Source organism: Micropterus dolomieu, linkage group LG08, assembly GCF_021292245.1.
Source record: "Micropterus dolomieu isolate WLL.071019.BEF.003 ecotype Adirondacks linkage group LG08, ASM2129224v1, whole genome shotgun sequence".
Lineage (NCBI taxonomy): Eukaryota > Metazoa > Chordata > Actinopteri > Centrarchiformes > Centrarchidae > Micropterus > Micropterus dolomieu.
Genome location: NC_060157.1, coordinates 12150783 through 12216325, shown reverse-complemented (window position 1 = coordinate 12216325; position 65543 = coordinate 12150783). Strand labels below are relative to the sequence as shown.

Genomic DNA, 65543 nt, shown 5'->3' with positions numbered 1-65543 from the left:
GTTACTTCTGAATTAAAGTTTAAAGTTTATTTATTTTCAGTTAAAGTGATTAAAGTTTGGATCACGGTGAAATGTTTACACATTGCTCACATTAAAGTTAAATTATCCATTTTTGAAAGAAACAAAGAAAGTCTTTGAAGGTAAAAACAGTCATTAGGTGAGAATGAGCACAGACAGTTCCACTGCATAACAATGGAGGTCCCCTCTTGGATAGGTAGCTATCGTTTAAGGATCTAAGTCCCCTCTTGGCAATTTCTTTAAAAAGCAAAAAAAAGCAAATTTGCAGTAATATTATGTTAAAAGACAGTAAAAGTAAATTTTGTATTATATTTATTTTACTTCAAAAGGACTGGAAACACAGGTCCACACTTGGCAGTTTACTCCGACGGTGCACTGTTGGATAGGTACGCGTGTATGTGTGTGTGTGTGTTTATTTGGTGGTAAGACTTGGTTTTACACTCAAGGTTGATTAGGTTAAAGCTGGGTAGACCACATTGGAGAAACTAGCAAGAGACTGCTAGATTTGAAAGTATCCAACTGAAAAAATCCCACCCCCTCCCTTTAAAGCCACTACCCCAAAATACATTTTCCTATGCAGTGAGTGCACAGGCAGAGTGCATGCAGGTAGGTAGGTAGGCCAGCCAACTATTTCATTCAGATGGAATAAATGACTATACACAGTCCTGTGACAGCAACAGATACAAGATTTCTTTTCAGCTTTGTGTCAGAGCATTTGATTTATTGATTGCTGTTGGGATGTAAAGAGAATTTCAAATTTAACAAACAATAAATGACCTACCCCAGTAAGGGGCTAGAAAATGAAATGTTGTAAATGTAAAATTAATGTAGTCTGTGGAAAGTCCTCACAAGTATAGCGCAACAAGTTTTTATGTGTGTGAAAGAGAGAGAGAGAAAGGGGGAGGGGGGGCAGAACATCAGACAGACAGAACAAAGGTTTGTTGTTTGTTCCTTCGGACCCTTTAGCTATTTTATTCATCTAGAAATCCAGCTGACTGAATGAGAGAGTTGAAGGACAGACCATGCAAGGCACTGGCCTAACTATCGGGAGAAATTTTACAGTGTCTTGCTCAATGTGGACAGCTCTACCTGCTGACCCACAGCCATGCTAACTCTTTAGAAGAGCTACACTTTTATCGCATTGATTGCATATATCCTATAACAAAGTAGAAAAAAAAAAATTCTGCTTTGCAAATGTTTTACCCTAGTGTTTACCCTATATTCGTCAATTATGCAGATGAAATGCTGCAAGCAATGTGAACCCACTGCAAGCTTATATATAGGGACCTTGTGAGGACTGAAGCATAAATGCAGAATCCATTCACATTACACACTGAAGCCCAGCTGCTGCGCTGGCCTGCACTCCCAGTATTTGATACATGAGTGGAAAGTGTCCTATTCGCCACAGAATAATTCAAAGACCATGAAGCTGTGAATTTGGAACTAATCTGTTTTGAATATGACTGGGGTGTGTGTGTGTGTGTGTGTGTGTGTGTGTGTGTGCGTGTGTGTGTGCGTGCGCGTGTGTGTGTGTGCGCGTGTGTGTGTGTGTGCGTGTGTGTGTGTGTGTTCACGTGTGTGTGTGTGCGCGTGTGTGTGCGTGTGTGTGTGTGTGTGGAAACAATAGTAAGAAAATGGAAAAGACACAAGATGACTTTCCCATCCTACAGAACTGAGCTACAGAATGAGAGGTTTGAAATGGATTTGTCAGGCATACGTCTCATCTTTCAGTCTATTTCTCATCATCCTCACCTGAAATCACACAGCGCTCACCTTGAAGACTCATTTCTCCTGCTGTAACTCAACAGCAGTCTGACATTATGACTGTTGATGACTGAAATAGAAGTGCAATTACAGCTCTGTGGGTTAAATGTTTTAATATGTTCATGTATGTTTTTTTCTCTAGTGAGATCCCACAGATATTCTGGATAAAACTATTCATTTTAACCCCCTACAGTTTGTTTAACAGCTGAGGACACTTCACTGCCTCTTCACTCTGTTATATCAAGTAAAATTAAATGAAATTAATCCATCCTTCAAGGTCTTTAAACAAGGGCCTAAACTAACAATAATTTAAATGATTGATTCATTTATCAATATTTTTCTTAAGTTTTTGTTTAGTCTGTAAAAACAATGAAAAATACTAAATAAATCACAAATTGTCTTAAAATAGTCCAACCCCTCCCCAAAAAAATATTTACATTAAAAATTATATAAAACAGAGGAAAGTAGCAAATCCTCAGGATCAGTCGTTGTCAAAGTCATTGGGCATTCATTTTCTGATGATCGATTAATTGAGTTTTCATCATTAGCGTCACACAGCAGCCTTCTTACAGGTAGATGCATGTAAAGAGTGGCTTAATTTTGCTCCATTATGGGGAAAAACATAACAAACTTATTTTCTCTTTCATTGTGATAGTTATAGTACATTAAACGTCTGGTCTTTGAGCATATCCTCATTCGCACTAGTATCTAGGATGTCACTGATATGCTGCATGTGTGCTATAAATAACTACAAATCAGTATCAATCAAATCCTACATTACCAAAATTACATTGAAAGCAAAGCATCTGTGAATGTAAACCAAGGAGTCTTTAGTGTGAAACATAAATGATAGTTAGAAGCTGACCTAATCGATTTTGTCATATTAATAATGGATCAAATTAGAGAATTATCACCTGACTCTGCATTTCCCCACAGCTCTGTGAAGCATCTTTCAGCCCATGTTTAGTGGCCCACATTTTTACCATCTTGGTTCCAACAGAAACAGGCAGCTGTTTTCAACAAAGCTTTAAAAACCCACTGTACATTATACCTGTCTAGGAACAACAAACAAACACCAGACTAGACACGAGAAAAGAACTTGTGATCACAGCAGAGTTAGCAGAGACTAGAAACAGAGCTAGAAGAAAAGTGAATGTTCATTCATCAGGTACACATAAACATGACTTCAGTGCTCTGTATCTGTTGGATGTGTAATTAGGACACTGTTTGCTAACATATCACCTATGTAAAGTGATAATATGTCAGTGTTGTGTTTACAGCTTGTTCTGCTGCCCCCAAGTGGCCAAAACAATCCATCATTATTGCTTCAGGAATGTTAGTGTGATTATTCCTTTAGGCAGTGAAACCAGAGGAAACAAAGTGAGACACATGGTGGAAAATCTATTCAAATGTATTCTGGCAACAAGATGATTATAAGTTTATACTGTATGTCTTCACTCTAATAGGCCACAGTTGTCCTGAACTGTGAGAACCCACAGCCCCCAAACAGTCTGTGGTAAAGAAATGTAATTCTACACCTTAAACTAGCAAAGCCACACTGTGGTTCCCCTGACAAATTTCTGAAAATTTGGAAACATTCTTGAATTACATTAACACTAAGCTCTGTGCCGCCACTCCATCTGTAACTTTTAAGTTATCCTAACAAGATTATCTGACTGATGTGGTATCCACATATATTTTGTCACTTCTGGGAAAACTGTTTCACAAATGTCAACATTTCAGAAAATTGAGTTTAAAAGCCAGATTTTCTTGCTTGAGTTCATCAAGGTTTAGCGACTCCTCATCCTATTCTTCTTCCTTTCATCATCTTCTTAGGATTTGTCCTCTGACCCACAGTTCCAGTATTTGTGAGTAGGCAGGTGAATGCTTCTATGACATATTTCAGGTACCTGTCACAGTGTCCAAGTGCCAGTTAAGACTGAAACATGTGGAAGTTTATTGTACACGGTACAAGGTTGATTTATTTGTCAAAATGCAACAGATTATAGAGTGAAATTGAGTTTGTAAATTCTGTAAGTTTGTAAATTGTGCAAATTGAGTTTGGGCATCACGCTTGGTTAATTAGGCCATCCCATGTCTCTCGCATATACATGACTTACTATACAGAATTATGGCTACAATCAATGAAAAACACACATTCATGAGGTCATTCTTGTCAGTCATATCAAGAAGATTTTTTTTTTTGTATAAAAAGTGACATCTATCTGTGGAGACTTGTGTTGTAAAGTAGATCATGGTGAATTGTAGGATACCAGGAACACTGGTCCAAAGCGCTGTTAGGACACAACTTCACACATCGTAGACTAATGGAGACTGGAAATCATTCATTCCAATGGGAGGTGAATGACGAACAGAGTAACGTACTAGTGCACACTTGTAGCCATTGAATCTGCTGGCTCTGCATTGGAACAAATCTTTCACTACAACTGGCAGTAGAAAGTTTTGGGGGCTTTATTTATATAAAAGATAACAAATGTAACTTTTTTTCACAACAGAAAGTTTAATTATGGTTTATCCTGCTGATGTAATTCAATTTTATTTATATAGCCTCAAATCACAACAACAGTTATCTCACAGCGCTTTTCATAAAAGAGCAGGTCTAGACCGTACTCTATGATGTTATTTACAGAAGCCCAACAATTCCCACCAAGAGCAAGCACTAAGCGACAGAGGCAAGGAAAAACTTCCTTTTAAGAGGCAGAAACCTCGAGCAGAACCATGGCTCAGGGTGGGCGGCCATCTGCCTCGACCGGTTGGGGGTGAAGGGGACAGAGAGAGAGAGAGAGAGGGAGGGGGAGAGAGAGAGAGAGAGAGAGAGAGAGAGAGAGAGAGAGGGCAGGAGAGGAACAGAGAGAAAGAGAGGGAGGCAGCCTACACAATATACACACAGAGGTACAGACAGTAAAGGTGATGTTGCTATAGACTAAATGACTAAATGAAAAATGGTATAGATATGTATAGTAGTGTTAATGATAACAATCGCAATGTTAATGATTATAATAACAATAATAACAATAGGACTAGTAACAATAGTCATTGCAACAGAGGGTGTCGAGCAGGAACATTCTGGGAGCGCAGTGCTCTGGTGGGGTAGTAAGGTACTATGAGCTCTTTAAGATAAGATGGTGCCTGACCATTAAGAGCTTTGTAGGTAAGAAGAATGATTTTAAATTCTATTCTGGATTTTACTGGAAGCCAATGCAGAGAAGCTAAAACAGGAGAAATGTGATCTCTTTTCCTGGTTCCTGTCAGAACACGTGCTGGGGCGGCTGTGGCTCAGGAGATAGAGGGGGTTGGCTGTTAATCGGAAGGTCGGCCTGGCTCCCCCTGGTTGCATGTCGAAGTGTCCTTGGGCAAGATACTGAACCGATTTGCCCCTGCCGGCTATTCCGCCAGTGTATGAATGAGTGTGAATGTTAGTTTCCGTTTGAGCACTTAGGCTCAGTGTGTGACTGGTGAATGCAGATGTAGTGTAAAAGCGCTTTGAGTGGTCGAAAAGACTAGAAAGGCGCAATACAAGTACAGAGCATTTACATTTGCAGCATTCTGGATCAGCTGAAGAGTCTTAATGGACTTTTTCGAGCAGCCTGATAATAAGGAATTGCAGTAATCCAACCTAGAAGTAACAAATGCATGCTTTTTTGCATCATTTTTAGACAGGAGGTGTTAAAAAAGGCGGTCCTTGAAATTTGCTTAATGTGAGACTTAAACGACATGTCCTGAACAAAGATAACTCCAAGATTCCTCACAGTGGTGCTGGAGGCCAGGGCGATGCCATCAAGGGAAACTATATCTTTAGATAATGCGTCACGGAGTTGCTTAGGCCCCAGAGCAATAACTTCAGTTTTATCTGAGTTTTAACATTAGAAAATTATAGGTCATCCAGGTTTTAACATCCTGAAGGCACATTTGAAGTTTTGCTAACTGATGAGTTTCATCTGGCTTGATCGATAGATATAACTGAGTATCATCTGCATAACAATGAAAGTTTATGGAATATTTCCTGATAATATTGCCTAAAGAAAGCATATATAAAGTGAAGGGGATTGGTCCGAGGACAGATCCTTGAGGAACTCCATGACATTGGCATGCATGGAGGACTCATCGTTAACATGTACAAACTGAAATCGATCTGATAAATAGGACTTAAACCAGCTTAGAGCGGTTCCTTTAATGCCAATGAAATGTTCCAGTCTCTGCAATAGGATCTCATGGTCAATGGTATCAAATGCAGCACTAAGATCTAATAAAACCAGTACAGAGACAAGTCCTTTGTCTGATGCAATAAGGAGGTTGTTAGTAATTTTCACCAGTGCTGTCTCTGTGCTATGATGAGCTCTAAATCCTGACTGAAAATCCTCAAATAAACTATTGCTCTGTAGAAAGTCACACAGCTGTTTGCTTTCTCAAGGATTTTAGAGAGAAATGGAAGGTAAGATATAGGTCTATAGTTGGCTAAAACATCCGGATCAAGTTTGGGCTTTTTCAGAAGAGGTTTAATTACAGCTACTTTAAAGTACTGTGGTATGTAGCCTGTTGATAGAGATAGATTGATCATATCTAGTATAGAAGTGCTGACTAAGGGTAAAACTTCTTTAAGCAACCTAGTCGGGATGGGGTCTAAGAGGCAGGTTGATGGTTTAGATGAAGAAATTATTGAAGTTAGTTGGTAAAGATTGAGGGAATAATAGGGAATTAATGATGATTTATATTGTAAGACGCCTTTTCTTTTAACTCCTTTACTCCAAAATCATTATCAGGAGGCTTTGCTGCTCATGATCACATACTGTAGATACATTCACATTTGTCATTGTTTGACCATTTCTCTAATCATGTGAGCAAAGCTACGCAAACCAAGCTTCACATTTAGTTCACAATAGCTGTTTAGGGCTTTCCTCCATGTTGTTTTCCAATCCAGTCAAGCAAAGAGCAGGGATTGTGTCATCAAAAATGGTCTGAAAAAGTAGTACCGACCAATGTTGTACTTCTTCTCTTTTTAATTTTTCATCTTGTATTTTCTCAGTTGTTCATTTTTCTCTTCTTATTCATCATCTCCTTGGTCTTGTAGTAATGCTAAGAAATTCAATACTATCAGGTTCTGGTTGATCTTAAATTAGTGTGTGTGTGTGTGTGTGTGTGTGTGTGTGTGTGTGTGTGTTCTTCTGAAAAAAACACTGCTGCTGACAGACCATCATTTAGCAATTAAGAGCCCTGTGTAGTGGAGAGATGTCGGCTTATTTAGTTTTTCAGGTCATTAGGAATAAACCTAACACAGATAATTAGCGGGAATTTAGATGGTTTGTTTGCTGCAGTGTAGCTTTGCAGCACTTTTCTTGCTCTGAGGTCATGCAGACATTTCTTGGCCTTGATGCTAGCACATGAAGCCACACACAGACACATACACACACAGAGAAACACACTTTTATCGCTCTCTCAGAAACGTGGAAATAGAAACATTCAGAGAGTGTGTAATATTGGGCTGTTAGGGACAAAGAGCATGTGTGATGGGAATTATCTGCTTCCTCTCGTTTCTGAAGTAATCCCTTTTTTCGCCCACTGAGGTATTTTGCACACATGGGTCCCTGCTGTCCTGCAGAGAGGATGTCGTCACGGCGTAATGCTGAGGATCTGGTTTCAAAATATCTCCCGGGCTATCGAGCCGTTACCATGCCAACGTGCTCTCAACATAACATGAAACCAAGGAGCTTTTTCTCATTAGACACGGTCGAGAACAGAGAAAGGACTAAAGAAGTGGCCTTTAAGCCACAGCCATAAACAAGACAAGAAAGGTTCATCAGTAATATGTTAACTGTCAGTGAATGTGATGTTACAGCAAAATAAACACGTGTGTAATTCAGATCATGTTGTTCCAATACTCTCAACAAATTCTTAAAGGGAAACATCTTGTCTATCTTTCTTTTTATTTCTGTTTAAGTTTGGTGTGTTTACAATTTATCATTAAAAAGTCCCAATTGTGTTGATGTATTTTTAAGGTCAAATTAGCATTTTGAACATTATTACAAGAAACAAAACCAATATCCTACTTTTTGTCAAAAAAAAAAAAAGATCCTTTAGTAAACGTAGCAGTACCACAATGTAAAAATACTCCATTACAAGTAAAATTCTGATCAAAATTGTCAACAGTAAAAGTGTTGTGTAAAAGTGTTGTTTCTGCAGAACAGTGTCCTTTTGGACTGATATTTTATCAGGTATTACAATACTAGATTGGTTCTCAACCTTGGGGTCTGGCCTCCTCCAAAGGGTCACAAGATAAAAACAGAAATAAACAAAAAACACTCATGGGAGCACACAAAACATATATTAAAATGATTAGATCACAAGGGAGCAAACACCTGACTACCCTGTGTCCCCAGCCTGGACCTGGGGATCAGGGGATGAGTCAATAACAACTGGAGCCTAGGGATGGAGAGAGAACGTCAACAGTGCAACAAACATACTTGTGACCAGTGTGAGGAGGCCAAAGCTGGATAAACATGGTAATCTTTTTTCTAGTTCTCATGAGTAACCTGGCAGCAGTATTTTGTACAAGCTGGAGGTGTTCGATTGATTTCTGGGGCAGGCCACTAAATAACGACTTACAGTAGTCCAGTTGGCTGGAAACAAAGGAGGAATAAGGGTTTTTGACTTTAAAATGAAAGAAAAAATCAAATCCTAGAAATTCTCCTGAGCTGACAGATGGCTTTCTTTTATGAAATATTGGATGATTTTACCTCTTTGGCCCTCAAAAACAGTTATTTAAATTAAACCGTCTGATGTCATTACGTTTTGGAGGAACTGCTAACAACTTATCTGAAATGTGACCTCAAAGATGGTCACAGGCCAAAAAGATTAGGAACCACTGATTTTAATATTTAACAATGTGTTTTATTTTACAATCTTACATGTTATCTTAATCTGTAAAGTCATTAGTAAATATAGCTGTCAGATAAATGTAGTGGTCCCTATAGATAAACTGGTATAAAATGGAAATACAAGTTCTTCAAAAGTACAGTTTTCAAGTAAAATACACATAGTTACTTTCCATCATTGCGAATCCATGCATCGTGTGTTTTTTTTAAACACTTTGGGCTGATGCTCTCTCTCCTGCAAGTATTGGACAAACAGCAGCATGCAGAGGCCAACTTCAACATCAGTCAAAATGAAGGCAGAATTTCCACAATGTGTCGTCAGCACAGCACAGAGAACCTCACAGTGCGCCAAGCTGGTTTTGAAGTCATAAAATATTTAGGTCTTGCTATAACAAAACAATACATTTAGCAAGAAGAGACATCCAAAGTTAGTGCAGGCGACTGAGTCAACATCTGCACTGCATTACAGTGCTGGCTCGGTCCAGGCTGACAGTAGTGATTAATAGTAAATGATACTTGATTTGGGGACTTTGCTGTAGCTGAAGGATCAGTTAATCAACACCCAGAACAAATCTCTCACTCTCTGTCTTTCTATCTCCCTCCACAGTCTCTCGTTCCCAGGTGTCCTCACAGAGCCAGGAAGTGCTGATGGAGAACGTGACCCGGATGTCGGAGCGCTCTCGGCTGCTCCAGCAGACCCTGGGCGAGGTGTCTACTCAGGTTGACCTGCTGGAGAACATTTGGAAACTGGAGAACCTCTTCCAGAACCACAGCAACTGGCTGCAGAGGCTGGAGATCCTCATCAAGGTACGACACAAGACTAAAAGAGAGGAAACAGGAGCTTCTACGGACTGAGACGTGGGAACTGACTTATGGGACATAAATAGTTTGATGATGAGGTTTTCAGTGACATTAAAGGTTCAACATTTTTCAAGTCTGTCTGAAAACAGTGTGCCTGTATGAACATTGAAACAGGTTTAGCTGTAATCATTCTTCTTGTTCACAGTGGTCACGTTCATTTTAAAGTTTAAGTTATCTACCTGGAATGTAAATTTGTACATATTTGAGCAGGATTGCCAGATGCAGCTGCATTACAGCAGGGGAGGAATGTAACTAAGTACATTTACTCAAGCACACTCAAGTAAATTGTACCTTTTACTCCACTTCATTTGCCTGACAGCTTTAGCTACTAGTTACTTTTCCGATAACATTTTCCATACCCTTTCTGTCCAGTAAAAAACTTTTTTCTTTCTAATGAATTGATCTTTTAGATAAACTGAAGGATTAAATGTTCCTTTATGGGATGAGAAAATCCTCCTACATCTTAAGCTAAATGAACTTTTTTTTTACTTGGACTAGACAGAAAATGCATTGCCACAAAGATAAAAACGGCTGTGTCTGAGCTCATCAAAAGTTAAGTTCTCACAGGATAAACTATTATATATAATAGTAAAACACTGACAACGAACAATTTCTGCAGAATTAGTACTTTTACTTTTGATACTTGCAGTCAATAATGCTGATAATACTTACATAATTCTATTTAAGTAAGTTAATGAATGAAGGGTTTTACTTATTGTAGAGTATTTTCATAGTGTCATAGTAATTTTACTTAAGTAAAGGATATGAATACTTCTTCAACCACTGTATTACAGTCTGACAAAAGTTGAGCCAGATGCACTGTTGATCTGTTGTATCACTATAGTAGCCTTATTTAATATTTACTCAACAATCAATGCAGTTTAACTGTGATCTTTTGAAGTTATTGTCACATGTGAGAGTAATGATGAAATACTTCCCCAACAGGGCCTGGAGGTGGAGCTGAGAACCATCCAGGCTCAATCACTTCAGTCAGAGGGCTACCTGGTGCAGCTGGATGACAGGTTGTCCTCTCTGAGCAGCTCTGCTGGCAGGAACCTGACGGGCTTAATTGCAGAGGTGTCCCGAACCTCAACCTGGCTCCGCAACCAGGACATCCTTGTCAGGTACACATATATATGACAGTGAAGAGAAGATCCTCATTTCCAAAGCGTGAAAGTGTAATTGCAGTGAAACAGTGAAGCTTTGAAATCAAATATAAAGTTCTGTTCTCTTTCAGGGAAACTTCAGGACAGATGAGCAGGCTGACTGAAAAACTGGACGAGGTTAATTGGACTGTGGGAGCTGTCAATCACACCTTCAGCAATGACATCAGTATTCACCACTTGAAGATACAAGACTTGCAGGTTGCCTGTACATTGAATCTAAAATGTGTTTAAGACACAAAGTTAACACTTACAGTAGAGCACATACACAATACATTTTATAAGCTTACTTTTCCTACACAGTGAGGAAATCTTACTGTTACCGTTGTACTGCACCATACTGATGAACTGCTGCACTTTACACTCCCTCCGCCTTTACTCCTGCTGCTCAGATCCAGATCAGCAACATAACAGAGGACACCAGCAGTTTATGGGTGACCCATGTCCACACGGAGGCCCAGCTGAGGAATGAAATGGAGATCCTCAACACAATTACAGAGGACCTCCGCCTAAAGGATTGGGAGCACTCCATGGCCCTGAAGAACCTCACCATATTAGAAGGTCAGCTAAGAAGGATTAATGCTCTGGTTGCAAAAGAGCACCTTTTTTCAAGAAACTTGTATTTTACCAGAATTTGGCTGCTCCCAAAGGGAATGCTTAATTTTGGCCCAAATGTGACACCAGAAGGGTGCTTGAGAAATCCAAGCGCGTCTCTTGTCAGCACAAATGCTCCCCCTAAGTGCCCTTGGGGTGAGCTTTAGTACTCCTGTCCAGTAGGCATTGAATTGATGATTTGCAGGTCAAAAGGCGTCTTGATGTCTAAGTTAGAACTAGACTGAATTGGGTTGAGATTGCAATTTTTTTCAGGCATCAGTGTTGTACATTTTTTAATACATTTTTTCATAAATTTTTTCAACATCTTTTACTATATATCAATGTGAGGCAAGTCCTAAATACACTTCAAAGCATATCCAAACAATGGTTATAGGTGATAGGTATAGACATTTTAGCCCAGTTTGAACCTAGACAGCTAGCCTATGATGGTATCCTCCTTCTAACCAAAGCCATGTCCTGTGTTCAACTGACTCAACACATATGTCTGTGCTGGTGACTAAAGGCAGAGACATTTTATAGCCTACAAGGAGACAAGTCTCTGTGTTCAGCTTTTCAGTACTTTCGTAACTTCTATCTGAATCTCTTTGGTTTGGAGTTTAGTTTCACTCCTACATACCTGTCAGTACTTTCAAGTATCCGCCAATTTTATAGATGTTTAATGATTCAACAAGCTTCAGCAATGTTGGGGCAGTTTTCTATTACTGTTGATGCAAACATTTGCTGCTGCTGTTACATATTATAGATTTAGCCATGTCTGTGTTCTGCGTTATTTGGTCAACAGATAAGTCAAAAAAGAAATGTTATTGAAAGCAGAGATGACCACAGTGAGCTGTAAGATGGAAAGTAGTGCAGTAGTTTGGCAACAGAAAAAAATGGATATATTAATAATTCTATAAAAATCATAAAATAGTAATTGCAAAGTCCAAAGTTGATAAATACCTTAAAACTTTAATTCAGTGAAGGTCAAAGGTCTCAGTTATGACAAGACTTTTTACAAAACTCATCGCTTTGCAGGAATTTTCTCGATGCAGCAGAAAAGAAGAATTATATACATCAAAGAACATGAAAATAATAGATAAACAAGTGACTAGGATAACAAGATCATGCATGTGTGCATACATAAAGTACAAAGAAAATACATTTCATGGAAATACATCGTGGAATTTACAAAACATTTCCCTTTGGAAATATGATAAGTAGTGTATGACTAACGAGAGCAGGAATACATGAAAAACATGTGAACACAGATGGAGAACATGAGAACTGTAACTCTTAGTATAATGAATCCCTTTGGGTGGAACTTTGTGCTCCAAAAAGATCATTAACAATAGCTCATGTGAGCCAATTTATGTTTGCAGTGTGATTGAATGCAAGTGACCCTAGCATGCAAACGTGATTTTACACAGTGGGATTACTACCCCGGGGTATTGAGCAACTCTAAATGTTCTTCCTCCAATCTGTTCAGATGTGATTAGTCCCGACGTGGTCCGACTCTCGCTGCCAGGGCACAAAATGACTTCCCTGGCTTGTTAAAATCAGAATAGGTATGCTATGATGTAATGCTGGCAGGGGACGCAGCCCACTCTGATTGATGGCAACTAAAACCGAATGAGACCCCTGATCTTGTGTCTGCTTCACATGTGGGTGGGATGCCGTTTCTCCTGAGCCTGGAAACAATTGTGGGTTAAATTTAGACGCTACATGCAGAATGAAAACTCAACCACTCAGCTCTGTCATTAGTTTTAGCTCTGCAGCCCATTTGTTTGTTGTTAGCTCGCAGTCACCTTAGCCAAGAAAAGTTTTACATCTCTATCCACGTTTGCCTCCTCTGTTCGGTTCCTTTCTCGTGCCTCCTTTTTTTCTCCATCCTTCTTGTCTTCTTATTCAGTTTATTTGCCGTTAATTCCTCTCTGACTCACACAGTGATGCTCATGCCACACATGTTACTTGTTGTATTAATGATAAAGACACATGAGAAGCTGTTTAAAATATCGCCTCAAGTCTTTTTTTGATGGGGGATGCAAAAAGCTTAAGTATTACCTTACAATACAACATGATATGATTTACAGTAACGTGCCCACTAAGGGAAGATGATTTTGATTACATATTGAAATAGTGGGTTTATTAGATTATTATCAATTGGTGTCTCATCAGTGATTAGACATTTGGATTTTCAAAGGTCAATGTCAATGTTTTAGGGATTGATGTTTTCAATAACCACATTGTCAGAATTTATTTTTTTATATCCTGCTGAGCCTTATGTCCTTAAATTCTTGATTTTTTATTCGACTTAATGTGGATGTTAAAATTTAGGTCTCCATGACATCAAGATTTCTGGCTTAGTTTGTGGTCCTTGATGCCACCGATTGAAGCTGAGCACTGACATCAAATTGTTCGCCTTTTATTAATTATGTTGTATGACTTTTCTTTGTTTAATTTAATTTAAGACGAATTTGGCACATCACTGTTTTCTTCACTACACCTACTCAGTGCTGGTATGGGATCACAGTTACTTGGTGACATTGTTATATAAATATGTGCGTCGTCTGCATGATTATGATCAAATAATGTGGGAGCATGTTGATGTTGAACAGAAGAGGCACAAAAATGGACCCTTGGGGAACTTCACGTCAATTTCGTCCAATCACATGTGTAATTACCACTCGACACAAAGTACTCCCTGTCTTTCAAATATGAGGAAGACAGGGAGTACAAAGTCCCACCCAGTTTTCCAGAGATCCCTCTTTCATTACTTCTTCTACTATATGTGTGATACCATGTTGCTCTGGTCTAAGTGTTTAATTAGCATGAAGCAAACGCCTTCGACTAGGGTTTCACGACTATATTTCATTTTGACAGCAGTATGTGTGTGAGAGAAAGAAAGAGAAATATGCATTTGAGTTCCCTCTGTTCGTGTGTGGATATTGCTGACATTTATGAATAGGCCCACACACTTTTATGTAAGGACACAGACAAGAAATAGGTCCTTTGTCAGTGCCTTCCAGAAATGACTCACTTGGTTTTTTGATCTCTTGCTCCTATGCTGAAGATGAAACTCGTGTATTTCCAACATGGAAACTATTAAGGAAGGAACCAAGAAAACACCCTCTTTGGACAACCATGCATTTTCAAGTTTATCTAATGGTTTTTGATGAAGAAAAAAAATAAGTTCCTTATTCCACAGAGAAAAGCAACAGTAGCCGTAGCTGAATGTGTTACTTAACATGTTATACGCTGAAGTTCTGTGACAGGCAATTGATTTCATGATCTGATTAAGTTTTTTAAATAACATAATACTTTGTAGACACTGAAATTTATAGATTATCGAACATAGGATAAGGACTTAAATTCCCAGCTTCTCAATAAACACAGTAAGACACAGTTGTGGTTATTCCATATGAGAGGTTTCTGTATTTGTGTGCACATTTAGCAAGATTTAAATCTGAATCTGATTACGGCTGTCGAGTTGTTTGCTTCTGTTGCAATCATATCCACTGTCTATCAAATCTGATCAAACCACACCCTCACAGAAGACATGCTTATTTTCAGTTTAGTGTGCAACAAGTGATTTTGGCGGTGGGGGTACTTAATGGCAGAGGAAACAAGTTGTGAACACAGTTTTTATGTTGATATGGCAAACTTGCATCAATTTGTTAAAGCATTTGCAATATGTTCAAAACAATGAGAAATTGCTATTATGATGTGTGCAAGTGACAAGATGATGTGGAGGTTGAACATGCAGTTTTGAGAATTTCAATTCTGATCTGAGAAATGTACTGAAGCGACTGAGAAAAACTGTAACTCTTGAGTTTTTATGTTCTAATTCCTGTCACCACAGATGATTTGCGCCAGTGTCTGTACCTAACATCACAATAAAAAAAGGAAAGACAAGGGAGAAAACGATAGCGTCTTAATCAGTGGGAAGTGGAAACAGGTGTCTTCATGGGCCACAAAATTTGTACCTGACCTTATCCGACCTGAACAGATCTTACCCGGACTCTCAGATGCTAGCATGGCTATGCCCATACACAATATAATATTGTATGGATAAAACTGCCTATAGTGACTTGCAACTTTCTTAAAGTAACAGACACAAAGATTCACATGATGAAGCACTTAATTTGTTGTGTTTTAACAGATGCAACTGACTACAACTGCAACATCTGTTGTTGTAAGCAAAGAGACAGATTCTAATTTATTACCAGTAACAAAGCAACATTATCATTAATTTGGAGTCCTGTCTGTGTCCACTTTGTGAATGTATGTCCAAAATTCACTCTCTTTTAGCTGTTTTTGGTCTCTACCAACTGACTACTAAATTTTTCACTACATTCATTAAGTGGAGCGTATTAGCAGAGTTTCAGGAGCAGGACCACAGATCAGTCACATCATTACCAGCATTTCCATAAATACCCACACATCCCAGCTCCTCTTCTTCGCTCTCACATTCTGCATCCCTCACCTCCACCCTTTTCTCTGTCCAGCCTCCTGATCTCCTTCTTCCTCTCCAGAGGGTTATAAGGGGTCCGTCATGCCCGGGTGCTACAGGAGATTTCCCTATCGTAGCTTCCCCACAACGCTTTCGAATGTCTATTCAGCAACTGCAAGACTCATACATCTTTCTGCTTCAATCATCAATAAATCATTTAATTGTATCTCTTGATTGTGTGGTCCTTGCAAGTGACCTAGTCTCAAATTGTGTCTGTTTGCTGTTTGGTGCTGAACAATTAGTGTACAGAAGTTTTTTTTGGACCTTTTGTCTGAAAACAGCTTCAAGGGTTTTCATACAGCAGTGGTGACATGTGCCGCTTTGGATGGATGATCTGTTGTTGCTGAGAGCTGCTGGGGTTTGTGCTGAGTTAGGCATATGTTACGAGGTGATTTGAGCAGAGTTGAGGCCTGGAAACATTTACAGCCTCTGTGTCGTCTGATGACCATTACTGTACATTCTGAGTGACATGTTTGCTTTACTAGTGAAGAGCCCCATAGCTCAGTCAAGGCTGACTCACACACACTCACACCTTTCTTATACTTTGTGATCACTTAAATGTATTTTATAAAAGAAAGAGGAAAACAAATATCAACAAAGCATAGAGACCAAGTGGGGAATACCTTTCTTGGTCTGCTGACTGTATGTCCCTCTTGTTTGCAGTGAAGGTGATCCATTTAGCACATTTTCTGGGAAATACCTTCTCAAGGAAATTGTTCGCTTTCCAACCCCTATATCGCTTATGTTGATTCATTCTTGAAGACTAGGATATTCCATTTTTATACACGTTTTTTAGGAATTGTTATTTTTGCAGGCAACCCAGAACATTTCTCATCCAAGAAACAACATAGTCTTCCACAATATCACATTACCAGAAGATGTGAGAATATTTAGCATGTATGTGTAGTATAAAGTATGGAGTTTTTAATATGTAGCCTGATGAAAAAACTAATTGAATTCTTCAATTCAACCAAAGTTGCTAGCCTTGCAATATTAAAACTAGAAACAACAACCCATAACGCAACACTCTCTGTAGTACTCTCTGCATTTAAAAAGAACTGATCTGAAAAATTGGCTAGTCCTGAAATATAAGATGACACCCACCTTTTTAAACATAATTTCCAGAAAGAATGTTGTATTCTATTTTGACAAATATGGTAAATATCTCTGTGTTACAAAATCACTTTGTAAAGCCAAGGCACTTTGTAGAAAGCCTCTGCTCTAAATCCTCGATCAGAATGAATCACTTTTCAACACAACCCTGTCATCTTACATTAGGGACATACATCGAACTCCTTCTGACCACAGTTTTGTCCATCTGTTTTTGTTATAAAAGCTGTATCTACAAACAACATAAACCCTGATAATGCCTTGTGTCATTCATCATAGTGATTAATTTTACAACACACTCCTTATCTCACCTTACACATGGTCTCCGATGTTGGATGGAGGCGACTGCACTCTACTCTATTGTTGCATTCTTGGACTCAGTGCTGTCAGATGTTTTCAGACTGATCCTGGAGGAGCCATGGGCTTGTTATTGTTGAAATACTGTCAACTGGACCAACATGGGACTCTGAAAGCCAGGAGATTAATAATGTGAAGCTTTGCTAAAACAAGCTATTACCAAGGACGCAGTTTCTTCAGGACCACCAGGGTGAACTGTCTTCTACATAGCTGAGACATGCAGACATTACAGTACTTTTGAGAACCTTGCAAATTTATTCTCCAAACTATAACTTTAAAAGCAGATAATTGGGTTTTTAGGACTTGAATAGCCAGATATTTTGTAAAGTGATGCCAGTAAACTTAGGTTTGAGTGAACGTGTTAAAAGAGGTTCAGAGGTCAATTGTGAGTCCAGATTTCTCTCCACAAAGGGCTCACTCACTGCTGTTGAAAACAAACTTTGGGGTGTTATTTAAGGTTTTTCTCACTTGCTTTGATACATTTCTCAAATCATCCCGAACATTTGCAAAACAGGAAGTGCATTTCTCGAAACATGTCGAACAAACAGCACAAGAGAGTGGATTACGTGCAAAAGCCCACAACTTGCTCAAAATCCTTTGTCTATCTCTCAAAAGCAAATCTTTGTTATGAACATGTCAGCGCCATCAGAAGGACAAGTCCTTGTGTCATTGTTTAGGAACAAGATAGTCAGAATGTTTAGTCATGTTATCAATATAACAGTGTACTCTGTGTTTTCTTATGCACTTTTTCACTATGGCATATCAATTTCAACAGTATAAAGTAATACATTGCAAGAGATTGGACAGTTCACAGTTACGTTTTTACTGTTCGTACTGTAATTTGTTGACAGACTATGTCATTATGATGCAGAAAAGGTCTAAAGGTCTAAGCGCAGTGTTGCTACTGTAGTATGTTGGGATTTGTTTTTGTCTATTCATATTTTGTATATGCACCATGGTCTGTACAAAACAACACTGACAACATGTTCAGCCATTTTGCATGTAGTGACTTTTGCAATGAACTAATGCCTATGTTTTAGGGGGTAAGATAATTCAACAGAGAACCGGTATAATACATTGTGATCAGCATGATGAATGTAGGAAACAGCAGACAATTGTACATAATCATTTGCATCAATATGTTAAAGCATTTGCAATATGTTCAAAACAATGTTTTTATGTTCTAATTCCTGTGACCACAGATGATTTGCGCCAGTGTCTGTACCTAACATCACAATAAATAAAGAAAAGACAAGGGAGAAAACGATAGCGTCTTAATCAGTGGGAAGTGGAAACAGGTGTCTTCATGGGCCACAAAATTTGTACCTGACCTTATCCGACCTGAACAGATCTTACCTCTCAGCTGCTAGCGTGGCTATGCCCATACACAGTATAATATTGTATGTATAAAATTGCCTATAGTGACTTGCAACTTTCTTAAAGTAACAGGCACAAAGATTCACATGATGAACCACTTAATTTGTTGTGTTTTAACAGATGCAACTGACTACAACTGCAACATCTGCTGTTCATGTTATATTGTTGACTGGACCCCATGGGTCATGGGTTTACATTAAGCAGATTAAATCCTAACCATAATACAAAGTTAACTATGGCTGCAACTAATGATTATTTTCATTATAAATGAACCTGCCGGTTATTTTCCTGACTAATCATTAATCATTCCCATCACGTTTTGTCCAACCAACACCACAAAATCCAGAGGTATTTGGTTTTCTAGAATTAGAAAATCCTCACAATGAAGAAGCTGAAAATGATTAAACTAATTAGTCAAAATTGTTTCTGATTGTTTTTCTATTGCTCGACTAATGATTTCAGTCCTACACTTAACCCTAATTCTAACCATAACCTGACATCCATGAGAGTCCTCACTTTAAACAATCAGATTGTGCTCCTGGCCTTGCAAGCAAACAAATACAAGAACACACACAAACACAGGAGTAGTACACACCCAGCCTCCCCCTTAATGTGACCTTTTCACAGTGTCATGACCTGAAACCACCAGATAAGTGTGTGCAGTTGCGCAGCCACTCGAGGCAGCAGTAGGCAGATCTGTATCTCAAAACCAGTCAGCAGCTTCTCAGTATCAGAAACTTGAAAATTAAGAACATTTGAGCTCTGAAGCATCAGGACCACTGGACATGTGCTGGACAATAACAAACACCAAATTTCTATGCATTCCCACAAGCTGTGTTGTGGTCCACCTTGTTAAACATGTGGTTCCCATTGCAGCCAGACCTCTCTCTCTCTCTCTCTCTTACTCTCTCTCTATTTCACTCACTATTTGGCTTTTTTCACTCACTTTCTCCAAGTACAACAAACTGTTGGATTGTAAGACCCAGGTTGGCCATCATTTTGGCTGCTATGTCACTGTGTGTGTGTGTGTGTGTGTTTTTGTTTTACTATGTTTGAAGGGTCCATAAACTAGGATTTACTATACTTGTGGGGACAGAATAGCTTTGTGGCTACCTAAATGCTGGACCCCACAAGGTTAAAGGGCTGTTTGAGGGTTAAGCATGTAGTTGTGATGGTTAAGGTTAGCTAGTAAGACAAATGTGAAAAATGTTAAATATGACAAGCATTTGATAATGATTATAAAATTATCTGCAGGAATTATAGGCTCACATGTTGCTCTCTGAAACTTATTTAAGCCCATTTTGTTTCCTTTTCAAGGGAGAATCTACACGATTCTTTCCTTCCTTGATTGTAACAATAAAGACACTCAATGTGGACTGAGTGCTTTTATTTCTCTACTTTTTCATTCCAAACAAATCCCTGTAGCAGCTTCTCTTTCTCTCCAGGGGAGGACTATTCAGAACAGGAAAAGTAACGTTAAAATAATTATTGTCATGGTTGTCAGTTATTACTTATTAAAGTAAATGGATTTTTAAGAATCTAGATGCAGCCATTATAGAAACTCCATTTTTTTGTTGAAACCTATATATATAAAACTGTACACTGCTGCAACTTCAACTAGACTTTTACTAAATCCTAATGAATGAATGATTCTGCAATTAGGAAAGCTGGATTTATGTGTTTGCATTAAGTGTCCTTTTTTCTTTTACTGAAAAGTAGAACTTTACTGAGTTAGTATCACCAATGCATCATGTCATCAATTATGACCATATTTGTGTTTCTTTCTGCAGGTCCTCCAGGGCCAAAGGGAGAGAAGGGTGACACTGGACCACTGGGTCCCGCCGGGGCTCCTGGGTTGACAGGCCTGAGAGGTGACACAACCAGACTACCATTCATCAGTTATTGAATTGCATAAAAAGTTGAGATTATCAAATGCAGCACGTGTTGTGTCTGTCTGTGAAGATGGAGGGGAGCATTCTGATGGCCCTAAGGTTTAGGCGCACACGACCGCACGTCCTTGGTTTGATTGAAGCTGTTTATACTGTTATATAAATAACCCATGCCTGGCTCTAGCTATATATTTGATGGACATATATAAGAGTGGCTCAACTAATACTCAGCAAGAAAGTGAATAAACTATTCAGTTCAATCCATCTAGATAGATAGATAGAAAAACGTGGTAAAAAGCCACAAAAATGCCACCCACTGCAAAGAAATCCCCAACCACAGTTGTTGGAAATGCTGTGCTTACAGTTATTGAAGTATCTTAAATCTTTGTAAAACATGTAAGGAAGGAAATATCTGCAATTTCTGGTTGGTAAAACAATTTCTGATTTAATGAATGTGAATCAGAGGTACACAAGCACAGTGTCTAATAATGTCTGGATTTCTGATTTACTCCTTTGTGTCATTGCACTGGTTTTTGGATAGGTTTTACAAGCCCACAGGACATAAAATGTACTCAGCCTATACATGTCCAATGTAAACACCAAATTTTGAGTTACAAGCCTTTTATATGCAAGAGGTTCTAGGTTTAAGTGACATGAAAGGTGAAAATCTAGCTACGTTTTACACAAAACAGGCTTTGGCTGGTGTTCTTACCTCTGCTTTTGTGACTGCTTTCAGTTGTATTAATAATGCAGTGAGCACAGAGAATAAAAATTAGAAACCCCCCTAAGAAAACAAGGACCCAGATTTTGGATGGGGATTTATTTTCAGATGGGGTGTGGACATTGCCAGTGGTACGGTTCATCTGTCTATGTCTTGCAGGTAATTCCACCAAAAATCACAACATGATCCCTCATCCAGACAGAATTGGCACCACACTGACTATTTTTCATACATAATGTGAGATACAAACAACGACAATATGAATCGAGATGATTTTGGGACCCTTTCCACCTTGGAACCTCTTGAATCATCACCCTTCAGCTCCTCCCCTGTCATCATCTATCCCACATTCACGGGCTGATGAACTGCAGCTCTCACATGACATTTCCAAGAAGCATTATCTTCCTGCTGAAAGGGACCCCACCACCATCACTTTCCAAGTGAAAAATAATAATTTCTAACTGTAGGGAAGAAGGAAAAGTGCATGTTTCATAGTTAGCAGGAAAACATAGCGAACTGAAGCTACAAGGAGTACGTAGCTCATTTTTTGTTTGGTTGTATCTTGAAAATCACCATATATTTGTAAAACGGAATTCAAACTAGCCGGTGGACAACACACACACCTTCAAAAACAGCATGTAAGCAGTGGGACAGTCAACCTTTCTGTTGAATCCTGGTTAAATATGATTTTATTTATTAGTAAAAATGACATGAAAAAATAAATGATAAATGGCAAAAAATACACACATTAATGCTTATTTATAGGCAATCTTCTCAAAGGGAACATTAGAATTCAGGTTAAGTGCTTACTAATAGAGGTCTAAATGGGTCCAGAAGTTTGGACCTGATCTGACATAGACCTGTGGAAGTACGAGTCCCATGTACATATATTAATTTTTTAGAAAGACACACATAATTCAAAGTCAAGTTCATTTTCATTCAAATAAATACAGGGGCCAGTCATTTCCCTAAACTATTATTCTCATTATCTATGTATACTTGACACAACGCGCCACCACATTTTCATTCAAAACTTATTACACTACATTGCAAAAGTAGCTTAATTATGAACTAAAAAAGAAAATAAGTAGGCATTCTTTAAGGAATTCAGCCAACTGCTTAATTTCAGTTCCTTTTCAACACAACCCCTGATATAGCCCCCAAAGTAAACACATCATGTCAGTCATTTGGCACATAATTTGGCTTACCTGGCTACATCTTGTTTTCTGTCTACTTGGACTTTGGCTTACCTGGACTACATCCTTTTAACATTCTCCAGTTCACTTTTAACTCACAAATCAGAAAACTGCTGTGTTGAGAGAGACTGCAATTCTTTGACTGGGCAGTGGCACAGAAGGCCGGTTTGTAAGAAGTGAGGGCAATCCGCAAACAGGGATACAAATTCTCGCTTGTCAACGAGGCACAAGCATTGATTTTTATGGCACTCATGTGAGAGAAGCTGGATTCTCAGGCGAAAACAGCAGCATGCAAAGGAGGGCTTTCATCATCAATAATGCATGTTTGTGATTGACACAGGACTGCTCTGCTGGTTTGAAGAATTTATTTTAGCAAAAATGTTGTAAAGTTTTTATTCATTTGTAAACAGAACTGATTGGCGGGCCGGAGTTGGCCTAGCTGAAGAGGCCTGGTGTACAGATTATTGAAAAAGCTGCAGTGAAAGTACAAAGGGAAGTTGTGATGATGTGTAGAAGACAAAACTAAATGTTGATTTAAAAAAATTACCCATGCTATTAACAGGTCTACATAATCTGTTTGAATGCAGTGCATGTACTTGTGTTACTCCATTTGCAGTGAAGCCAAAAGAATCTGTCATTATATCCAGGCTCTAAAATCCTTTTGGACTTGTTGAACGATATGGTTGGACTATCCTGCAGAACACAAAGAACACTTCTGCACTGCTTCCAAAATATGATTGATTGACCTTTTTCCCAGTGGGTGTCTGAGGAGGGAGTTATTGACCCTTTACAGCAAAGAGACAGAACACCATATAAAACATTCATCCATCATTAGTTTATTTTGAGTTTTGGCTCAAATGCATTCAGTCTAATTATTTCATTCAGATTGCTGAGTAGTCACAACAGTGTAATCAGAGCGTATCAGTGTACAGTGACATTGAAAAAGATTGTGCTTGCTTTAACAGTGCCCGTTGTGTGCCGCAGGCAATGGAGTTTGCTGGAAAATCTGAAGGATTGTTTTATGGAACAGAATTAAAGATGCAATTCTTCCAGTGTCTGCAAGCGTTCAGAGGTTAAAACAGTGACAGATGAAAGACTAATGTTAACATCACTTCCTTGTATCTTCGTTTAATGATGTCGGGGATAGACAGAGGACAGGAAACAACAAAGCTTATTGGAAACATGATCAAAAAGACATCACATGCTTACTTTTTTTTAAATCAAATTGCTCTACCGCAATTTGATTAGGATATAGGCTTGCAATGATATAGACATTACTATATTGCTTCCTTATTGGCACAACATGCCATTTTATTGAATGGAGGATTTTTACTTAAGATGCTAATTAAAAGGAGTTCAGAAATTTTTTATTTAGTGGCACTCATCAGAACCAACTCCCGCTGATGTATTTAGTGGAGTTACTCTAAAACTGCCAGGAAACAAAGATGTATTTTAAAATAGAGCGATTATAATTATGATCTGTGTTACGATCTGTGTTTGTCTTTCAGGTTTTACAGGAGAAAAGGGGATCCAGGGCCCTCGGGGAGTCAAAGGGCCTGTTGGGGCCGATGGTGTTCAGGGAGAAAAAGGAGAAGTTGGGCCTGTTGGTCCTAGAGGTATGTCTTTCATCTCTCATATTAATCACTTCATGTTTTAAATGTTCATATTTATAGCTTATGCACTCTATCAAAATATTTTTGCTCATTTCTGGCTTGATCCATTGAGGTCATGGCCAAGAACGTTCATCTAGAAAACGTATGGAAGAACAAGAACATTAACAACACAGATTTGTTATTAAAATCAGAGGACATTATAATAATCACAAAATATGAGGGAGTGTGTACTTTATGGGGCAACAGTAGTTGTCACATTAAAGTGAGTTATTTACTCACTCACCCAACAACATCATTAACAAGTCAGTAGAAAAAGCCTGTTACTCCCAGCAGTCTTGTCACCGTGTTCACAGCTTAAATCATTTCAGAATTTCAAACTGAGAAATTCTCTTCTCACTTCTCAAACGGCTGCATGAGACAATTCTGCCGGAGAAGAAAAATCCATACCAAGAATTCTTTAACACAAACAAACCGTTTGCACATCTTCCATCACTAAGGTGACAGGTGACACTGTTTTCTTTTTATGTTTTGCCATGGAAGCTATAATTGCTTAGCTGCCCATATCTTCCTTTTTTATTCCAAGGAAACAGCTGTCTGTGCCAATTAGATCAGTATTCAGCTGTCTTAAATGAGTCAGTGCGAGAAAATATTTAACCACATATAGTCATTCATCTGTAAAACACCGAAGGACAGTTGTTTACTATTTTCCTCACATTTTTAAAGGTAACAGAATGCCGTGTGTGTGTGTGTGTGTGTGTGTGTGAACATAGTGAGCCCAATGCCTCACGGAGTGTGTAAGTAGGCCAATCATTTTTATATTCTGTATGATGTAAAATCCATAATGAGTATTTAATGGTGTTAAAACAGCTGACTATACCATTATACATTGTAAAAGAGTATTAGCAAATTCTTCATTCTTTTCCATTACACTATAAATATATTTCTTTGACACAAGCATTCACATTTTTCAAGTCAACATGAGAATAATCTGCTACAACACAGATGGAATTTCAGATTTTCACTGAACACACGATACCTTGATGACCTAGTGCTACGATCTCTTTCTTTCTATTCTCGTTTTCTCTGACCTTCCTTCCATCCATTTTTCCAGATAAGTCAACATCTACATAAATCCCTGGGGTGTTGATGTTTCCACTCTGGCATCACCAGCTGGACAGTGCCAACGATAACAAAAACTCTGACACACACAGGGTACTGTAACACAGCCATGACTAATATGATAAGGCGCTGCAATCTTTTTTATGTGTATGCATTTGTGTGTTTAGCCAACAGCTGTTGCCGATCAGAGTTTGGTTTGGCTGAAATGTCCACTGTTGGAGTCCCACAGTCCCTATGTTTGCCAGTAGCTCTCAAAATCTTGGACCAGGCTGATCAGTTGTCTGCTAAGTGTGCAAATGCACTTGGTTGTTATGGCTCATCACCAGACTCCACTCTAGTTTTGGTGCATTTTGAAAAGAGGTACCTATTGCTGATTGGTGTTCTGCCCTTTCTCGGCATGTAGGTGCAGTGATTTTCCAATAAGAAGACAGCTCTTGGACTGTACCAGAAGTAATTGTGAAACTGTGAAAACAGTATTGGACAATAAATTCAACTATTGATTACAAATCAGAAAAAGATAAGATACCATTAGAATTAAACCAATGGTATTGCAGAAATGAATTTGTACAGTAATAAGGAAACTGGATTTACTGAAATAGCTGTTAGATTTGTTACATTGTCCCTTATGCCAGGAAAAAAAAGTAGCAAGTATCAAGATCAGAAAAGATCAACTTTAAAAGCCTTGTCACACCAGAAAGGGGCACAGCGTAGTTGGTGCACTGTTGTAGCCGGCAAGCTAACTGCTAACATAATGAAATGAACATACTACTACTGCTAGTCACACGCTCACTTGCCATGCCTTGTATTTCTCACGCTAAGTTAAGAGATAACGTCCTCTAAGTTGTCCCGCTATATTAAATTAATGGAAGATTATTTTGTGGTGAGTTCATAGCTTTCTCTGTAGCCTACTAAATGCCAGAGCCGTTAAGTTGATCAAAAATTAAAATGTGTTCTTTCCTACCTGGAAACACGTTCGTTACCAGGCAACATGGATGCGCGTACACACACTGAGTGGAAGTTGGAAGCGCAAGACCCGATGGATGCGGTAACTGTAGGTTGTTTTTTTTTTTTTAGCATTTTCATTTTAGATTCCTGGATGAAATCACTTTCCTGTGATCAATGAGTGAGAGCGGCTGATGTTGGGGAGTGTAGCCAAATCATAGACTGAATATAAAAAGAGCCAAATACGTGCTAAATTATTACTGATGCAGTCAAAAACTCTTCAACCTCTTTGCAACCAGAAGCTTTGGCTTTTTAGCCAGTGGTGAGCAAAGTAACATAGGTCTATTCAGATGCTTTAAAAAAAATAAAAGTACCAATACCTCACTGTAAAAATACTCTGCAAGTACTGCATTGAAAAAGTTAAGTAAAAGTATGTAAGTAGGCTATAAGCAGGAAAATGTAGAAGTGGCCAATTAAAAATAAAAGTATCCAAAGCAGAAAGAAAAATGTCCCATATGACTGTATATTGTTATATATTATATCATCAGATTATTATTCCTCATACATTAATGTAGTTGGTTGAGGTTGAACTATTTTGTATCAGACTGCAATTAATGATTATTTTTATTTTAATCAGCTGATTATTTTCCCCATTAATTGATTGTAATAAATTCTGAAAATAGTGAGAAATGTTGTCACAGTTCCCTAAGTGACACCTTCACAATGCTTTGTTTGTCAGTGCAAACCTCAAAATGTCTAAAAAAACATTAAAATAATAAAGTAAAAGCAGCAAATCTTTACATTTGTGAAGCTGGAACCATGAAATGTTTTTACATAGAAAAAATGACTGATAGCAAAACAGTTGCCAATTAATTATTAGCCTAACTGATGTAGTTCTACTACCTGGACTTCTATAAACTGTTGTTTTTTAACTCTTCATACGTTTTATGTGTAAAAAGCTTATTTTTTTAGAGCCACAGGGCTCTAAGTGGGAGCCCCCTACCCTTGTCATCAAGGCATTAAATGTGCAACAAACAATTAATTAACAATTACCTACAATGTTGTATTGGCAACACATTAGCTAACAATGGCTAGCATAATGGCTTTTTCATGGCTGCGCTCCATTGACTATAATGTAAAAAGAGTTGTTGTCTTGCTTTTTTTGGCTGTATGGTGGCTGTATGGTCAACGCTGTTCCTGGGTCACTTGTAATAGTTAGTCGCTACCCAGAGAGGTTAAAAGGAGAAGTACGATTTATTCTCTTTCCAAAACCTAAAATAAATCCAGAAAAATGTCAGCTGTGGATTGTTCGTAATGTAATGTTAGTTAGCTAACGCTAGCTAACTTGCTACTGAATGTAACGTAATAAAGCCCTACTGTTCTGCTTTTTAATGACTGTAAAATGAACAGAGGCCTACCCAGCTTTACAAGAACAGTGTTGATGCTTAATATCGTTGTCTTTTGTCTCAATCGTCGGGGGATGCTGTGGTTCACTTGTACTGTGTGATCGGTAGGCTTTAGCTTCTATCTTTCATTTCTTTCTCTTCTGTTTGACTCAGTTTGAGAGCCTAAAGACAACCTTCAAATGTACAATGCAACTGCAAAACTGTCTGCTTCTTTCTGAGATCACTTTTTCCAACAAATTAGACAATATTTCTCCAGCAAGTGCAGTAATAGACAGTAGCAGCGCAGTCAGTTTGTCTGACTTAGCAACAGCAACTAAGGGGGGCGGGGCTTAGCGAAGGGTCAATTGTTAAGGAACTCTGCCTGTAGTGGTTGCTATTAGCAACAGAAAGTTCACTGAAAACTTTTTCTTCTCCAAACAACTTGTATTTTCTAGCTTTTTAATGAAAAAAAAAAACTTGTGTAACACCTGTGTTTGGTTTGATCAGTGTAACGTGTCAAAACGGGCAAGAGGAATTTGTCTTTTGTTGCAAATCAGAGCTTGCATGTTGTAATTGGTATAGGAGGCCTCAGATTTATTTGGAGTAAACAGAAGAAAACATGGACAATTAGCAGCAACAATAGCCACCATGGCTGAACATACATGAAAAGAGTGCCACCCACAAACAATGCTAGCAATGGCAACAATGTTTGATTGACAAGTTAATTATGTGAAGAGTAGCCTACACTAGAAAGCTTTTTTTAAGAAAACAAGAATCTTTGTGGATGTTTGGTCATCTATACTCTGGCAGTTTTTAACAATGTCTGTGTGTGCTTTCACCCATCTGGGGTCTGGTTGCGGGTTTAACAAACCAGTGAAGGGTGACGAGTTTGTAGAATTTCTGGTGTGAACTGGGCCTCAGCAAAAGGCAGTTTCTCAGCTGCGGAGGGAGGAGGGATACTGAAAGCTTGTTAAAACAGCACTGGGAAGCTTCAAGGTTTCTTTTTATAGGTGAGTGGTGGGTAGACTAAGCAGGGAGTGCATTATGCTTTTACTTTCATTGTAAAAATTTAAATATTGTCATCTCCTAATTCTTATTCAAAGCTGCATTAATGTTTTGGTCACTTGGCCAGTTGTATAATTTCTCATCCAATCAAGCAACTTTACTGAGAGTCGTGTTTTTGATGAATTTTATATTCATGTGATGATTATAAGTCCAGTTTTCACTCCCATTTTAACATTGTTTTGGTCTCCACAAACTACTGAGAAAAACATCTGGGTTTTCAGCTGCTAAATTGCCCACTATGTTCACCTGTTGCTAACTTTGTTCCTTAGCGTACACTGGGTTTATCAGAGCTTTTCACTGTAAACAGCTGTAAAACAAAAACAATGAGCTAAAAAGCTCCAGAGTTTGGTGATTCCCAGAATAAACAGTCATTTGACATCAAGACTAAGAGGCTACAGTATACAAATACTAATGTTTAGCTTTTTAACATACCAGAATTTGCTAATTAGCACTGAAAACAAAGTAGCCTACAGCCTGGGCTTATGGGAACGTCATTATTTTTGCAGGCATTTATGATATCCTGATAGTCTTTACTAATAGAAAAATTTTACCTGATCATTTTCACCCAAAGTCATTAGGAATGCCTGTACAAAATGTAATGGCGGTGCATCCATTAGTTGTTGAGATATTTCAATTTGAACAAAATACATGGATCAACAGACTCACTTTTCCATCCATACAGCCATGCCGCTTATGTGGCTAAAACTGTTAATGAGTGAAGTTTCAAGTACTTAAATTACAGTTATCCATAGCTGCATTCAGAGCCAACAGCATGCAATTTAAAATTACTTTTAAATCAAATGCATCTTTAGTCTCTTGTGGCTCAGCAGTAGCTTACCAGTGTGTTTGGGTTTTTCACGCAGTGTTATTTAGTTGTTAAGGATGTGGTCAAGATGGAGGTGACACTGACAACTGAGGGCGTCACATGCAGGGTGTGGCGTTAGCTACACTACTCAGAAATGGACACACACATACAGTAACACATGGTTAACGGAACAGACTACCACTTCGGCTGGCAAATGCCCTGTGGTCTTTGACGTGAAAAAAAAAGTCAAATTAAAGGTGGGATAAATGCCCACTTGAGGCTGATCCTCTTATAGCTTCATGGCAAAAACAGACTTGTGGTTTCAATCCTCATGGCTGAAAATTAGCAACAATTGGCACTGAAACAGACCCTCTCCTGTTTTGGAGGTTATTTCTAAGAGTTTGGAATAGAATCATATTTTGAAATGAAAACATATGAGAAATAGTCATATCCATGCTACTGATTGGAGGGAGGTGTTGTGCGTAAACGTACTGTAATTTAGCAGAAACCACAAATGAGAGGATTTTTACTTACGTTGATTTATTAGCTTTGCATCGTATTAACTTTTCCAACATGCAAACAGCTACACTGTAAAGTTGCTCCAAGAATTTACCTTGACACTGGTACCTTTATTTCAGTCCCAAATATCTGTTTTCAATACTTCGTCTTCTCTCTCTTTCTTTTTCCTCTCTTTCAACCTCATTCACCTCCAGCCACCGCAGAAAAAATATTTAACTACAGCTTTTAGAGGTAAATTAAGCACCAGACGCAGGGTGGGTATCCTCTAATTTTACATTTTATGCCTATATCACAAAGCAAGATTACAGGACTGACTATTTCAGAGGCCTTTTCTGAAAATATACAAAGGAGTACAAAGGAGAGGAAATGGGTGTGAGGTTTTAAAATTTTAACCTGTTGAGCTGCTCCTCTGTTATTTCAGTTACACACACATTTCTGCCCCTTTGCGTGGTTTTCACTGTAGTACACATAACTTTTGGTTGCGAAGACCCATTCAGACACACCGGAACCACTGCTTCAAGGTCACACCAAAACCTTTCCTGTGACAAATACCCACATGGCCAATAGAAACGAGGCTTCCAGGCAGGCACGGAAGGAAAAATTGAGGAAAAGCTTATGGTGTGTGTGTGTGTGTGTGTGTGTGTGTGTGTCTGAATTACCTTAATTGAATAATACAAGTTGTACTCTTGTTGTGAGACCTCAGGAGGAAAGCCCTATCTTGGTAACATGTTTCTAACCATGTAGGCAACTCAGGTGTGTTTCAACAGGTAGCTTGTACACAGGTAATATGTGTGGCCTATATGATAAACATAGCTACAAGTTTTTAAGTCCTCTGCGACTTACCCTAACACCTAGTCAGATATGTGCTGAAACCAGTGGCAGGCACAGCTCAAATCACGTTGTGTCCTAAAGGACCTTGGGTATTGGGTCTTGAATTTAATTGGATATCATTAGTGTATTGTTAATATGATTGAGGTTCCTTTGGGGTGGCTGTGGCTGTGGCTCAGGAGGTAGAGCGGGTGGGCCATTAATTGGAAGGTTGGTGGTTCAATCCCTGGCTCCCCCTGGTTGCATTTTGGGCAAGATACTGAACCCCGATTTGCCCTTGGCGGCTATTCTGCCAGTGTATGAATTAGTGTGAATGTTAGTAAAAGTGCTTTGAGTGGTCGAAAAGACTAGAAAGGCGCTATACAAATACAGAGCATTTACTTTGTGTGCCATGAGTTTTTTTTTTTACTTACAAACTGAGTGAAAAACACTATAAACCTCACATTTTTGTCATGTTTGACGTTGATATTTCAGTACTCAGCATATTATACATTGATTGTGTCCTTAGGCCCAGGCTAAGTTCTGGTAAGAGTTACATTTTGCCGATTCAGATGTTATTTTTGCTCGGTGAAGTCTGTATGATTTTTTTGTTTTTAATTTTTTTTCTGCAGGTGACAGAGGAGAGAGAGGATTTAAGGGTGAGAAGGGGGAGCGAGGAGACCGAGGAGAGAAAACAGGTAAGAGCTGAAAAAGAACTGAGCGTATTGAAATGGAAATTGTTATTGCATTCAAAAACAGTGTTTCTGTTCCTGCACCCCTTTCAGAGCAGATTTTTGCCTTTGCCTTCCAAAATGCGTAGGTTACAAAAAGTATTTCATTTGATTGATTGTTAATTTGCCACTTTGGTCAAGGATTGGTTACGTTTGGGCAATTGAATTAAGGAACCGTTTTAAGGAACTGTCACCCATGTCCAAATCACTCACTCAATGGCTTTTCTGACCTGACATGAACTTCCTAATATGATAATTCACACGGCCACAAGAGGTCCTTGTCAGGTAAATATAAGGTTGTTTCAAACATTTTTAGACTGGACCAGTGCTGCTTTTAGGGTGAAAACGGTCTCAGAAAAGGGCAAAAGTATTTACTCTTCTTCAGCCGCCCACAAAGAGTCTCTCCTAGTTAATAAAATTTTTCCATCTGTTTGAACAAATAAAATACGTGTATGAGTTATGTTAGCCTGCATAGTTTGCATTGGAAATGTTTTCAGTGAATAGTTACAATTCACCTTGGTTTGCGATCTTCCACGGTCCTTGACAGGGTTTCAAATGAGGAACAGTAAAAAGAAATTACCCCAATTTTATTCTAATAGTACATTTTTCTCTCGCCATTTTTCTCTCACCTGTACGTTCTTGACTGTTCGACTTGAACACGCTTAATAACAACAAAACAGAAAAGCAAAGCTGGAAGATTTTTTTTTTTTTAAACATTAACTTAAATTCCCTAAAATAATAACATCCTGTAAAGAATGCCAAGTCTCTCTTTTGGTTGAATAATGTGCTGCTTCCCGCTGCAGACAGACTGGTATGGAGTCAGTTAATCCAATATGGTTAAACAGTAAAGTGAACATGTTCTGCTAAAAGATTCAACTCTGAAATTAAGTGTTTTATAGACTTTATTGCAGAAAAGCATGTTGGAACGCCCTAAGTTATTCCCACTAATTAGTGTTGTAACAAAGCACTGTTACAATTCCAGTGACACTGTTTTATAGGGTTTCCACTGTCTTATTCTTCAGCAATGCTCACAGACATAGAAATTTCAAATACACATTGAAAATGTATTTTGGGTAATAAAGATACAACAATGTTGAGGCTTTTTCTCTGCTTCCACTCCCAACACAGTTTTCTGACTGTTCTCAACTTTCTTTAGGATGCATTTTAAGTGATGGTATCCTCGTGTAAAGAACAACATCAGCAGAAATGTATTTTACATATATTGTAAATCAAGACACCACAGCAGATGTCTGAAATAGTTATATTCTCTGTCCATGACCGATAAGAGGTAGTGGGAGAAAAGTAGTCCCAGTTGTTTCTCTCCTGTATTAACATACATCAAAAAGATAAGCATGCAATTTTCTATAAAATATAATAATTTATTTCTTAGGAAAATTAGATGATGTATCTGTGACTGAAATGTGCTGCAATTGAAATACTTGAGCGGCACAAACCAGGGTTTGGGGAGAAGCTAGCTTCATACAGACGTTGTAGACTGATTGCTTTGAAAGTATGTTAATTTGAGAAGAGGTCCCGAAATTATAAAACTTAAATAACTTTGATTTTACAAAAATTATTCGAAGCACCATCCAATTAAACAGTATGGGTAAATTCTATGAATAATCTACCGTTAAAATTTAGTTTTATATTGAGTGTTATGTTAAGTAAAATGCAGTCCAGCTGCACTGTCACTCAAAGTAAAGAAAAACCTCCAGGGCACCACTGCTATAATGCAAGCACATATATCAGTGCATATGATCCAAAACCAACAGTTAATACAAGAACAAAAATTTATGAGCTGATGACTTTATGGGCCTCATACATCTCTGCCCCACCTGATATCCTGTGCAAAGAACTGTGCAAAGTTTAAAGGCTCAATAGATCTGCTTTTCTTTTCTCACAGTTTCCGACACACGATGAAGGTCCACATGGCTTAACGTACATCAAAAGTATTTAAAAACCATTGTGTGTATGCATCTGTCATGGTAGTAAGCTGAAACCTCATGCAAAACCCCAAATCTGGATTCAGGTAGAAAGAAAAGAACATTAATGACCCCGAAACCTCAAATATTATTCTTCCTTTGTTACATCACCCTGGTTGTTCTCCATATGATGAGCAATGGAGTGGTGTTCACATCAAATAGAGTCAATCTCTCGACCATCTAAATGCTGTTTCTCCCCATTAGAGAGCTGTCACATCATTTACAAGACACGGATCTTTGAGGTTTCAGAGAAAGAAAGACTGACTGCAACCACATGCTGTTGGCTGTTAGATATATCTAACCTCCATGTCGTGCACCTTTCTGTCACAAACTTTATGTGGCTGACGGATGCCTCAGATCTTTTTACACTTCAAAGCATGCAGTGCATACCTGTATGATCCCTTACCAGAACGAGCACCAGAGTGACCCAAGACCACTAAAGTTTTGTCTGCATATGTCCACACATGTTGGGTGTTACCACAAAATTATCCTGTCATACAGGACGTGATGTCACTGAAAGGATCAGAATCTTTAGCTCTGTTGAAAGCCTCGACAGCGCAAAAACATGTAAAAAAGAGCAAATGGACCCCAGATTGAAGTCATTTGTGATACTTGGAGAGAGAGAGAGAGGTCTTTCATCTGTGTAAAACAATTTTCTTCTATTTAATGATCTTTTAATTGACAATTAAGTCTCTTAAGTCACCAGAAACATACTTAAAGTGAAAAGGAAGAAAAGGAGAAAATAAAAAACAGGAAAACAAATAGAGAAAGAACAAGTTTTTTACTTCACCCATGCGAACCTTGTAGAGGATTGTCTCTAATGCCTCGAGCAAAATCTGTATTTCTGATTTCTTGACATGCAGTGTTTCTGGTCTCTGTATTTGTCTCCATATTTATGTAAATAAATAAGTAGCATTTTACATCCAATGTAAAGTCTATAAACTGCTAAGCTGCATATTGACTGCATGGTCTTTAGTCTTCAAACCAGTAACAATTGTATGTCAAGCTTTCAGTTCTTACACGGCACATTTAGTTTACGTGGGGGGTCCGACAAGATGGCGGTGTGATAAGAGTGTTATACCAAGCTCTGTGGCCAGTCCACTGATAATATCAATTAGCTGATAGAACTAAATAGGATTTTCTGTGTTTAGTGGGTTGATTACATGCAAAGATGCCAAAGTCCACTTAAAAAAAAGACTCGTTAAGTATCACAAACATTTAAATACTTACAAATACAAATACAAATCTTTTTATTTTAATCGGCTGCATTTCCTGTTCATAAATACAAATTAAAAATAAACATTTTTTTTGTCACAAAGGAAGTCCAACAGTTCATTGAATTGATTCCAAAGGCTATAAAAACTATTAATAAATGCAGTCGACAGCAAGCACGGGCTGCTGTAGAAGTAGTAGTTAAACTTTTATAGTGGCTGTATGTCAACACAGATGCACTATTTTCTACTTGCTTCTGGTCTTTATAAATATATAAATAAGTTGGTTATCTTATTATCAGTGAGTTTTGGAAGGAGGCAGAAAAACAAACGATTGGTTTGAGGTTCCCACAGACCAGTGAGCCAAACATCAACAAGGAGCTCGCCATGTAAACATCCCCAAATCCAACAAAGAGCAGGATAAAGATGATGCTGCAGCTCCAAACCAAAATCCATAATACTAACTGATGGAAGTACTAGGTGTTAGCGGGGCTTTTTTTTAATGTAACCTACCCCACAAACTAATGCATGTAATGTAAGGTGGTCCTTGACTTGGAAGTACTACTGTAGGTTTAGTTAGCTGGACCTGCAAAAAAAGTGGCTGATATAAGAGCAACACACTTTAATCCATTAACATTGGTGTATATTCCTGTGAATGTTTCCATTATTCCCTCAACATGGCACATGGACAGATAAGAATATCATAAGCTGTAACATATCATGGCCTGAAATATGTCCAACATTAGTTCGGGCTAAAGTTCAACAATTTGTCTATTATAATTCCTGAAAGAAATTTTCCCATGTGTATTTGACTTGTAACAAAGCACCTAATATGCTTTTCATTTCTGGGGCATTGCAAAATTTTGTGTAATTTTCACTTGACAGTTGACATATTACAAGAGAGATTGGAAGTGATAAGTACATACACACACAACCAAACACATACACACAGCTCTTATACTTTCAGAGGACAGCTGACACTTTGATCTCCAGGGTCCAACTTTAAGTGTTGTGGTTTTAATGTTTGACAGGCTGTTTTTACAGTGGATTTGTGCAGCTACAGGGATCCAAATATAAATGATTTAACTGATTGCTTTAAACTCTAGTAAGAAATTTATTTTCACCCTGGAATTGGGGTTCATGAAAACACTGTATTATTATTTTTATATGGAGGTTCATCTGACGCCAAGCTAAAGGCTGTACTTCGTGTCACCCTCCAACACCAATAGTGATGAACAGATCAGACAATATATATTTATTTTTCACTCCTCAGTTCTCCCTTAATTATGTTGAAATACCCCTTACTTAGTTTTTATTATTTATATTCACTTTATTTGTTGAATCCAATTATTCGTTGCAGGAACAGAACAACCCAGCTCCCCCACAGTGTAGTTTAATCTAATTTTATTCATTTGTAATTTCATGCTTTTAATACTCACGCTGAACACAATAAAACAGTATGGTGATGAATCAGTCTTTGCTTTGATTTTACAATTTCAGAATCAGACCCAGTTGGACCCTTTCATGGTGATATCATCATTGGACAGAGCTAGGCTAGCTGTTTCCCCCTGCTTCCAGTCGTTATACTAAGCTAAGCTAAGTGGTAGCTGGCTGAAGCCTTATATTTACCGAACAGATGTGAGAGGGGTATCGACCCTTTCATCTAACACTTGGCAGAAAAGCAAATAAGGGTATTTCTAAATCATTTTGAATGTAAAAAGAAATATCACATTAGAGGCACAAACTAGAACTATTTCGAATTGTTCTTGTATGCTTGCCAAATTTTGAGTGTGCATGTACACTAGCCGAGAAAATCTAATTAGAAACAACTACACCTTTACATTGCAATAGTCAAAAGAAGAAAACATTAAAGCGACTAGAAGAGCAAACAATGTGAAAGACAGAAACCTCTGAGTTTCAAGGAAAACATTTTATGAACAGATGGAGCTAGTTAACTGCGATCCTGAAGCCATTCAGTTCTGTCCAGTCCAAACTCTTCCTGTCTGCCAGATAAACATTAGTAATACAGGATCACTCCATGTTCTGGCCTTCTTCAGGTATTGACAAGCTGGTGCTGCAGGTCCCCTGGCCTCTGAGGCTTGAACCACTTGGACGACCCCCAACACTTGGAGCTCACTTGTCTAGTTTTCCCTGGACAAAAACTCATGCAGCTCATATTCATTTCCCCACTTTCACAAAAAAAGGGTCAAGGCTTGTTATGAAATGTCATATTTTTATCCAAATTAGGGAGTTTCTCCCTTCTTTATGGTGAACCACTTTGTTGGTAGCTGTCAGACTGTGGAGAGACTGGATAAGTTAGTGACCGGGTTCTTTGACTTTTTGCATAATTACTTAAAGACATGTTTATTTTGATCACTAACTTTGTTATTGCGCACAAGCTTCTTGACAGAAAAAGTTATTGACTACATAAATTTAAGTTCTAAGTAATAAGTTGGATTCAGGTTCTTGAAGCTTAGTTTCCACCACAGCAATAACAGATAAATTAATTTTCTTATATTTTGATCCAAAAATGAAATTTGTGGTTTTGACATTTTGTTATTATGTGATATTTATATAACACAGTTTTGAAACAAGAGTGAATAACACCAGAAAATATTTTCATCAAACAATGTCCTGCCCTACAGTTGCTATGTCTATAAAAGGGACACTATTTTCCCATGTTTTGTGTCTCTGTGACTAATTGGGACAACATTTTTTTAAAACTGATCCAGTATTGAGCGAGTGTGATGCTTGCCGGCAATTGCGCGTACATCCACTAAAGTGCTTGTTTTTGCTATTGACAGGCTTAGATTGTTGTTGTAAGTGTCTGACACAATCAATCTCAGGTTTGGTTGGAATTGTAAAGAACAATAAAGAACAGAGCAAAGTCGCTAACGTTAACCTAAACCTGTATATAGTAGCATCCAGGACTGGCTTCCACACATTGGAGAAATACAGGAGCAGTGCTGACTCCTTAACTCAACTTTTACTAACATAATTTGAAACCCTACAAATAATGTAGTACTGATTATGTAGGTACTGTAAGTAGTAAGCTAGTTTGCCAGACCTGCTAACATTTGCACTGTCTAATCCATTCCTTACACTTTTGCTTGTCTAAGGGTTTAGGAAGGCTAAAGAGAAAGTGCCCTTCAAACTCTTTAAATACGACCTATCTAAAATATTAAATAACTACAGCCTCATACACACAGTTTCAGCATCTGCAGTGCCTAGTTATGATTGCTAAACTATGATTGGACAATTGCTGTTCAGGAGATTGCGTTGCTTTTATTGTTTAATGCATTTTCAACCACATTGCTGTTGTCAGATGAAAACCTTCTTGAAAACCTAATTTCTGCTTGGAGACAATGCATGTACACCATTATCCAAAGGGTTCTGAGAACATCTTATGAGCCTCAGAAATCAGAAAATATTGGATCTAACCATAGTGCAGTGTTTCTTAAATTTGAAAAAAATTTAATTGAAAGCATGAAAGGCATCAACGCCAACACTGCTTTCATGATGCAGAACAGAACTAATTGCCTGTAGTGTTGAGAAGCTGCATTGTTATCCAACATCTTGGCTACATGATTTTTTTCACAATAAAATGATTGATTTACTTTAACACTCTCGCCATTCATCTGCCTGATTTCCACAAAAATAAATAAAGTACACTTCCACCAGTTTAACATAATTCAGCACAATTCCAACAATTCACAGTCCATCTCTTCATGGCAGAGATATGTATGTCTGTGAAGTTTGCTTGTATGGTTCTCATTATCTCTGAAGACTGAAGTCTACATGTGCTGCCTTCATCCAGAACCTTTCCTCTCCTTCCTCCTCCTCCTCTTCTCCCCAGAGTATCTCATTTGCACAGAGGGGAGCCTCAGGCATTTTATAGAGAGGAGGGGATGAAGGGCTAAGATAGAAAAAGATGAATATAGTTAGGATGTGGAAAAGTGCTGAGTCATGTGGATTCTCAGGCGTATTCAAATGTGAAGAATGATAGGGAAGGAGTAGTGGCCTTTTATCACATATATGAGCCAGTCTGTGATATGATACAGTTTGTTTGATTATCTATGTAATGAAATATACTAGTTTTTCAGAATTGAAATAATATTTGTTCTTTTAGTGTATAGACTACTCAAATACGCTACTCACCGAAACAAGCAGCATAGTAAAAGACAAATACTGTGTGTCAATGGATATAAAACGTGGAACTGTTCAAGTACTCCACTACATTTATTTGACAACTTTAGTTACTACCTTCTTTGCAGATTCAGATTAATAATACAGACATACAAATATAATTAACAAATAAATTATGATGTATTATTATGGACAAAGATAAGACTTTAATAATCCCCAGATGAAATTCACAAGCTACCAGGCCTTTATTATATATAGTAAAAATAAACCCTACTTTCACCACCTGCAACATTAAAATAATGTAATTATAATTAATAATTATAATTCAATAATATAAGATAAATGATTCTTAAATGGACAATTCTGCATAATTAGTACTTTAATTGTGGTATTTCAATTGTTTTGATGCTCATACTTTTGTACGTTTACTTAATGAAAGACTAGGAGTATTTCTACACTGTAGTATTGCTCCTTCTAATTTTTATCTTAAATACATATTAAGCAAACACTAAGAAAGAGTAATCAAGGAGGCCAACCTGTACCTGGTTTTAAATATGCTGTTTGTCAACATGATGCATTTATTAGCACTGCTGTTTCATAGAAAAGTCCTGGGACGGAATTTTAATGTAATTTATTTTGTTTTTTTTATTACTACTTCTAAGTGGGTTTCCAGTCCAAAGACAAGAACGTTTTCAGGTGTTTTTGTCTGCATTTTATGTTGCATTCACGTCAGACTGCACAGTACGGACTGTACGTATAATTAGAGTAGCCAAATGGGAAAACTGATCACATCTGTCTTAGTTATTTTTTCTATTGTTGGAGATATTGTTGATTTCTGACCCATGTGGTTTAAAGAACTAAAGACAGGTCAACAAACCATTGGGAAAATGACTGTTAAGCCACCATTACTTGCAGTTCTTTCTAAATAAATATATTGTAACAATAACACAAATTCAGTCAACTCAACCAATTAAAATAAACTATATTGTGTTTGTCTGTATCCAGATTCACCAGAACGACAAAAATATGTTACAATAAAAAGCAGCTAAAGAAAGTTTATTTTTTTTATTTTTGTTATATGCTACTGTAACTATAGATGACTATTTAGCAAGACTTTGCATCATGACTTTTTCCTGGAGCAGACTTTTTTTTGGTCGCCAAAGAGGTTCATTTAAAGAAAAATACCCTGTTTTGAAAAGTAGTTAACCACTTTAACAAGTATTATTTACTGTAATACTTTTGATGTTCATGCCAGCAGGGTCACTTACTTAACTTCATAGCAAATTCAAAAAGAGAGACTGTTTTGTATTTGACGGGCGGACGAATAGTTTAAACATCTGTTTCAGGTAGTATTCTATTTCTCACCCCTTGTTCAAAACTAAATATGTGTTTTTCTAGCACTCCTCTCTTTCAATCTGAAAATAAGAGCATGGAGGTTAAAGAACAACTAATTTCTGTTTTTTCTGCAAGAATATGATACAAATATGTACAGCAGATATGATAGTATAATGTTATGGTAGATATTAAATTATGATGGGCTAGTGAATGCAAAGTACTTCACTGTATAATGAGAGTTAAATGGTACACAGTTAAAATTTATGATGGTCTGATGAGACTAATATCCTGTCTAGATAATGTGTCTGGCTTTACTCTCCAGCACTTTGTCAACAGTCTCGCTCACTGCGCAGGTCTTAACACAGAGGAGCAGTCCAGAGTAGCTAGAGAGTATAGCTGTGTGCATGTGTTTACCTTTCTTTCTCGTTTTCTCTCTGCAGTCTGAAAGGTGATAAATCAAGTCAATTATACGAGTGCAGCTGCTGCATAGTTTCAGGAATACAAGATGTACTGTGAATCCATGAAGCTCCTGCTAAGACAAACACACCCCTCGTAGACACACCTACATACACACCATGCACGCCATGCACATACACACTCTTTTTTTTCTTGTGTACGTTGTTGGTCATAGTATCCCTGAGCAAGGCACTCCAACCCTGAATCCAGCAAAGATGCTCAAACCGAACCTTTTGAAGAGTTTACATGTTATATTTTAATAGTTATTATATTTTATATTACTAGCAAAATGCCAGCAGTGTAAATAAAACTGCTTTATTTTTGTTCTATGGTTTTTACCAAATTTATAGATTCAATAAATTTGCAAATGTCCAACAGTGACTTGTCTGAAGCTTGCTAACTATAAAAGTGGGTAAACTTACTTTTTGTTCAGAAACCCGACAGCTGAAACCGTTAATTTGCAGCTTTTCTGTATTGTTACTCTTTTTGTGTTCTGGTTTCTGCAGGTGCAATAACTGTGTTTCATGCGACTAACAGTCTGCTACATGCAGACACAAGACACAGTACAATTTTTGTATTCAATTTGTGATTGCAACTTTCTTATCTCTTCACTTTATTTAAACAACAAGTTTCAGTTTTATGAGGGATTGTGTACCGGACTATTTCTTTACCAGGAGTAGTGACTTCCTGGAGGATAAATGCTTACAGATGCATACAGTGAATTTCCAAAGAAGGAAGAAGTTAACAATTTCAAAATCCTTCAAACATCACCCTGTCAGGTACACAAGATTACTGCCAGACTATAGGTCATGATGCTCAGATCCTTTAAAAATTACGTTTGGAAACAACTTCAATCCCACATTTTTGTAACACCAACTTTATATGAGGGGGTTCACATAAGAGGAAGAAAGAAAAGGTTCCCTCACTTTTGTTGAATCCAAGACTATTGCTGTGGTCTATGGAAAGAATTCTGTTGCAGCATGTTGAAAACAACCAATTCATCTCTGTTTGTTTTCATATTGGTTTGATTTACAGAGCTTCATTAAACTCATAAACACTCACAATGAAAGTAATCTGCCCAGTGTGAGTTCAAAGCCATGCCAACAAACGCAGGATAAAAGAGAGTCCTGTGTTCTATCGATGTAGTCATGTTGGACTAAATAATACACTTTAGTACTTCATATTAAGTCTTATGCTGTTTGCTACAAACATTTTATTGTATGGAAGCTCCAAAAAATGCATAAAAACTCTCTGCAAACACAATTAAATGGAAGAAAAAAGAAATCCGCCCATTCAAAAGTATATTTGCATACAGGTTATAATATTAATTTATGATTGTGTGTGTGTGTTGCAGTGGAGGAGACCCTGGTGCGGCTGGTGAACGGATCAGGTCCTCATGAAGGTCGCGTGGAGGTTTTCCATGAACGACGCTGGGGGACGGTGTGTGACGACGTCTGGGATAAAAAGGATGGAGACGTGGTGTGTAGAATGCTGGGATACCAAGGAGCCACTGAGGTCCATAAGACTGGACGCTTTGGACAGGGTATGAGATGGTCAACGCACACATTTACAAACTGTTACTTCACTGGTAGATTGCGTCAATGCAAAACATGCAGCCATCTAAGGTACATTACATTATTGTTACATGATAAGGGTTCAAGGAAGCATGTGTGGCTCAGGAGGCTGAGTAGGTTGTCCATTATACACTGTTGGACGTTTGTTCTTTCCATCTTCATGTCAAAGTATCCTTGAACAAGTTGCATAACCCCACTTGCTTGAAATGGCCAGGCCAGCGTGTTACATGGCTTACTGGATGTATGTATGAGTGAATTAGAGGCACATTGTAAAACATTTTGGTCTAAAGCCCCTTTATGCAGTATATGCTGTCTATTTACCATTTAGCCTCATCATCCAAGGTTTTATTCATTCATGCAAAGTCTTTGGAAAATCAAACTCTCAAGACAAACAACATGCAAACATGGACATGGACATGGACAAAACATATATATGAATATAATGATAATAACCTTTATGTAAATAAAGGCAAATTTACTTTAAATGAGAGAAAGAGAATCCATGTAATATACATTTTGCCAGTGCCATGTGCTACACTGCCCGAACTTCACGGTCTGTACACTCCTACAAGTTCAACTGCACTTGTTGGTTGTCTACCAGTATGTAGACACCCAATGTAGTATGTACAGAGCTGTATTGCCCCCTTATATCAGGGCTTTAATAGGGCATGATAATGTAAGTTGGACAATTAAAAAACAGGTACAAGATAACAAATTGTGATTATCTATCTCAGGGAGGTTTATAGTTTCTGGTGATTTTCGTACCATAGAGACATGAACAGAAACCAAAGGATCCCTGGATGGTAAGAATTTAACAAAGTTCAAAATTGGATAAATGGATCAGCTGTCTTAGTATACAAAATGGCAGTATGTTTTGGACACCGGTGTTTTAACAATAGTAACAATAATAGTAAAGTAATATTTTGATTGTAAATTTGAAGGTACTCTCCCTTTAAGCTTGTTCTTCATGGGTCAGTGGTTATTTTGTAGAATAAAGATGTCACAGCAGGAAATCAGTAAACTTTTGTTTTTTTGCCCACAGCACATATCTGTGGTGAAATTTACTGATGGAAGCAGTTCTGATTTTTACTAACTGTGCTGTTTTTTTGTTGAGTGGTACTTGAACAGTGCCCTAAAATGCTGCAGGGATTAATATTAAGGTTTTATGGGGAAAGTCATGTGAGCCAGATGTCGTCAAGAAAGAGTCTCAGAGGTCATATCCATCTCACTCTTTTTCTCTCTCTCTCCATTTTATTTCATTCACCAAGTCAGCCTTACATCATTCAGAGTCTTTGTCCAGGCAGAGTTGTTACCAACAAGTCTGGAAAATTGGAGGAAAACATGCCTTTGTTCCAGGGACGACCTCCAGACAACAGCAGTGACTAACATCATGGCTGGATTCAATTTAAAACAATCTGGAATTCAAATATATCTTTTCAGATGAGTCATCTACCTTTTGGATTTTTGTATTTGGACTTGAACATCTTTTAACGCTTTTAAAGCATTTCTCAGACCCGGATTTGACTGGAGAAAACACACCAAATGGATGCCACCAAAATTACCAAATGTGAAAGACATTAACTAGGTGTGCGCAAAGAAGGTCAGCACTGCTTTGAGTCAATAAAGCTGGTAAAACTATTAGGGATACATTTACTAAGTTATGGCTAAATCTCATTATTTTCCTGTAGAAATATATATTACTACATGAAGTGGCATTATTTGATAAACACGTTTGTCCAAAGCAACTGCTATTTTTTGTCATACACATACACTGGGAGCAATACGGGACTTAACACCCAGCTATTAGTGGCCACCCTGCTATACAAACTGAGTGACCGTCGCCACATGAGGCTGAGGCAGTCAATAATAAAAACCCAAATGAAATATTAAAATCCACAAAGTAGTGCACAAACCAGTGGTAGACGTCACGGAGGCTACGTCCACCTCTTTTACAAAGTCTATGGAGTGGATACCCCCCAGCCTGCAAACATGCTGTAAAAGTGTGTTGAGATCCAGAGTAAACAGTTTAAAGGTCTGTGTCCATGAAAGCAAACCCTGAGAAGGCATAGCAGCAGAACAGCTGGGGCTCATGTATTCCCAAGTGCATACCTCATTTCCATCTTGTGCACGCCTACATGGAGACACGTGCGCTTGGTGTGATATGCTGCTTTGAAGATGTCAAATCTGCAGCCAGTTTCTCTCTATGTTACGTTGGGAAGCAGAGCAGAAATGTTGGAAGCATATGTTGTGACTGAGATATTTGTTTGCAGATTCTTTCTGTTTTTATTCAGATATCAACTTCTAAAGACACACACATTGTCTGTGTAGTATGGAGAGAATAGAGGATAGAGTGTAGTATTGTAGTACAGATTGTAAAGCCTTTTGAAGTGCACATGATTTTGGACTATGTAAATAACATTGACCTGAGTCAACCTCCATTTTATTAGTCTGGGTTTCAGTGGGGAGTTTGTGTCCAATCATGATTTAAAGTCTTGAAAACGTTGTACTTTTTCCAGCTCTAGTTGCTCTTATTGAGTCTAATGTGGTAAAAACACAAAAACAGGCCAAGTTGAAACTGGCAGGACTGGAAACAAACCAATTCCGAAACCCTAGTCAGCATTTTTAGGGAATACATTTCATACAGTAAATCTTTCAAACACAAAAACACACAATCACGTCTCAGTCCAGTGTAGCACCAGAGCTGCAGTGTTTTTGATACTGACTAGGATTATAATTAGAGACTGGAATTTCTGGAAAATAAACACAAAACTGAGCACAGCCTTAATCAAACAACACAACTTGAGTGGAAGTGTGTGCTGTCACAGTCCCAATGAGTGGAAACATCTCTCCAGAAAACACCTGAGGTTGCAAAGGAATTTTTTACTTATCTTCAAGGCTTTTCAACCAAACAGTCAGTTAACTGAGGAGCAGGTTAGTGATATGATGCCATTGTCCTCTATCAAAGAGATGTGGCATGCAGCTTGAATTTAAAATACTTAATTTAACTAACGGTTTCATACACATGTGATGGGAGTTTTCAGTGATTTGTGAATTTCCTTGAATGATCCTTTATTTACATAGGAAGTCTTACTGACATCAGGATCTGTTTTCATGAGACCTTTACATAAGACTAAGCATCTGCGGTATAAACATAGACAAAATGGTTTTATTATTTTTGATGGCTTTGGAGTATTACAGTTACATTAATGTGTATGTTGCATTTTACTGCTGTATGTTTATGGTTGAGCTCATTTGAACTACTTTATATCCTGTTGGGAAGTTTAATTTACAGCAATGTATCATATTCTACAAGATCAATATATGTTTGTAGCGTCGCTGTCCTGTGAGAATAATTTATCTCTAAAAAACAGCCCTCTTTACAGCTTTGTGATGATGCATTGTCCAGCTGATCCAATGTTGTTTTTTAAATAGCTTATTTAAGATAAGATAACATAAGATGACTTAATTAACTTCATAACTTATTATCCATTTCTAGAAACTTGTCTTTGGCGTCACCAGGTTCATTAAAAACATATCAAATACACACAACACAGGACACATACGACCAACACATTTGAACATAGAAACCAATAAGAGTTTCAATAGACCAGTTATCAAAATACAAATAAAAAATCCATCACTTGTGAATTTTTCAAAACAATTGCGCCCAGGATAAAATAATTTTTAAAAAGGTTTTGTGCTGCCCTATAACGCCTTCCTGAGGGGAACTTGTCAGTTTCAACAGGGGATGTGAAGGGTCCCCCACAATTCTTTGTCTCTGTGGTTTAGTTTAAGAAATACTGGTAGATCAACCCATAAAAGAACACTTAATCCTTTAGTTTATCTGAAAAAAATGTGGTATATATGTTTTTCAGTGGACAGGAAGACTATGGAAAACGTAATCGGAAAAGTAACTTTAGCTGTCCACCACTGCCTGTATGATACAAGACAAGAGCTTACAGTTAACACAAGAAAGCAGTAACATTTGTTTCCTTTGGCATCAGTGTGGACTAATGAACTTTGCAAACTCTTGGTCTGTGTCTTGTTGTAAATTAAGGACAATAAACTTTACTGACAAGAATTAAAAAATGGGTTCAATGCATTGTTCCCATTATTCCTTAATACAACAGCAATAATTTTTCAGATGCCCCAATGGGGCGACAATTCACTCCTAAGTCGTTTTGATCTTGACAGTGCCTTGAACATTATGCCAGTTGCTAGCCTGAAGCTGAATCAAAATCACTAGGATTTTGATTATTATTCTTTGTTTTATGTGATTTTGATGTGCTTTTTATCTTCCTCGTCTGTGACTTTACCAATATGATATATATACGATATATTGGAATATTGTTGGTTTCCCTTCTTTATCACTGGCAGCTCTGTACAGCTGAGTGATTAACAGTCATGGTATAAAGGAGAGCCGCAGAGATGACACGACTCCAGATGCTGCTTTTAGGGGCATTACTGATGAGTCAGCCTCTCTTCTTACCTACAGCACAGAAACGCTTATGTATCCTTAAACCGGATTATCAGTGCAACCAAATGTTACTTGATCTTCCTCTTATTCCCTCACATACCATCAAAAATTGTTGCAAAACAGGGACTTTCTGAAAACCTCCAGTGATTCTGGATTTACAAACAGGAACGAAGGATTATAGTGAAAACAATACTGCCAAAAGTTCTGCTCACCAGCTGGAACTGTGTTTTATTACCGGATACAATATTATCTGATCAACAATTCTGTGAGGAAGCACTGGGAGTAGTTGCTGTCTCAATAAGAAGACTGATACACACACACTTTTAATGATCACCATTCTTTGGACTTGGACTTTGATTTATGTTGTTGCATCTAATACCACTTGCCTTTAGATCAACAAGTGAAGGATAATTTGCATGCCTGAGAAGTTATAACACAAAGTTCAGCAAGAATCATCAACTAGTTCATACAGTGTAAGAAGATAATAAGAACACAAGCTGCTTATGTGTCCTCCATATAACCTTCTTCTCACATGACAACAACGCAATCTTTCTTACTTTGGTAATGATTGTGGGGGGAATTCTGCTTTCTACATCCCAAAACAAGACATCCCAAATATCATAGTGCGTGTGTTTATGTTGAGTTTATATATATGATTTCTATAGTTTATAACATGTGTGTGTGTGGCACTCGCATACTTCTAGTAGTTACTAAACTCACAAGCAGCTTGAGCCAATATGTTCATTCTCTTTGGCTTCGGTTGCATCATTTTGACTGTGGACATGAAGGAGAGGGAAAGTGATGCATGAATGAGCCGCCGGAGGGAACGCCGAAGTTGGATTGCTGGTGTTGAAGACCAGATGTAATTTTTGTTCAATTCTTGCGCTTGGCTGGACCACTGATCTTTATAATCATAAAGAGAACTTATATCATTGTATTCCACATTTTACCCATGTTACTGCACTGTAGATGTAGACTTTTTTGGAAAAGGGAATTCATCAATTCTATTCCTCTTTTGTTCCCCTCACTTTTATTATTTCAGGTTGATTTTCTTACTGAAGTCTCTCTGAACATTGTTGTCTTACTATTCAGCCACCACAGTCCAAACCAGAGAAGATCTGAGTCAAAACATGTTGATACACACACTGCCTTCAGTTATTATTGCAGGGTTTTTTGCACTGGATTTCACCTCTCAGGGTACACACAGACTGCCCTACCATACTGAATCGGAATCAGAAGAAAACAGGTTTATTGCCAAGAAGGTTTTGACATACATTTGTGTTTTCACATACATTTGTGTTTTCACATACATTTGTGTTTTGTTGCATATGAGTCACAAATATAGTATGAGAAAACAAAAACAAAACTACTGCAAAAGTCAAGATATGAAATAGAATTTCCAATAAAAACAAATATGTAAAATATGACTGTTTTTAAAATGAAAATAGTTGTACAGCTTTTGAAATGAAGGAATATGCAAAATATTGTCTAAAATTTGTGTTAAAAATTGGCGATGGATACCTGCTGGCACTATTCAGGGCTTTAAAAAGCCACTGGCAGCTAAATTTTTCTGGATTAAAAACGTAATTAAATCTATATTTTTCTTAACAGTTAATAGTTTCCTCAAAATATGCTAGAATTAAACATCAGTCAAAGATCAAGTAATTAAGCACAGAGTTCTTTATAGTAAAGTAAAGTATCAAGTGTCTATAAAGGAAACTAAGTAGGGTTACAGTACAGATATTTATGTAAAATATATTGTTATACTACCATTAATATCCACAATAACACTTTTAAGTTGTTGTTTGCGCGATTTTGTTCTTCGTTCCCCCTCCCACTTCAGAAATAAAAACTACACACTTGGAATTTATGAACTTTTTTATATATATTTATTGATTTTTCACTAAACAATGGGCAACAACAAAACAGGAATTATAAAAGTAGGAGAGGAAAGAATAAAGGAAAACAAATTGGAGTAGATAAAAGACAAAAACAAGAAAACATGCGTAACAGAGTGAAGCCTGAAGCCAGGTCAGGCTATCAACTCAAGCTGCACTGCTACATTCACACGTGATACGCCTCACCCTCTGCAGAACCTATCTAACACACGCTTCCAATTTGGTGCATAATATAAAATAAGTTGTCAGAAATGCCCAGCTGTCCCTTTCACCACCTCAGTATCCACCTCAGTATCCACCTGCAGTCTCCGTCTTTAGTGCCAGGGGAAAGATATCTGCCAAACTCTGTCAATGTACAACATTAACTTTGTTTTTTGTGCTATATTCCCATGTAAAGATACGTTTTTAAATGAGCTGACTGACTGAAATAAAGAAAATGAGAATGTGGAAAAAGACAGCTCATGTAAAGCCATACTACATAATAGCAAAGACATCAGAGTCTTCAAGGTTAAGAAATTATTCCTACATTAAAAAAAATATAATACATTTAGTTCTCCTTTCTGCGCAGGTATTGGTCTGATCTGGATGGATGACGTGGCATGTACAGGGACTGAAGACACCATCCACCAGTGTAAGTTTCCTGGCTGGGGCAAAACCAACTGCGGCCACGTGGAGGATGCTGGTGTGACCTGCGCCGTCTAAAACCTTTACGATACCGACACATTGCAGGGGCCGAGCATCTCCTTAAATAGTTCCTTAAACTCTCAAGAAGCTACGAGGTGCACAACTTCTTATCGTTGCCAGGAGTGTCACGAATTTAAAAAGATTGTTCAAACATGAGCTGGTCCATGGGGGTGATCGCACGACAGGACTCTTCATCAGGACTGCTCCATCAGACTGAATTATAGAGTCTTCAATGAAGGTCGAAGGTCATCTTTCGTAGGGCCCCTCTTCCCTCAGAGGCTCGTCTAGGGTCAGGATTGCTGTTTTTGACCTCTGATATGGGAGGAGCCAATCCAACAACTTCATCATCCCTTGGCCTTCGTTTGTCAGCTGAGTTCTCCCAAGTTGCTGAGGAGCTGAAACGGCACATAAAGAAACCGACGAGACTACGTCATCGACAAACTGATTTTTCATTTAATGGCAGCTGCTCTTCACAGTATTATGTAGGAATGGCTTTTGAGTGATGCTAAACATACACCGTGTTGCCTTGTCATATATCGTATAGCATTACCCAGTAAGCAATCATTTGATCATTTGCAGGTCAAAAGCTGGCGACAGTTAAAACTGGACCAAATTTGCAAAGCTGATTCTTTAAATATTTTAAAACATGTTTATAGTTTCTCTAGGTTTACTTGCTAGCTTACTACTTTTTTTTGCACATCACCATAAAAGTGTGAAACCAGTGACATTACTGTGTATCGCTTCGGCTATGTGCATTATACAAACAAAATGGGCTCCATTTGTGAAAACATAGCGCTACAGTGTACATAAGGGAGATTAATACCTCTGTAGTTTTAGTTTTGTGTTCCGACCCACAAATTAATCAATCTTATATCTAGCCACACTGTATGTTACCTGTGTAGCACTTAAGGCACAAAAAGTTAGAGACAAGCAGTAGAAATAAGTGGAACATCTAGCATCTGAAGATCCAGATATTTTTCTGAGTCGTTGGTAGAGACCAGAATAGGGCTAAAAGGATCGTAATTATTGGGCTTTCATCCATCAGGTGGACAAACACCACTCCAGATTAATGCTAATGTTGTTCTGTGTTTGCTGGATGTCTGTTTTTCAGCCTGTTGTAAAGTTCTTCAAAAATCAATTTTTGCAGCTTTTTAGCACAGTTTTAACCTCAACATCTCAACGTCTTTTAACCTGCAAATCATCAAATCTGTGTTTGCTTTATATTTCTATTATAAATGAAAATGAACAAAAAAAAACAACCAGGCAACTAACAAAGATTCTTTAAAGGGTTATCAGTCACTGCAGTTAACAGATGAAGCAGTTATGAAGAAGAGAGAAGAGCTGAGTATAAACAGATGGTTGCATGGACGCCTGCCATGTATGATTTACAATGGTCGGTCTGTCAGTGTTTACTGCCAAACGTTGGCTTGTTTCAGTATTAATGCATATTGTATGTACACACACACATACACACCAAACCAACCAACCATAAAAGACAAGCCTTTTCTGAGTTTTATGCCTCTCTCAGTGGAGCTTAATCTTTATGGCTGCCCTCAAATCTAATAAGGCTGGTACATCCCAAGTGTCACCTCTCCTTCCAAGCCAACAGGAGACAGACAAGAACGTGTCTCTTCATGTTTTGTACCTTAAAATTTGGCAAACTTCATATGCCCCACCCCTTCTTAGGACCTGAAGTTGAATTCCCCCTGCCCCAATATTCTGTAGTGAAATCAGTCTGTATAAGCTCTCCTAGTTCAAAGAAGAATTATCCAGCACACTGTCTTTTCATGAAAATGAATCTGCACCCAGAGTGTGTTCCTATGAGGGAGGAAGAAAGATGTTGAATATAAATTAGATTTTTAAGACAGTGCAGCCAGAAAATACTTCTATTTTATCTTCATGTTCAAGTGCCTTGGTGTTTGTTGAGGGTTTCTGTTTTAAACCACAAGTCTGCCACAGAAGAAGACAAATTAAAGAAGGAAAAGGGGAAAGGGGAGTCTGGGGAAAGGGAAAATGAGGTGAGAAACCAGACTCAATAGACGGATGTGTCTCAAAAGACGCTATAGCAACACTAAAGGGAATTGTTGGTGGGTAACATGTTTCTCTAGTACATTTTCCTAAATAGTTGAATAACTCCCTCACTATCTTCACTTCTGGTACAGAAAGCTGTGGTCATTGTGTAGTCCGTATAACTTTTTTGTTTTTTTTTACCTTTTAGCATTGCCAAATAACACAAATGTTAATACACCCGTTAATGAGCATTGACAACTTGTTGGCCGACCAGAAAGCTAGTTGTTTATCTTTTTCATTTTAGTTTGCTTATCTTTAGGCCTGAAAATATTTGTTCACCAGGTTTGGAAACTGTTTTATAAAGGCAATAATACTCCTACATGTTTCTTACTGTGACTATCAGGATTTAATGACAGTATGTGGCCAACTAATGTATCCCAGTTGTATCTTTCATAGTATTATTGCCAACAGCAAATTAATCTGCAATAATTTAGATAACTAAGTAATTGTTTAAGTCATTTTTCAAACAGAAATGCCAAATATTCTCAAGACTATTTGCTGCTTTTCTCTGTTTAATGTAACTGTTAAGTGGACATATATTTTGGACTGCTGGTTGGACAAAACAAGACATTGGTATGATGGACATTCTTTAACTATTTTAGCATATTTGACGGACCAAGTGATGAATATTTAATCGAGAAAATAATCAGCAGATAAATGTATTAAGAAAATAATCATTACTTGCAGCCCTAAAACACATACATGTCTTAATATCTCATAGAGACAAGGTCAGCATGCATCTGCATAAATCGCAAAGTAGACCTTGAAAGATAAAGAAATGCAGAAGATTCATTTATATTTGCGTAAATTTTTCTCAGATATCAGACAGAAATATTTGTGGAAATTCTTTTCTCAGCACAGGAAGCAATAAAACAAAATATGACATGTGGAATACAGCAGCTGACAGCGACAGAACCTCCTCACCACGTTCGTTGCTTCTGATGCCAACTTCAAACGATTTCTGGGCAGTCGAGCTCTTCAAATCTAACAACAGATTAAAGAAACCGATGACAGATCTCTCACTGCAACTTAGGGCTGCCAAAGTAGAAAGTTACCTAGTATGACACCACAATGCAGTTATCATTCAGGCATGTTTAATACAGAATGATTTGTCTTGGGTGAATGGTGCACATGGTAGCCTACATGCAGATCAACAGGAACATAAAAACAGTCAAAATACGTTTAATATACAGTATTAGAAGAAGAAGATGACATACTTTATTAATCCCAAAAGGGGAAATTCTATGGTTTTCACTCTGTTGTTAGTTTGTTAGTATTATACACACAGGTCTGAACGCAACTTGATATACACTGTGGTTACACTTTGTTTTTTTCTATTTGAAAATGTTCTAGGAATGGAACAAATTAGAAATGTACAAGGCCATGGATTTGTATACTTTCCAACTAATGTGTGCATGATTGAGTGTAATACTCACGCACTTGCTCACCAAAGTGTAGCTGAAAGTACGACTGAGTGGCAGCCAGGCGGTTTGTGTGTCTGGTCTTGATGACTCTCATTCATCTTGTCACATTCAGCACTTTGGCCGTGGACTTATTACTGTAAGCTCTGCCTTTCTAAAACAACAGCCAAAGATAACACCCAGGGCTCCTTCAGTATATTTTCACTCTGCTTATTTGTCATCTACTCTTTTTTTTAGTTTTTAAAATAACAGCCTTGTTTTAACCAGAGAAGCAAACTAAATATTTTTGATCGAAATTCCTGTGATACATTTTCTCAAAAAATAGTTTTGTATTTACACAGGGTTAGGTATGTTTTATTCTACAGTATTGAACAGGACTTTGATATTCATGAAAGCAATATTTAACAATAATGTATTTTGATAGAAGCAGCTGTGAAGATATGGCAGCGTTCCCAGCTTTTGTTTCTACGCTTGTCTGCCACTGAAGAGAGAGAGTTTATCAACTTTTTGGCATTTCCTTTTTACCTGAAGTGGTGCCAAGTGGAAGAATTAAAGAGGGGAGGGTCTTGAGCTCACTCATATCATACAGTATGCTAGGTATTTGACAGCAGATTGGAAAGCAGAGTCAAGTATTTAGAGCACAACTTCGCTAACTGGCAAAATATGATTAAAACATATTTCTGGCTTCTCTCATCCATGACCAGTACTGTATGATCTTGAATGGTCAGCTCAGCTAACTACAGTAGCTTATCTACATATATAGGTAGTTTAAACACAGATGAATTACAGTTACAGATGAATTAGGAAGGTAGATTAGTGCCGTTTCACTTTAAAAAACTGACCAAGCAGCTACAGGAGAAAAAAAATTTGTAACCCTTTTTTCACCCGTGACTCAATTTCTAGTTCCCAAATTTCAGTCACACAGACTGAAAGTATTACAGATGTTTGTGTTCTACTATCATAATATTTGAATATGTTTTTACTAAGCCTATTATTAAGCAAATATCAACACATGCGCTCACATAATCTCCTTCAACTCCTTTGCATATCAAATTACAGGCATCCTTACCTAAAGATGAAGAAACTGAAGTAGTGGTTAAAATCTGATTAAAATTCATGACAACTGACTGTCACCTCTATGTGTAATATTGTTACTTTTGGAGGGATGTAGATACTGCATCCTAAAGGTATAATCAAGTTGCTTCAGAGAAATCTAAACTAAAAGTAAAACTTTTCTGGTAAACATGGGCTCTGGAGGCTTTAACGGGCGAAGTAAGTGTAGACAGACCAGTCACACATTAGAACCTTATGGGCGCAATTCAACCAGAAAAAATATGTGATGCCATTGCCACCTCCAGTTGACCGTCTTCTCACAGCTAAATGTGGTTGGACAAATGTTCCTTCTTGGCGAAGTTGCAGCCTATCAGATTTCAGCATGATAAAAGTGTTGTGATGTAATTTGCTGATTGGTTATGCTCCTCTGACCTCAGATCAATGCTTTGGCCTCATGGGGTCAAATAATTAGAATACTTAGACTTTGAAAATGTAACACAGTCTAATTTCATAACCTATGAAAGACAGAACACATTGCAAAGTGCACTTAATTACTTAAATATGTCATATTTTACAGAGTGTACAGAATTTAAAGTGTACTTGGTTGTACAAAGACTCTACTATGCTACTTTGGCATAATGGCTCTAAACACATATGCATATACATGTCTGTTTTTTTATTACATTGTGCTGGTCATAACACATATAAGGGCTATGGAGCAAGATACATACAAAAACAAATGCCTAAATCAAACATGGTTACGTCAAGGAAATACTTGATACAGTGCTTTACGTTTACGTTAAGAAAATACACTTTTTACTTTATGTGCTGTTGATTTGTACCACTAAAATCCTGTATATGCACTGCTGAAATAATAAATGTACATTTGTTTAAACAGGTGAACTCTGTTATTCCTGAAAACATTTAGAGGAGGTGAATTTGAAACTTTTAAGACGTCAACAGGTGAAGAGAGAAGGAGGAAGTTTACTTGGACGTATGTGTGTGTGAGTTACACAATTAATCACAAGCGCTGAAGCAAGTGGACTTGTACTACATGTATAGGCCTTGATTGACAGCACCGAACAGTGATTACAAGTATGAATGTTTCCACATGTGAAGCGGATGTAGAAATAATTGGCTGAAAAATCACATGATCTCAAACACGCATGGCAGACAGTCAGAGCAAGTCTATGAAGTCAGTTTGACCCAGGTCAACGTGGTTTCACTTATCCTCCAGGAAGGTAAGACTTTATTAATATGAGACAGTATAATATAAAGGTATGCAAGTCGAACTGCTTTTACACATAGATGGTTGGATAGATAGATCGTAGATGATTTGATATCTCATTACAGTGAAAGGTAGCTGAAAGGAAAACCCATCTTGAGGATGTATTTTCAAAATATTACGTGATTATATAATAAAATTTATGTTTCTTTGTTTAAAGATTAAGTAAGTGTGTTGAAAATGCTTACAACTGTAAATCTCAATTTCCCAGATACCAATATGTCTTTCTTGAGACAACCATTGGGAGGCACCAGTTTACTAATTCTATACTTTGTGGCTTTGAACCTGCATTAATAAAATTTTTTTGATCACTTGGGGCAGCACAACAAGCTCTAAAAACAACAATACATTATCACCTTATATTGATATGGTAAAATTGCGAAAAACTAATTTTCACATTGAGCAGACGCAGAGAAGCATTTTTACTCATTTGGAGTCATGTTTGTGTCCAATTGATGAATACAGTCTAAAATTTACCCTCCTTTTAGCTCTGTTTTTGGTCTCCACCAACTCCTGAAGGGAATATCTGCCCCTTTAGCTGCTTAATACTCCTCTATGTTCACCAGATGGTTTCTAACTTTGTCTGTTTGCTGTTTGGTGCTGCGGGTGTCTAGTAGGCATTAACAGAGATTTTTCACAGCTGCCTGCTTCAGTTGAAAACAAGGAGAGAGGTAAGAGTGAACCACAACACTAAAGTTGTAGGCCATAAAACCAATGAGCTGAAAGAAGTTAAATCACTGCTTAGGTGGGTTTGCTGCAACTTTCACATTAACCCATTGTTAACGTAAAACTATTGATTATAGCTGCTTTAAAATTGTGGTATCCCTTTGGGTCGGTCTAAACTTCTCTATTTTCTCCCTAGTACACTATAGTTACTTGCCATAGTTTCATTGAATCAATGAAAATATGGCAAGTATGTTAACTTCTTTCAGCTTCGCCGTTGGCTAATCTGAAATTAAATTTTAAGCAACTGTATAGACCAATGGCAGCATTTGGATCCTTACATGTGAGGATACTATTTATAACTTTGATGATTTTCTACATCCTATAAGAACCATATCCATGAGGCATGAAATTAGCCAAAACATTGGTCCAGTTTTTGCATTGACCCCCACAAAGACAGAAGAGAAGGACATCAGATGATGTAGTTTCTCCTCAACATCAGCTCCATATGAAGGCAGCTGCCATCCATCCCTTCTCTTATCCCATAATTTGGCATGTGTGATCACTGGTTAGGCTGTGTTTTTTAGGTGTATAGGACATGTATAACTATAGGGAGGTTTTTGTTTTCATTGTTTTGTACATGCAGGTGAGAAGAAATTTTCAGATTGGAGGGCAGATGCTGCATGTTCGCACTACTGCAAAATGTCTTTTATGGGCTGCAGTTCTGTGTGAAAAACCCAACCAGATAGAGAAAAAAATTAAGTATCTGACACATGAATCCTGGGTGGTCCTGCACTCAAATGTTCTTGTATCTGTGACCTTAAAAAAACGCTAATTCAAACAAGTTGAATTAAGTCTTCCCAGAAGAGTGGAGGCTGTTATAGCAGAATATTAATGCCAATGAATATAAAATAAGATGTTTACATAGCTGTAATATCCGGGTATTCACACATTTTTTTGCCATGAGGTGTATGAAAGTTCCAGATCAGTTCTGTTGTTTGTTGTTTAGATGGTAATTATAAATACTTGTTCTGACCCATAGTGAGGAAAACAGACAGGATTGCGTGTGGTTTGCATCTGCACTAAGGAAAAATTCTGGATGTCATACTAATTTAATCATGTTGTTTGTCTTTAAGTGTACATATTTTGTTTCAGAGCTTACATTTGATATGTCAGTTGGGTCTACACAAGGTCCATTTAGCTGTTCTGGGGTTTTCAGTCATATCACATGATCTTCTCAGCTAATGAAATCTACTGTCCCCAAGGTCAAGGATGGACTTTTGAACCTCAACTATTAAGCCAACATGGACAAGAAGTGCTCAGAAAAAATGGAAATTTGATCATCTACAAATCACTTCTAATATGATGAGATGCTCCTGAATATCATTTCTAAAAAATGTTTTTCTTTCTTCTAAAAACTGTGGTAATCCTGACTACTAAAGAGCCATCACAGGCGTTACTCAGTGCTGAGAGGAAGACATCGTATTTATGTATTGATGTATTGATGTATGCAACAATATGTAAGCATTTAGCACACAAGTACACACAGAAGACAAACTGCACAGAAAAGCAGAGAAGTTTCCTAAAAAGTGAGTAAAATATGCTTTAAATAAAGAACAATATGCAATACATTCACAGTATATTCATTAATTGAGTAGCCTATTAACCCTTAAGCTGCAAGAACGATCCATATACATTAAATAATAAAGAGGAGTTAACTCATGCAATAGTCCTCCTAAATTTGTATTTGAATCATGATATTATGTATTTATTCTTCACTTGATCATGACAGTCAGCATCCTCTACTCTTTCTTTCTGTCTGTTTCTCTGTGGTGTGACCAGAGAGTAACCCATCCTTATTCTATAAAGTGCACCACAACATGTGGCAGCAAAGCCCACATACATGATCTCACTTCCCTTCAGGGGAACGAGGAATGGGGAGAAAGAGAGAGACTGAGCAATTGTCCCAGTCTTTCCCATCCTCGTCCATTTGTCATTGGACCACATTCCTACTCTTTTTCCTCATAATGAAACAGTTATCCCTCCACACAATGAGGAGAGTGGACTGGAAACATCTGCAGTATGTGAAGAAGATTTTTTTTACAAGGGTTCATGAGAGTCAGGGTGAAGGTCAACTTGTGAGTGAGTGAATTCTTTCAGACAAGCCCCTGACATTGATGGGAGAATCTCTTCTTATCTTGCCCCTATTGCCCACATATGCATATCTATCTATCTATCTATCTATCTATCTATCTATCTATCTATCTATCTATCCTAATTAATAAACATTGAGTCTTGCACACCACCTTGCAACCCACTAACATAATAGAGCATAATTTTGTAACGTGACTGACCTCCGTTGGTTAAAAAGCCGCATTACAACTGTAACATTAACAACAACCAACAAACAAATTGTGTTGAAACCGTTTTAGCGAACGTCTCTTTATATTCACACTATGTCATGTATGCCCCCTTAAACAATATTAAAACCAATAAAACTGTGTTTATACGCTTGTTGTCATATCGCAAACTACAGGCGTTCAGTTTGTTCCTCTGCGGCATTCTTACAGCCTGGTGAGACACGAGCACAAGCAGCGGTTTGAATGTTCGGCGCGTTTTAACTGCAGCAATTTAGTAACAACAGTGAAAGAAAACGCAGGTAAAGTTGCACTTATTTACTAAAGTATCGAGATGTCTTACTCAAAACACAATAAAGTCAACTTAAATCGGACTGTTGTCATATTAATATCAATAATTTGATGGTTTAGCTAATGTCAAAGAAGCTAACTTTGCGGTCTACGTTAATTTGAGCTGTTTTGATGTTAAGTTTGGTCTCTAACGTTACTATGTTTCCGCCATTGGTGAAATGTTCATTAAATGATGATATATTGTTGACAAACAGTCTATGTCGTCTTTAATTTTAATTCCTCTTACTTTGCAGGTGATAAATAGTGGCACCACTTCACTGTTTAATGTAAAAGTTTGAGGCTTTTTACCAACGCCATGATTGAAAGCCTTATGCCAGCCTCCATTACAAAAATTGGCGTTTTATTGTAGTGTTACATAGACAATAGATAAAATAACTTTATTCATAGTAAGTGGAACATGACAGACTTCAGATTTTAATTCGGCTTGTATTACATATATCAAACATGCGTCTATAAAACTTAGAAATTGAGTCATGCTGTCGTAATTTAACTATGTATTGACTTAATTTATCTAATGTGTAGGTAGGTCGATAGTGCTAATCAGTAAATTAAGTTCTGCTCAGAATAATTAAATGTTATGTGTTTGGGTTATTAGCAGTAACATAATGTGTGTTTTCCTTTGACAGAATGGCCTCCCCTGCCACAAGCAATGATGAGGGCGCGTTCAAGACCCCTAAAACCGTCCGTGTGAAGAGTATTGGAAGCAATGGAGGGACCCCAGTCACCATCCCAGCTTCACCTTTCATGAAGAAGTTGGGATGTGGGACTGGAGTCAACGTTTACCTCATGAACAGGTTTGTGGTGTCCTCTGATTAACAAATTAATTGTTTGATAAATTGGTTTACACATCATAGACATTATATCTTCTAATTTCTCCTCTCTCTTCCCTCCCTACCCTGAATCTAACATCTGTGCTGTGTTAATCTGTGCTGTTTTTCTGCCAGTTGACTGCTTTGTTCATAGGGAACATAACAGGCAGACTATATCTTAAAATATCAAACAGGGTTTATGGTATAGGTAGTTCACCTAAAAAGCTCTTAATTTAAAAAGAAAGTAAATGCACATTTTATTGAAAATTAAGTTTCTTGGTGTATTGTGGATGCATACTAGATGACAGAGGAGAAGCTAAACATTAAGTCATCATGATATTAAAATAATAAATAATGCAAAAAATATTTGCATAGAGTTTATTGCATTAAATAAAAAATAATTAGAGTTAAAATAGCTTTTAAGTTTACCATAATCCATCTTAAGTATAAATGACTCTTATTATTTGTATAGAAAATATGTTTTACAAGCTACTGCATGGGAAAGTTTTCATGTCTGTGTATAAATAATATTAAAACAAATCACCCTTGTTGTTAAATATTAATCCTAGAATGGGGAAGTTGAATGCGTCTCCCTGGGCTGTCAAGAAGATCAACACTAAGTGTGCAACGAAACAGGTGGCCGTATACCAGAAGCGCCTGAATGAGGAGGCAAAGGTCCTGAAGGGAATCAATCATCCAAACATTGTTGGTAAGACATGACAGCAGGCTTACGGTACATTCACTGATGGAGATATTTACAGCGTGTAACACAATGTTATGTTCTTCAGAACTTATTACTTAATAATAATTTTATGCTTCTTTGAGTCACCAATGTAAACCACAGGAATACTTTTAAGTAGAGCTGCCCCCGACTAAAGATTTTAATAGTTGACTAGTAGTCATTAGTTCAAGACATTAGATATTAATGAAATTATTTAAATATCAGAAATGGTTGAGTTCCAGGGCTAAGAAAGGATGTTATAAGTTACAGTGTTAACACTGTGCTATATTACAGAGAAATACAAAACCGTAATGAGCCTTTAAAACAAGCGTACGCACAAGGTGAGCCGCCTGTTAAATTAACAGAAAAGGCAATAATGATAATGAATGTGTCTGAACAACCAGCAAGAAGACTGAACATTTTGTTAATTTATTTCATCACAGTATAACATCACACAAGTCTCGTTGTTCAAAGCACAGGAATAAATTATTTCCAACTTCACAAGAAAAAATACTGGTAGACTTGTCAACAAGATGGATGATTTATACTTACAAATGACTTCGCTACAAACTTGCTATTCTCCCACTTGATGACTCTCCTAAACCCACCATGTCTTCGTCGTCCCCGGAGTCAGACTCCTGGTCGGAGCCGCTGTAAATTACCTCAGTACTGTATTGACAGGTGTATAGAATAAATCAAATTTTACATTCTGTTTCACATTCATAATTCATAGTATAAATGTAATATTGTTTTAGAATCTAGGTTTGTAAATCTGTGTCCTTTTCCCAACATCAAGGGTTTCGTGCCTTCACCACGGCCAAAGATGGATCAAAGTGTCTGGCCATGGAGTACGGAGGAGAGCAGTCTCTGAATGACCTGATAGAGAAGAGGAGGGAGGATGGCCTGAAAGCCTTCCCTGCTGCCAACATAGAAAAAGTAGCACTGCATGTTGCGCGTGGCCTTCAGGTAAATCATGGTTTCTCTTGTACCTGATGTCATATCAGGATTAGTTACTGTTACACCTGGATTAATCTCTATAAACAGACCACACAATAAATCACCACAGAGGAAATTATTCACCGCGACAGTCCTAGATTGCATGCAGGTAAGTGCATGGAGAGAACAAAAGCAGCAGAACAATGGGTAATCTTGGAACCCATCAGTTATTGGTTGGAAACAATTTAGCTTTTTCACATGACCGTTGTACACATCAGTAAAAATCACCTTGTCCTGCTTGTTTTATCATCTTCCGTTATCCTGACAACTTATTTTTTGACTAAAGTCTTACCTGAAAAGTATGAAGCTAAGAAACTCACTAGTTTCAGCACTGACTTCAAATTTATATATGAATTAAATATGCAAAAATTATATTTTTGCGTTTATTTTATGTCTTGCTGTTATTTTCATGAGTTACAAGACTAGAAGAACATATTCCTGTTCATAATATGATTTCATAAAGTATCCATGGGAAACCCACTCACACAGTCTGTGGTTCATGCTTTCCCAAATCAAATTTGTTCCCTCTCAGCATCAGCCATCTTTTAATTAAATTTTAGAAATGAACAATAAACGCAGAAGGACATTGTTAAGCCATATGTATCGGAAATCGTTTGTTTGTTTGTCTCTACAGTATCTTCACAATGAGAAGAAGCTGTTGCACGGTGACATGAAGTCATGTAATGTTGTCATCAAGGGCGACTTTGAGACCGTCAAGATCTGTGATGTTGGTGTTTCTCTGCAGCTGGACGAGAACATGAGAGGTAGTTATTGAGTTCATGGCATTTATGATGGGAAATCAACCACTCTAGCTTTTGTATAAAAATACAGCACTGTACTGTGTGTGATAGGTGAGGGGGCTTTTCCTGTCTCCTCAAAAGAATTTCAATTTGAGAAAGTGTGAAAATAGTTGTTCAGTTTTAGAAAACCCCAGCCGCTGTATGTGAACAGAGAAATAAGAGAAATCCTGCAGTTTTTGAAACGGATTTTTTGCCTGCCCAGTATCTACATTTTAATTCCCAGGTCACACAGTCATATTGACATTGTTGTCAGATGACTGATGAAATTCTAAGTCCAGGTAGAGAAATTAGTTTTGAGTTTTAAAATAATAGAAAATACAATAAAAATTAGAGATTTAGTTTGAAAGTCAGACCTGAGACAATCTGCCAACGAGGTTTACAGTTACTAGATATATCATATTTAGCTGGACAAATGTTCAGGGTTGACTCAGATGCATTCGTACCACTATTTATGTTAAAGATAAGGCCGATATTGTTGTTTATTGATTTGTTTTTTGCCAACAAATCTCATGAAAAGAACAAAACCAACAATGCATTTGTCCGTCTCTCACTGCTTTTCAGTTTCCCCCACCCTGTCTGTGGGACTCAGCCCCAAATCCATTGCTTCCCACTGAAGACATCTTCAAATACCCAGTAATAACTTGAAACAGTCGGGCACTATAGTTTTTATCAAACGTTACTAATACTTAATTGATCCCAGAGAGGAAATTCTTCTTGAAAAGGGTGGCAGGGTGGCGGTGAGCAGTTAGGGGTTCGGGGCCTTTCTCAGGGGCACTTTCGTCCGTGGTCCATGCTGGACTTGATCAGGCTATCCACTGGTTCTCAAACCAAGTCCCAAAAGACCGTGCTAATGCCGCCAGCAGTACTCAAACAGTGCATACAGAGTGCATTTGTGTTCTGAGTGTTGGGGACTATTTTCAGCTGTGGATTATTTCACAGCAGATTATTTCACAGTATTTCCCTGGTCCATGGTAATGAATCAACATTGTGGCTTGTTAATGTGCACACAGGAAAAAGTTACTGTAAATCTATCAGGCTTTGGATACACAGGCATGTTAATTGTTTCAATTCATTGGTGGTTTTGGTCTTTTTTTATAGGATTGTTGATAATAAGAAAAATATACAATATCACCAGACTTTCCTTTTTAAAATTTAACAATTTTGTGCCATTAAAAAGCATCAGCTTTTTGATCACCTGTACTTACTAATATGAAGACATATACTTAAAATCGATCTGATTAACATTACACATTAGGCCTAGTTCAGGTTCAGGATTTCCCTTAAACAACCAGTGTGGAAATTTAATTCTACAATAAATGTATCATTGGGCCAATGACTGACAGACAGTAAACACACCGGCTTGCCCCGCCTTTAACCGGTTGAAGTCTGTGCGAGTGGACATGTGCACATAAGACTGACCGTGCGCGTGCCCTCACCCCCAATGTCACCCTGATGTTTCAATCTAGACGTTGTCTGATGAAAATTTTGTAGCCCAACCCTAACAAGTTCAGACTGTTGATGTGTGTGTTTTTCTTGTAACCCGGTGGGAACTTTAACCTGAATGCATACTAACCAATGGGTACTCATGTCACCGCGGGTCCCCGTGGGTAGAGACTGATTTTTGAGGGTTAAGACTTGGTTTTAGGGTTCAGGTTACAATTAGGGTTAAGCTTAGGGTTATTGTTAGACATGTAGTTGTGATGGTTAAGCTAAGGGTAAGGGGCTTGGGAAAGCATTATGTGAATGAGATGTCCCCACAGGCATAGAAGAACAAACATGTGTGTCACGCACGTTTGTTTTACTATATTCATGGGGTCCAAAAATCGTGTTTCCACTATACTTGCGGGGTCTGACAGCTTTGTGGGGACCAAAATGCTGGACACCACAAGTTAAATGGGCTTTTTGTGGGTCAAGACTTGGTTTTAGGGTTCAGGTTAGAATTAGTGTAGGCATGTGGTTGTGATGTTTAGGGTAGGGAATGCATTATGTCAATGACGGGTTCCCAAGAAGTTAGTGCCACAAGGCTGTGTGTGTGTGTGGGTGTACAAGTGGGACTAATCATGGATTAAAGCACAGAATTGGCAGAAAACATTAGGGTGGAAACAGCTGTTTACAACAGTTGATTAGCTTTGTTTCTGTGCCCAGGCAGAAACATAACTTCTTTAGTCTCTCATGCTTTAACTCTTCTTGTGCATACATGTCATCAGCCAGTGGAGATCTCAACTTCCATTTTGGGTTTAATTTAAACTAATTGCAAACTTCTGGTTCTTGCTTTGTTGTTCCAATTGTTAAAAAGGCCCCAAATAAATGAGCATTGTGTTTTAGGGGCGAAACAGACAAATTGACTGTTTTTTGTAATTAAATTGTCATCCATCAATATGGGTTTTATTAAAAATGTTTTTCTTCTTTCTCTCTCTCCGTCCTCAGTGTCAGATCCAAAGGCGGAGTACATCGGCACAGAGCCGTGGAAACCGAAGGAAGCTCTGGATGAGGGAGGAGAGATCACAGACAAAGCTGATGTCTTCGCCTTCGGTCTGACTCTGTGGGAGATGATGACGCTGACCATGCCTCATCTGGAGATGCTGGAGGATCACAACGACGAGGAGGATGAAGGTGAGATGCTCTGTGGCCTCAGGAAGCCCTAAATTTCACTTTTACTGACTGCAGAAGTTCTTGTAATATTCTGTAGTATTTAATCTGAATTACACATTCATGTACTCAGGATCCAGTTGAATTGCGTTGTACATCTGAAAAAAATAAAGGGAACACTTAAACAACACAATGCAACTCCAAGTCAATCACACTCCTGTGAAATCAAACTTTCCACTTAGGAAGCAACACTGATTGACAATCAATTTCACATGCTGTTGTGCAAATGGAATAGACAACAGGTGGAAATTATAGGCACCCCCAATAAAGGAGTGGTTATGCAGGTGGTGACCACAGACCACTTCTCAGTTCCTATGCTTCCTGGCTGATGTTTTGGTCACTTTTGAATGCTGGCAATACTTTCACTCTAGTGGTAGCATGAGACAGAGTCTACAACACATACAAGTGGCTCAGGTAGTGCAGCTCATCCAGGATGGAACATCAATGCGAGCTGTGGCAAGAAGGTTTGCTGTGTCTGTCAGCGTAGTGTCCAGAGCACGGAGGCGCTACCAAGAGACAGGCCAGTACATGAGGAGACATGGAGGAGGCCGTAAGAGGGCAACAGGACCGCTACCTCCGCCTTTGTGCAAGGAGGAGCAGGAGGAGCACTGCCAGAGCCCTGCAAAATGACCTCCAGCAGGCCACAAATGTGCACGTGTCTGCTCAAACGGTCAGAAACAGACTCCATGAGGGTGGTATGAGGGCCCGACGTCCACAGGTGGGGGTTGTGCTGACAGCCTAACACCGTGCAGGACGTTTGGCATTTGCCAGAGAACACCAAGATTGACAAATTCGCCACTGTGCTCTTCACAGATGAAAGCAGGTTCACACTGAGCACATGTGACAGACGTGACAGAGTCTGAAGACGCTGTGGAGAACGTTCTGCTGCCTGCAACATCCTCCAGCATGACCGGTTTGGCGGTGTGTCAGTAATGGTGTGGGGTGGCATTTCTTTGGGGGGCCGCACAGCCCTCCATGTGCTCGCCAGAGGTAGCCTGACTGCCATTAGGTACCGAGATGAGATCCTCAGACCCCTTGTGAGACCATATGCTGGTGCGGTTGGCCCTGGGTTCCTCCTAATGCAAGACAACGCTAGACCTCATGTGGCTGGAGTGTGTCAGCAGTTCCTGCAAGAGGAAGGCATTGATGCTATGGACTGGCCCGCCCGT

The 65543-nt window shown here is 38.0% G+C and overlaps 2 protein-coding genes across 2 annotated transcripts; both read left to right on the top strand.

The window, feature by feature from the left end:
- Positions 1–8982: 8982 nt before the first annotated feature.
- On the top strand, positions 8983–54638 carry scara5 (scavenger receptor class A, member 5 (putative)). Its single transcript, XM_046055528.1, has 10 exons — positions 8983–9028; positions 9280–9479; positions 10479–10657; positions 10771–10897; positions 11089–11257; positions 20435–20515; positions 23959–24066; positions 31338–31403; positions 41921–42109; positions 49084–54638. Exons 1-10 carry the CDS (start codon positions 8983–8985, stop codon positions 49215–49217), a joined length of 1299 nt encoding a protein of 432 aa, XP_045911484.1. The 3' UTR covers positions 49218–54638.
- Positions 54639–58193: 3555 nt separating this feature from the next.
- pbk (PDZ binding kinase) lies at positions 58194–64385 on the top strand. The gene is made up of 6 exons (XM_046056742.1): positions 58194–58350; positions 59026–59193; positions 59778–59917; positions 60726–60895; positions 61560–61689; positions 64153–64385. Exons 2-6 carry the CDS (start codon positions 59027–59029, stop codon positions 64368–64370), a joined length of 825 nt encoding a protein of 274 aa, XP_045912698.1. The 5' UTR covers positions 58194–58350; position 59026; the 3' UTR covers positions 64371–64385.
- Positions 64386–65543: the final 1158 nt, after the last annotated feature.

Excerpts from the sequence above, each read along its gene's own strand:
- scara5 (XM_046055528.1), top strand. The coding sequence starts at position 8,983 with ATGTGTCGTCAGCACAGCACAGAGAACCTCACAGTGCGCCAAGCTG. Across the intron at positions 10,658-10,770 it reads AACCAGGACATCCTTGTCAG|GGAAACTTCAGGACAGATGA; the intron begins GTACACATATAT and ends GTTCTCTTTCAG. Across the intron at positions 20,516-23,958 it reads TGGGTTGACAGGCCTGAGAG|GTTTTACAGGAGAAAAGGGG; the intron begins GTGACACAACCA and ends TTTGTCTTTCAG.
- pbk (XM_046056742.1), top strand. The coding sequence starts at position 59,027 with ATGGCCTCCCCTGCCACAAGCAATGATGAGGGCGCGTTCAAGACCCCT. Across the intron at positions 59,194-59,777 it reads AACGTTTACCTCATGAACAG|AATGGGGAAGTTGAATGCGT; the intron begins GTTTGTGGTGTC and ends TATTAATCCTAG. Across the intron at positions 61,690-64,152 it reads GCTGGACGAGAACATGAGAG|TGTCAGATCCAAAGGCGGAG; the intron begins GTAGTTATTGAG and ends CTCCGTCCTCAG.